This window comes from Hemitrygon akajei, chromosome 18, assembly GCF_048418815.1.
Source record: "Hemitrygon akajei chromosome 18, sHemAka1.3, whole genome shotgun sequence".
Classification (NCBI taxonomy): domain Eukaryota; kingdom Metazoa; phylum Chordata; class Chondrichthyes; order Myliobatiformes; family Dasyatidae; genus Hemitrygon; species Hemitrygon akajei.
The window spans coordinates 43902161-43969835 of record NC_133141.1 but is presented as its reverse complement, the minus strand read 5'-3'; the positions used below and the strand labels follow the sequence as shown (position 1 = coordinate 43969835).

General features: G+C 40.0%; 1 protein-coding gene across 1 annotated transcript; it reads left to right on the top strand.

Moving 5' to 3' along the window:
* Positions 1-28447: 28447 nt before the first annotated feature.
* On the top strand, positions 28448-67225 carry vat1 (vesicle amine transport 1). The gene is made up of 6 exons (XM_073071545.1): positions 28448-28930; positions 32929-33139; positions 39973-40143; positions 40429-40518; positions 51411-51646; positions 57774-67225. Exons 1-6 carry the CDS (start codon positions 28619-28621, stop codon positions 57900-57902), a joined length of 1149 nt encoding a protein of 382 aa, XP_072927646.1. The 5' UTR covers positions 28448-28618; the 3' UTR covers positions 57903-67225.
* Positions 67226-67675: the final 450 nt, after the last annotated feature.

Below are 67675 nucleotides of genomic sequence, written 5' to 3'. Positions count from 1 at the left end.
TTTGACTGGAAATCAAGTGATTTGAACCAAGGTTACAATGAAATATGATAGGCTTGATTATTCTGCAGCGGGACATCTTGTGGTCTACTGTAATAAGCCAGGGTTGTTTGTACAGGTTTGAAGTTTCAGAAAAAAGACTGACCTGAAAATGTAGTAATATGATATGGAAGTGGGACTGCAGTTAACAATGGGATAAGGGTAAGGTCTAGGAGGGAAGGGTGTGAGTGAAGAAGGTTGGGACACATGATAATGAACTCAACTTAAAAGGGAGAGGGAAACCGAAGTAGGTAGTTTGGGAATGAGCACCAGAGGTGGGGGAGACTGTGATAAAAGGAAAAGGCAAGGGAAGGTTTCAGGAAAAAGTGTGTAGGTTAGATTGTTTGTACTATGTACTTGTGTCTGTTTGGTCAGAGTGATCATTGTATATTGAAAATGCATGAGCATGTGTGAACCAAAGTTCAGCCTCCATTTGACGTGGGCCCCCTTGTCTTTGGACCAAGATTTGGCTCTGTTAACAAGTGATTGGTGTGCAACAGCTGCCTTGTGAGAGGTAGAAGTGCCTCAGGACTCCACCAGGTTCAAGAACAGTAGCTACCCTTCAACCATCAGGCTCTTGAACAAAGGGGAATAACCACACTCATTTAAGGACTCTTTATCTTGTTATTTCATGCTCACTGTTTATTGCTATTTATTATATATGCATTTGCGCAGTTTATTGTCCATTGATCCTGTTTACAGTTAGTGTTCTATAGATTTGCTGAGTATGCCCACTGAGAAAGAATCTCAGGGTTGTATGTGGTGACATGTATTTACTCTGATAATAAATTTTACTTTGAACTTTGTGTTCCAAGAATTTACGCATGGGCATTTTCCACTCCTCAGAGCACGGAAATGTCACTCTCGATTCTGAGGTCCAAAGTTCAAAGTAAATTTATTATGTTACCATATACAACCCTGAGATTCATTTTCTTGCAGGCATACTCAAAAATCCATAATGGAATAGTAACCACAACAGGATCAATAAAAGACTGCACCAACTTGGGCGTTCACCCAGAGTGCAAAAGGCAACAAACGGTGCAAATACAAAAAGAAAGATGTAATAATAATAAAAAACAAAGAACAAGAACTGCAGTGGATTTATAGCAGAACCATTAGCTTTTTCAGTCGGCGAATTGTGAAACTGAGGCCCCATGTGCCACCTAGGCAGTAAGGGTTCAGGTGACGAGACGACGGAATTGTGAAACTCTGGAGTCCATTTAGACTGGCAGGTAAGTGAGCAAAGCACAGAAGGATACAGACTTAATGGGGGCAATGCAGATTACTATTAATGGGCAAAAATGTCCTCATGAACACACAGGACTAAAGGACCTGTTTCTGTGCTGAACAACTCCGTGACTCTGTTACAAACCCAAATATCTTGGCTAACCCTGCAGAGCAGTACTGAAGAATGTACTATGTTACTAAAGATACTGCAGGTGAATCAAGGGTCAGGGCTTTGGTCAAAAGGTTAAAACTGAGGTCAATGATCTAAATATCAAATATTAAAAGGCCTAGGTGGGATGGATATGGAGAAGATGCTTCCTATAGTGGGGGAAGTCTAGGACTAGATGGCACAGCCTCAGAATACAAGGATGTCCCTTTAGAATAGGGATGTCAAGGAATTTCTTTAGCCAGAGGGTGGTGAACTGTGGAATTCATTGCCATAGCCAACTGTGGAGGCCAAGTCATTTGGTTTATTTAAAGTGGAGGTTGATAGGCTATTGATCAGTCAGGAGAGAAGGCAGGATAATGGGTTGAGAGGAATACTAAATCAACCATGATGGAGTGGTAGAGCAGACTCGATGGGCCAAATGGTCTAATTCTGCTCCTATATCATATGTAATTACGACATAAGATGGTCCAATTACCATCACCTTATTAAACAAGAGGGCAGGCTCAAGAGACAAAATGGGTATTCCTGCTTCTGTATGTGCTCATGTTAAACTGAAGCCTCATTACCCTTTCAAAATGAAAATAAAAGATCCTCTGCATTATTTCAAAGAAGGGCAGGGGACCTATCCCCAATAAACTACTCAGTGTTATCCCTCAATATTAACAGTGAGCCTGATCATTTTTGTGGGATCTTGCTGTGTGCGGATTGGCTGTTGTCTTTATTGCATTTATACCAGTGCCTACTTTTCCAAATTACTCCATTGTTTCTAAAATGTTTTGATATGTCATGAAAGGTGACTTAAAGATGCTTTCTTCATTTAAAGAAAGCATGGCAGCGCCTCAACTTCCCTAGAAGTTTGCAAAGATTTGACATGTCACCTAAAACTTCGACAAACTTTTGTAGATGTGTGGTGGAGAGTACACTACTGTATATTGCCTGGCTGCATCATGGCCTTGTATGGAAACACCAAAGCCCTTGAATGGAAAAACCTGCAAAAAGATCTGTATATGAACCAGTCCATCACAGGTAAAGTGCTCCATTGAGCACACTTACATGGAGTACCATGACAGGAAAGCAGCATCCATTATCAAGGACCCTGACCATCCAAGCCACGCTCTCTTCTCACTGCTGCCATCAAGAAGGAGGTACTAGAGCCTCAGGACCCGCATCACCAGGTTCTGAAATTGTTATTACTCCTCAGCCATCGGGGGGATAACTTCACTCAACTTAAATCACCGCATCACTGAACTGTTCCCACTACCTACAGACTCGCTTTCAAGGACTCTTCATCTCATGTTCTCAGTATTTATTATTTCACCTCAAGCTGGTAAAAGCTGAGGTATGGGCAAAGACAACTTCTCAATTGCTAGGAACTTCCGGACTATTCTGGTGGTGTTTAGTATTGTGGCTTTCTGGAGATTTACATAGATATTGCTGTGTAGGCCTAATTGTTCAATGCTATCGTGTAGTGACTTTGGGATGATACCAGTTGTAGGTATCACTATTGGGACAATATGTGCCTTGATCATGTTCCTTAGTCTTTCAATTTCCTCTTTTAATTCGGTATATTCCTGCTGTTTTTCACTTATTGATTTCTGTATGTTATGTGTTTTCAGAATGGCTATATCTATTAAGTAAGTTGGTCTTGCTTGTTTATCCTGTAATATTATATCTGGATGGTTATTATAGATTGTCCTATCTGTAATAATGTATTGATCATAATATAACTTGTAGGACTCTGATTCTAAAACTCGATTAGACTTGTATTTATGGTCAAGTATAGTGTTTTTTATGTGTTTATATCTTAAAGCAAGATTTTGATGAATGATTTTTGCCACTTGATTGTGCCTGTGTAAGTAATCAGATTGAGTTAAACTGCTGCAGGATCCTGTCATGTGTTGAATTACTTCTGGTTTCTCTCTCTCAACATTTTCTACATTTATTGTCTTGAATTTGTTGGTATTTTATGATGTATTTTTGAAATTTTTGTGTTAAAAAGCTGGTCCTGTATTGCCGCAAGTAACCCCTATGTTTCTGGGAAGAGGTCTCCAACTTTGAGCCAGGTGTTCGATGCTTCCTTATTGACATCTAGTCTGCTCAAATTGCGGGGATGTCTTCCATGGAGGGTCATGTTCTTCCACTGGTTAACCTTCTCTTCTGTTGTGATCAATGTCTTCATTTTTTTTCTGGGTCATGCTTTCATTTAAGTTTACTAGTGTGTACTTCCTATCAGAATTGCAAATGCTCATGTGGAGTGCTGAATCCTGTTTTTGTTGATGAAAATATATCAATGAAATTTTTTTTATCTGACTGTTGAGTAAATTTTTATGTCTCTTTTTCCTCTACCTCCTTCTGTCCTAGCTAGTGTTAATCTATGTGCATTCAAGAGTACTAGTGTTTTCTAAAATTTGTCAATTCGATTCCTATCTTCAATTGAAATTGAAACAGAAAATTTAAATTTTCTTTGTAAATTTTCCAGATTGGTTTCAGACCAAGATATTATGCCAAAAGGATATGTTAATATAGGTACAGTGAAGGTGTTTAGTGTCTTTGTTATATTTTTACTATTGAGCTCTGTTAGGAAGGTTTACTTAAGCCTTGAAGAAAATTATGTTAAACATTTTCTCTTTATCGCACTATGATCTATTTTCTTTGCTTGTTGATATCCCAGATCCTCATACGTTTCATATTTGTCCATCGATCGTATTGTATCCTGCTGCTCTATTGCACCTTTCTTTATGTGTAATTTTCTGCACTTATCTAATGCAAAGTTCATGTTTATATCTTTAGAAAATAGCTCTAATATTTGAATTAATTGATTTAGCTTTACCAGTGAAGGAACATATAATTGTCCATGTATAGATGGTGCATCAAGGTACCTTGGTACCTATAGAAGGTGCGTCAAGGTCAATTTGTTTTTCTCTGATTTTGAGACCCTATTTTTGTCCAATTCAGTGAATTAGAGAGCAGGTTTAAAGCTGGACAAAACCATAGTGGGCTTAGAGAATTACCATGGAAAATGCCTAGGTTTATTTTTATACCGGTGATCGTTTCTTCTGCTCTTCTGCAAATATATTCTGGTTATTGATGTGAGTGATGATTAGTTGCGAGATACATGAGTTGCAATTTTATATATGGGGTGATTGATAAGTTCGTGGCCTAAGGTAGAAGGAGTCAATTTTAGAAAACCTAGCACATTTATTTTTCAACATAGTCCCCTCCTACATTTACACACACAGTCCAGGGGTCATGGAGCATACAGATCTTGGACCTCCAGAAAGTGTCTACAGCAGGGGTGATTGATAAGTTTGTGGCCTAAGGTAGAAGGAGATGAGTTATACAGCTCTCGTTACATGTACATGCAGTTCAACTCTTTGAGTGATTATGCAGAAAGTTTGAAGTTAATAACTCATCTCCTTCTACCTTAGGCCACAAACTTATCAATCACTCCCCCTGCTGTGGACACTTTTTGGAGGTCCAAGATCCGTATGCTCCACGATCGCTGGACTAAGTGCGTAAATGTAGAAGGGGACTATGTTAAAAAATAAATATGCTAGGTTTTCTAAAATTGATTTCTTCTACCTTAGGCCACAAACTTATCAATCACCCCTCGTATAGTTTGTAAACAAGCAATAGGATGGTATTTTGATGGATCTGTTGTGATTTCCCCTTTAGACAAGAGATATGTTTTACCTTCTGTCAAAAATTCAGGCACTTTTTCAGGGTCTTTATGGAAATTGTTGATATGCATTAATGGGTACAGATGAAGGCAGGTTAATTTTATTAATTTGATAATTTTATTATCAGTGCCAGTACTTTTCCAGTTATGGGTATTATTTATAACTTCTTTCAGCATATTCCATTGGAAATTCAGGTAATGCATTTTTTCAATCATGTGTGTGCGTTCCTTTCCCTCCCTAATCCAGCTTGCTTCTTGATTGTGCGTCACCCTGTTTGACCCGATATTGGACCAAAAGTTCATTATCTCTGTGTTTGTTGAGAATTCTGTGCTAGGGTTGGTAACATTTTGGTGTGTCGAATTTAGTTTCAATGTCCTTTATAAACCTTTTACGTTGTTTCAGAACAGATAATTCTGTAATTTTATTGTCCGGCGCTTTTCCTCTCTCTATTTAGTCCGGCCTTAGGTGTATCAAGCTTTTGTTTTAGTGCATCTATAAATTCTACAGTACTTTGGTTTCATTGATCATATCTTGTATGGACATTATATTTTCTTATCTTTTCTCTTAACTTTCTTGCTTGGGTTATCCATCTTATATATAGCTTGTAAACAAGAAATAGGAGATATTTTAATATTTAAAATTTTTTGTATTTGGATAGTTTGCTTTCTATTCCACGTTGGTTGTTTATCCATCCTGTTAGGTGTGGTCTTTCATTGATTCTATCATGATTCTTGTATTTACTATGAATGCAAGAACACAAATCTCAGGGTCATTTCTGGTGGCATATACAATATGTACTTTGATATTATATTGACTTTGAACTTTGGAAAATAATCTCTAATTATTATTATTGACTCCAATGCCAATTTAAGTAATGTTAGCATTTTCTTACCGTTAGAAATTCTCAGGGCTCTTAGCTTAACACCACTTGGCCAGAGGAACTGATATTGATAGAATAGCAACTTTGCACTTCTGCTGCAGAGGGTGCTGTAATAAAACAGGCACAATGCCTGTAAGACTAATATTGCACTGCAGGGAGGAACAGTGTGTCACTGCGATAGTCCTTACCCTGGTGATTACAGGTCTGTCGACCGAACTAATGCACAAGATTGAGGAATATAAATGCAAGACATGGCTAAAACTGTCTGTTTAGTGAATTTTTTAATAACTCATCTTTTTAAAAAAAATTTTTATTGACTTTTTAAATAGGTTACAGAAAGTAAAAAGAAAATGATCAACCCTTCCACCCTCCCCTTAACCCCTCCCCCCTAACATATCCCTATAGAAAAAAAAAGAAAAAAGAAAGAAAGAAAGAATGCATGGATACCGGAAGATCCCCACATGCTCCATGGAGTTCATAATAGCTTTAATATGTATATTTATTTATTTCCCCAGATAACCAATAATTTTATCTTCGGAGCACCTATATATTTAATCCTATTTTTTGTAAATAAGGGCGCCAAACTTTCAGAAATATTTCATATTTATCTCTTAAATTATAAGTAATTTTTTCAAGTGGAATGCAGCTAAAAATTTCATTTTTCCAACGATCTATACTTAAGTATGAATCCGATTTCCAAGTAACTGCAATAGCCTTTTTGGCTACTGCCAATGCAATTTTTATGAATTCTTTCTGATATTTATTCAATTTGGATTTTGATTTTATCCCTTCAATATCGCCTAGTAAAAATAATATTGGATTGTGTGGAAGTTGTATTCCAATAACTTGTTCCAATAAAACTCTTAAATTTGTCCAAAAAGGTTGAATTTTAGAACAAGACCAAGTAGAGTGTAAAAAAGTACCAATTTCTTGATTACATCGAAAACATTGATTAGATCAATGAGTTTAATCTATTTATTTTTTGTGGTGTAATATATATTTGATGTAAAAAGTTATATTGCACTAATCTTAGTTGAACATTTATTGTATTTGTCATACTGTCAAGACATAATCTTGACCAACTTGTTTCATCAATTTTAATATTCAGATCAGTTTCCCATTTTTGTCTTGACTTATGAATTCCTTGTTTAATTGCCTGTTTTTGAATCAAATTATACATACCAGAAATATTTTTTTTAATTTTTCCTTTATGAATTAAAGTTTCTATTTCATTAGGTTTCGGCAATAACATTGTTTGACCCAGTTTATCTCTTAAATGAGCCCTTAATTGGAAATAACAGAAAAGAGTGTTATTTGATATTTTATATTTATTCTTTAATTGGTCAAATGACATTAATATACCTCCTTCAAAACAGTCTCCTATATATCTAATCCCTTTGTGAAACCAGTTATATAAAAGTTGATTATCCATTGTAAAAGGGATAAGTTTATTTTGAATTAAAGGTCTCTTTGCTAATAAAGATTTCTTTGTCTCATCATCAACATTTATCTTATTCCATAAATCAATCAAATGTTTTAGTATAGGAGATTCTTTCTTTTCCCGTATCCATTTAGATTCCCATTTATATATAAACTCTTCTGGTATATTTTCCCCTATTTTGTCTAATTCTATTCTAATCCATGCCGGTTTATCTTCATCAAAAAAAGATGCAATAAATCTAAGTTGATTTGCTTTGTAATAATTCTTAAAATTTGGTCATTGTAACCCTCCTAGGTCAAATTTCCATGTCAATTTTTCCAACGATATTCTTGACATCTTACCTTTCCAAAGGAATTTCCTCACACATTTATTTAACTCTTGAAAAAATTTCTGTGGTAATTGTATTGGTAATGTTTGGAATAAATATTGTAATCTAGGGAATATATTCATTTTTACAGCATTGACTCTACCTATTAACGTTATTGGTAACATCATCCATTTCTCAAGATCCTCTTGAATTTTTTTCAATAATGGCAAATAATTTAATTTATATAAATTCTTTATATCATTATCAACTCTTATACCTAAATACTTCATACCATTTACCGGCCAACTAAATTGAGTTATTAATCGACATTGACTATAATCTGCTTTAGTAAGGGATAGAATTTCACTTTTATCCCAATTTATTTTGTACCCTGATATTTTCCCATATTCTTCCAATCTAGAAGATAATTTACGCAATGATTGTAATGGGTTAGTTAGATAAATCAGAACATCATCAGCAAATAAGTTAATCTTATATTCTTCCTGATTAACTCTGAAACCCATAATATCTGAGTTAGTTCTAATTAATTCAGCTAATGGTTCTATCGCCAACACAAATAAAGCAGGTGATAATGGACAACCTTGTCTAGTTGACCTTGTTAACTGAAATGATTTTGAAATTTGGCCATTTGTCACCACTTTAGCTTTGGGGTTAGTATTTAAGGTTTTAATCCATTTTATAAAAGATACTCCTAATCCATATTTTTCCAATACCTTAAATAAAAAATCCCATTCCAATCTATCAATTGCTTTTTCTGCATCCAAAGCAACTGCTACACTCATTTCTTCCCTCTTTTGTGCCAAATGAATTATGCTAAGTAACCGAGTTACATTATCTGCCGATTGTCTATTTTTAATAAATCCTGTTTGGTCCATGTGTATTAATTTTGCTAAGTATTTAGATATTCTATTAGATAAAATCTTTGCTATTATTTTATAATCCGTGTTCAACAAAGAAATAGGTCTATATGATGTTGGCTTTAAAAGATCTCTGTCTTCTTTTGGCAATACTATTAAAATAGCTGTCGAAAAAGATTCTGGAAGTTTATGCATTCTTTCCGCTTGGTGTATTAGCTCCATAAAAGGAAGATTTAATAAATCTTTAAACTTTTTGTAAAATTCAGGCGGAAAACCATCTTCTCCTGGAGATTTGTTACTCTGAAGTGATCCTAGAGCTTCTTTGACCTCTTTTAATGTAAAAGGCACATCTAATCCCTTCTGTTCTTCCGAATTCAATATTGGGAGAGTTATTTGTGATAAAAACCTTTCTATCTCAACAATATCATTTTGTGATTCTGATTGATACAATTCAGAATAAAAAAAATTTAAAGTTTCATTGATTTCTAAAGGTTTATAAGTAATTTTATTTACACTTGTTCGAATTGCATTTATCGTTTTGGAAGCCTGGTCTGTTTTTAACTGCCAAGCAAGAATCTTGTGTGATCTTTCACCTAGTTCATAATATCTCTGTTTAGTTCTCATAATTGCTTTTTCTGTTCGGTATGTCTGGAGTGTATTATATTGTAGTTTCTTATTAACAAGTTGTCTTTGTTTTTCTTCTGTCATATATCTTTGAGATTCTTTTTCTAATTTTGTAATCACTTTTTCCAATTGATCTATGTGCATGTAACAAGAGCTGTATATATAGCTTGTAAACAAGAAATAGGAGATATTTTAATATTTAAAATTTTTTGTATTTGGATAGTTTGCTTTCTTTTCCACGTTGGTTATTTATCCATCCATTTTGAAATGTTCCCCGTGCCACTGGCTGCAGCACAAGCCCAAAGCATAATTGATCCACCCCCATGCTTATCAGTTGGAGAGGTGTTGGCCACAATGAGCAAAGGTATTTTTGGAGAAAAAAGGGTGCAGAATTTCATGAAACTGGGGAACATGGCACGAGGAACCTTTCACTAGTAGAGGGAAGGATGAATTCAATTAAATACCAGCCAATTCTGGAAGCAAACATCACACCATCTGTAAAAAAGATGATGACGAAAAGAGGATGGCTTCTACAACAGGATAATGATCCTAAACACACCTCAAAATCCACAATGGACTACCTCAAGAGGCACAAACTGAAGGTTATGCCATGGCCCTCACAGTCCCCTGACCTAAACATCATCGAAAATCTGTGGATGGACCTCAAAAGAGCAGTGCATGCAAGACGGCCCAAGAATCTCACAGAACTAGAAACGTTTTGCAAGGAAGAATGGGCGAAAATCCTCCAAACAAGAATTGAAAGACTCTTAGCTGGCTACTGAAAGCATTTACAAGCTGTGATACTTGCCAAAGGGGGTGTTACTAAGTACTGACCATGCAGGGTGCCCAAACTTTTGCTTCGGGTTCTTTTCCTTTTTTGTTATTTTGAAACTGTAAAAGATGGAAATAAAAAAGTAATCTTGCTTAAAACATTAAAGAAATGTGTCATCTTTAACTTTATGCCTTTTGGAAATCAGGTCATCTTTTACTCACTTAGCTATTCACAGTAACAGAAATTTTGACCGGGGTGCCCAAACTTTTGCATACCACTATATCCATCATGTTGGGTGTGGTCTTTCATTGATTCTATCATGATTCTTGTATTTACTATGAATGCAAGAACACAAATCTCAGGGTCATTTCTGGTGGCATATACAATATGTACTTTGATATTATATTGGCTTTGAACTTTGGAAAATAATCTCTAATTACTACTATTGACTCCAATGCCAGTTTAAGTAATGTTAGCATTTTCTTATCGTTAGAAATTCTCAGGGCTCTTAGTTTAACGCCACTTGGCCAGAGGAACTGATATTGATAGAATAGTAAGACTATTCTGTAAGACTGTAAGACAACGCCTGTAAGACTAATATTGCACTGCAGAGAGGAACAATGTCTCACTGCTATAGCCCTTACCCTGGTGATTACAGGTCTGTCGACCGAACTAATGCACAAGATTGAGGAATTTAAATGCAAATCATGGCTAAAACTGTCTATATTTTGTGAATTTTTTTTACATTGTTTAAGCCTCCAGCATGTCTGTCCAGCCAAACTAACCTTAGGATGGGAAGGAGGCTTGTTTTGTTTTTGTTATTATCATTGTTGTCACTTGTGTTGTTTTGCTGAACATTGTGAGCATGCTGTTGGCGTCAGAATGCATGGTGACATTTGTGCACTGCCCCCCAGCACGTCCTTGGGTGATTTGGTTGTTTACAAAAACAACATATTTCACTGTACGTTTGGGTGTACATGTGATAAAGAACTCGGAATCTGAATATGTAAAGACTGAAATTATGAGATTGTGTCAGCTCAGAACGATTCATTGAACCACTGATTTCCTCTTTGCATGGACACAAGTAGACTAGTTTAAAATAAGACCATGAGATATAGAAGCAGAATTAGGCCATTTGGCCCATCAAGTCTGCTCCACCATTCCACCATGGCTGATTTATTATCCCTCTCAGCCCCATTCTCCTGTCTTCTCCCTGTAACCTCTGACACCCTGACTAATCAAGGACCTATCAACCTCCGCTTCAAATATTCCCAATGACCTGGCCTCCACAGCCGTCTGTGGCAACGAATTCCTCAGATTCACCACCCTATGGCTAAAGAAATTCCTCCTCATCTCCGTTCAAAATGGACATCCTTCTACTCTGAGGTTGTGCCCTCTTGTCCTAGACTCACCCACTATAGGAAACATCCTCTATGGAAAAACCATAAAAGGAGACAAAAATAATTAGATCACATTATTTTCTCATTAGAGGTCGTCCCCAGGTTAACGATGTGTGACTTACGCACACATCTACATGAAGATGAGCTCCCATAATGTTAAGTTCAAAGGTCCAACATACATACATATAGTATATTCCTTCCACAAATGGCAGAACGAGTTTCTCCACTCTCTCTGATTTGGTTAAATCGAACGTGTGTGTGTGTGTGCTATTAGCCTGGAATCTGGAGTTCACTCTACATTGATAATAAAACAGGATATAAAATCCAGTTATACAATCATAGGAGTGACCAAATGTATTGGACAAAATATTTACCTACTTGGTTCTGAAGAGCAGCTCTAAACTGGGGTTACAGCTGCCAAAACACTGCAATGACAGGAAATCAGAGCCATGAAGAACCTCTCCCCATGATAAGCACAAAAGAGGTGCCAAGAAAAAGGCGAGGAAAACCAACAGGAAGGTGCTATACGTGAATTCAGTGCGTCTGGCCGAGCCTCTCCCCCCACCACATGATTGTGTACACAGACTGAGTCCTGTGCCAAGCATGGCCCCGTACCACCTGCGAAGCATGTCAGGCTGGCAGAGATCACAGCTTGAATCTGTGCAGTAAATAACGTGGAAAGGGAGCTGTGGCACACCCTGGGGATCCTTTATATCACATCTCCTTGCTGATCCGTTGCACAGTTACTCCATGGTTTGTTGTGCCTTATGAATGTAAGTTGTTCAGATACATTTTATAATTTCTGTAGGTGAGTATGGGAAAGAGCAGGAATAAATGCACCAATGAAGCCATTAGACACGCATCTAACACTATACACAATCCAGAGGTGCCCAGCCTAATGTCTCAGTGGACTCTAATTGACTCAGAAATGATTGCTAGCACAACTTAATATACACAGACAGCTTTAGTGTGTGATTTATGCATAAAGACTTGTGCTAATGAACCCAATTTCTATTTACTTATGTTAATTATTATGCAAATCTGTTTCTCAGCAGAAAGTGGAACTGGATCCAAGGCAACAGCGATTCTGGATGCTCCTTGGGTGCAATTTCTTGACTTTGTCTGAAGCAGGCACTTTTCACCTATTTTCATAACAGCTCTATAAAATGTAACTGTCCTATTCCCCACTAATAGCTTGCACTCTATTTATACCCGTTCACTAATTTCCTTCCCTTTTGCCTGATGATTTAAACGTTAGTAGGCTTGAACTTTAAATGTGATAGTAAAAATAAATTAATTAGGCAATCACATTTGCAGTAAATACAACTTCCCTCTCCGTTTACGTTCAGAGCTGAGATTCAAGTGCTGGAGATCTATGGGTGGAAAACACATCACGAACATAGCTGATGTTAGCCATTATATGCATTGGGAGCACGCAGAGAAGAGCAGCGGGAGTGCATTGGCCCGTTTGCACAAAAGGCCAATTTAAAGAAGCCAACAGTTCATTTATTATTCCAAAAGACAATCAGATTCATATGTTAATCTGCTGGATCAAACATCCTTTTGAATTCTAAACAACCTGATCCTAACCACTGTGCTCCGTCTGAATCATTTCATTTGCTTCTGTGCCGTGGTTGCTGCTCTCAGATGAAAATCCTGGCCTATCACTGGTTTTGCTCACATTATGCAGCAGTCCCTCTGCAGGACCAATAAACTCAGTAGTTTAAGGGCAAATCTCAGCAGACATGAAAATTCATGTGCTGGATTATCGCACAGGCGTCGAGTTTGTTTGCTTTGCACTGTCTGATGCCATCTGCACTGGGAGGTACCATATGGGTGATGATAACAGTAAAAATAAAGCAAACTGATGCCAAAATCATTAAAGCAACCTGGAGTTTGGGAGTTCATTGCCTGTTTAAAAGGAGATGCAATTGCGCTGTCAAATCTCATGCCCCCGGAGACATGATTGCCGCCTCCCTAACTCATTCATATGTCCCTGCAGCTGCTTCATAACCTTATCTTGCTTTATCTTTCTTTTATTTCCCTGAGTTCTGCAGAGAACTACAAAGGAAAATGGCATTTTTAATCACAACAGAGGCAGGAAGCCCTTAGATAAATACTTTTACAAAGTTACAATGACAAATGTAGATCTCTCTCTCTCTCTCTCTCTCTCTCTCTCTCTCTCTCTCTCTCTCTCTCTCTCTCTCTCTCTCTCTCTCTCTCTCTCTCTCTCTCTCTCTCTCCCTCCCTCCCTCCCTCCCCCTCCCTCTCCCTCTCCCTCTCCCTCCCTCCCTCCTCTCTCCTCTGGACCCTGAGGTGAATAATGGGTCCCATCTTTTCCACCACTTAAAACTACTTATTTTCTTCCTTTCTCAACAGTGACAAAGGATCTTTGACCTGAAACATTTACTCTCTTTCTACAGATGTTACATGGTTAATTGGTAGTGAGTGATGGCCTATATAGTGTGACAACTGAGAAATAAAAATGATATAAATCATGTCAAAGATTTTATTTCCATGCTGATGAATGGATCTATGGAGATGAAAGATATGATGGATTACAGTGGAATTGATGTATTTACAGTGGAAATGATCTAGAGTGCACTAGTACTGAACTGTTTAATAACACAAACATGTTGTGCAAAGTAAACTGCACTAACCTAGAATAAGGTAAAATAATAGTTTTCGATTTACCTTATTCTACCTCAATGTACTGTGTAATGATTTGATTTGTATGAAGAGTATGCAAGAAAGTATATGACGTCCTGCTGAAGGGCCTCAGCCTGAAAAGTCGACTGTACTCTTTGCCATTGATGCTGCCTGACCTGCTGAGTTCCTCAAGCATATTGTGTGTGTTGCTTGGATTTACAGCATCTGCAGATTTTTTCTTGTTTGGGAGCAAAAAATGTTGGGAATGGCGAGGGTGGAGTGCCGTGGGAGGGGTGTGGGACAGGTGGCAGAGAAGGAGTGACAGTGCTCGGGGGGGGGGGGGGGGGAAGGTCATGGATGCAGACACATCCAGCCCTGAGACACCAGGCAAGGTCATTTGATTTCAAACAATTGTTTTATTGAACATTACAGAATGTCTTTCTGGTGCTGCCTGCTCCCTCCCCTCTCCCTTCCTCTTTTACCAACCATGATTCCCCTCTCCCTGGCCCCTTCCCACTCTCAGTCCACAATAGAGACCCACATCAGAATCAGGTTTATCATCACTCACATATGTCATGATTTTTTTTTGTGTGTGGCAGCAGTACAGTGCGATACATAAAATTACTGCAGAGGTCTTAGGCATCCTAGCTATATATGTGTGCCTAAGACTTTTGCACAGCACTGATATACAAGGAAGGACAGTCAATTCATGATCAGAAGATAGTCACCCACAGTCAGACTATGGTTAGCTCACAACAGGTCTATTGTTGGTTCAACATCAGCCCAATCGTGCTCTGCAAGTAATGCAAATCCATCATCAAAGAACCCCCCCCCCCCCCCAATTCAGACCACGTCCTCTTTCTACTACTATCACCAGGAAGGCGATGCAGGAGCCTCATGTCCCACATCATCAGGTTCAGTGCAGTTATTACCCTTCAACCATCATGCTCCTGAACCAGCGTGGATAATTTCACTCACCTCAACACTGAGCTGGTTCCACAACCTAGGGATTCACTTTCAAGGACTCTGCAGCTCGTGTTCTCAATATTACTTATTTGTTTGTTTGCTTGTTATTTAGTTCGTATTTACACAGTTTGTCTTCTGTCTCACATTTGTTGTTTGTCAGTCTTTGTGTGTAGTTTTTCATTGATTCTATTGCTGTACTGTGAATGCCTACAAGAAAATTAATCTCAGGGGAGTATATGGTGACATATATGTACTTTGATAATAAATTTACTTTGAACCTTGAACTTTGAAGTTGTTCTTCAGTCTGATCACACAGCCAATTTACAATCAGCCACAGACTGTCCGCAGTCAGCTTATGGTTGACCTACAGTCAGTTTACAGACAACCTGCAGTTTGTCCACAATCATCTCACTGCTGACTCACCTACACTCAGTCTACAGGAAGCCTCTGTTGCTCCACCGACACCCAGCAGTAAGTCCAAGTCAGATTCCAGTTAGCGCACAGCCGTGATAATTGCAGATAGTTCAACTGCCATTCAAGTGGCAATCTGGCAACCAGCAATAAGAAAATCTCTAAAGATTAAGATTAGCTTTGCTTGTCACATGTACGTCAAAACATCAAAACATATAGTGAAATGCGTTGTTTGCGTCAACACAGTCCAAGGACGTGCTGGGGGCAGCCTGCAAGTGTCACCATGCTTCCGGAGCCGGTATAGCATACCCACAACTTACGTCTTAGGAAGTGGGAGGAAATGGAGCACCTGAAGGAAATCCACGCGGTCACTGAGAGAACGTACAAGCTCCTTACAGACAGCGGTGGGAATTAAACCCTGATCACTAGCATTGTAAAATGTTGCACTAGCTGCTACGCTACCAAATGGTCCTTGCTCGACTATTTTCCCTTAACAGGAATTTCCTTACGTATCTAGTAAAACACATTCTAACCATCATCATTGAGCAGATACTTAACCAACTGTCCATTTAAATCAGGGGTTCCCAACCTTTATTATGCCATTGACCCCAGGTTGGGAACCCCTGATTTAAATATACTATGCCTACAAGTGAAGAGGCCTCACTTCTACCAGATTCACAAGTCTCATGGAAAGGTCTTCTCTTGTTTGATATACACTCAGTGGCCACCTTATTAGATACCTCCTCTACCTAATAAAATGGCCATTGAGTGTATGTTCATGGTCTTCTGCTGCTGTAGCCCATCCCCTTCAAGGTTGGATGTTTTGTGCATTCAGAGATGCTCTTCTGCACACCACTGTTGTAACGTGTGGTTATTTGAGTTACTGTCACCTTCCTGTCAGCTTGAACCAGTCTGGCCATTCTCCCTGACCACTCTCATTAACAAGGCATTTTCACCCACAAAACTGCTGGTCACTGGATGTTTTCTGTTTATTTCACCATTCTCTGTAAAGGCTCGAGACTGTTGTGTGTGAAAATCCCAGGAGAAGAGCAGCTTCTGAGATATTCAAACTACCCCGTCTGGCACCAACAATCATTCCACGGTCAAAGACACTTGGATCATATTTCTTCTCCATTCCAATATCTGGTCTGAACAACAACTGAACCTCTTGACCATGTCTGTTTGTTTTTTATGCATTGAGTTGCTGCCACACGATTAGCTGATTAGATATTTGCATTAATGAGCAGGTGTACCTAGTAAAATGGCCATCGAATGTAGTTCATCTTCAACAGTATTGGATAAACTTGGCATCACTTAGAATGAAGCACTAAGGTAGATTCACACTCAGTTCTCCAAGCTAAGCGATACCCTGTCCATTACCAGCAGACTATATCTCCAGGATTTTCTACCTACATAATGCACAATAGCCACTTGTTACAGCATTCTGAATAACATCTTCTAAATATACTTTTAATAACTGGAAGTCTAAAGACACAGAGGTATTAGAACACCTCCATCTTCAAATTTTCCTAGAATTTACACACTGTCTCGATACAGAAAAATCTTTTTTTTCTTTATTGCCATTGGATTTAAATATTGGACTCCTTACCCAACAGTTTAAGCTGGCATTACTGAACGTGGGTGAAAACTTACTGGTGGACCTCAAAGCCATAAGTTTGACTAAATAATCTATTGATAACACCTTTTACATGGAAAATTGTGGCAAACGATCACCGCAAACAATGAAGAGGCGAGCGAAGGCAAGGCTGATCCGAGGGTTGAGGCGTACAGGTGCAAGGCGTGTTCCAAGGGAAGATCGAGTCGGAGTCAGAATCGAAGACGTGGTTGGAGTGAGCAGAGTGGGGAAAAGCTGAAGCAGAGCTGTTGCAGAGCCTGTCCACCTAAACCGGAAGCGAGGTTTGATCCATCTAAGCGTTGTGCCAATTTGGAAAGGTCGAGTACCGGCTTCAGGTTTATGGACTCAATTGCATCCTGAATGCTGATGCTTGCTTTACTGTTTGCACAATTTGACTTGATTTGTTTTTTTTCTCTCTCTCTACACACATTAGGTGTTTATCTTTTTTCAAAATAGGGCTATTTCGGGTTTCTTGTTTTGTGGCTGCCTGTAAGCAGAAGAATCTCAAGATATGCATAATTTATACATACTTTGACAATAAAATGTACTTTGAACTTTGAGTATATTCACCATGACACAGCAGTTCAAGTAGGTACCTTATTTTGGGGGAAAATAGGCTTGGACAAGAATTGTTAGCTTTAGAATGGCACCCACATTCCATAAATAAAGAACAATTAGTCCACAGTTCATTCCCACAGCTAATTTGTAATTTGTGAATACAACCATCCTTTAACTGTATATGAAAGTTCCATTTAACACAGTCAGTGCAGTATAGATTTTAAATGGTTTGCTTTAAAGATATATCAGATATTTCTTAGTCTTAAAACTTGCCATTTATGAGCACTTAATCAACCTTTCCCTTGACGTAGGCTGGTTGCCATAGCACCAGACAGCTCTACTTCCCTCTGGGATGCTTATCCAGGCAAACTCCAGTTACACGTTGCTATGTGTGATTATTGCTTTCTTTCTTCATCTTCTTAGCTTTCACTGTGCATCCTTTCCCTGCGCTGTGGCATGTACATTCTTCCAATTTGAAACTGAGGCCAATGAACAAAATGTTACAGTGCACCTGCAGATCTCTTCATGTCGTTTCAACCAACCATTTAACTGATAATGTTCAGGAATGTGCTGTGAAATGCATTCTTTTTTTTTAAATTTTTAAATTAGTTTTTCAAAACATTTTACAAAATTAAAAACCCCAAATCCCAATGAGGAGCATTAATACAGTGCAAGATTAAGCATACAATAACAATATGCTACAAAGGAAGAGAATGTAACAAAAAAGCACCTAAATTAAAGACAAGTGAGCTTAGTGTCCTCCCCAAGCCCCACAACACAAGAAAAAAACAACAACAACTCCAGACCAACCACCACACAGTATAAAGAGTATAAGTCCGGACAGTCAAACTCCCAGACTGTGAATACACTTAGCAACAGAGAATAATAATGCCTACTACCAGAAAAAAAAAGGGAGCTGAAAGCAAGGGACCGAAAAGAGTGAAATGTATTCTGATCTTTTTATGACTTGCTTCTACAACCATTCTTCATATCATAATTCTACTACCATGTATCAAAACATTCTAGCCATGCTGAAAGATTTCAGAATTGGGTCACCGCATCACTTAAACTATCCTAAAATACCATCACAGTGAACTAAATTAAAGTACATGATCAATTATAATGGTCATTTATGATTCTGTTTAGAACAGCACTGAACTGGACAGATTTGGAGCATGAGAAGGAAGATGTAGCAGGTTAGATCCAAGGCAGTGGGCAGAAGGAAGGATCACAGACTGGAGACCCAGTAGACACCTGGAGGGAAGTCAGTGAGAGGGCCATTGAAGGGTGAATGACTTGAAAGAGAGGAGATGGAAAGTGGAGATTTGGACCTCCATGGGACAGAGTGTTGGGGAAATTGGGCCATCATGGTATTTGTTAGTGTGGAAAACTGGGACACTGAGTAATCAGGCAGTGGAATGGATAGACTCTGAGGAAGATGGTAGGTTAAGATCAATGTTTTGGAAGAAGTTCAAATCATGAGGTGTAGAAGGTAGGTACCAGAATGATTTAAGTGGAGTCCCAGTCTAGTGCTGTTCTAAGAAAACACAATTGTCCTGGTGATTCAAGCAACACACACAAAATGCTGGTGGAACGCAGCAGGCCAGGCAGCATCTATAGGAAGAAGTACAGTCGACGTTTCGGGCCGATCCTCACTATCTTTCCTTTCAGTTAGTCCTGACGAAGGGTCTCGGCCCAAAACGTCGACAGTGCTTCTCCTTATAGATGCTGCCTGGCCTGCTGCGTTCCACCAGCATTTTGTGTGTGTTGCTTGAATTTCCAGCATCTGCAGATTTCCTCGTGTACTGGTGATGATCATTCAGAAGACAACCTGGGCTAATTTTCCCCACAGCATTCCAAATGAAACACCACGCAGGAAAAGATGTCAATTAGCTATCATGATACATGCCAACAAATAACTGATCAAAATTTCAGAGTCATACGAAACAACCCAGAAAAGGTCACTACTGCATTTCACTCAGGAAGGATACAGTTTCAACTACAAGGGACTGAGATAAACAATTATATTGCTAGGCCGATAATTGCCACATTTCAATTAGTATAATGAACAGGAGATTCTGACTTTAAGCATTTTTTTCTATTTCTTCCTCCTAAGCACTTAAGCTTTGATAAGGAGACATGCTTTATGATGTTAGTTCTGTTCCAACATCTCATTATCTTGTTTCAAGACCACATTAATCAGTTTTTTTCATCTCCATGGTTGGCAGCCTAGCTCAGACTGGTATAAGTGTGTTAATTGGAAGCACCTGGCTATACCAGAATGTGTGAACGCCTTTCCTGTTTTTCCTGGACTTCTACTAACACAAAGATTAACTGAGCTCTCCTACATTTTGTGCAGAATGCCTTGCAGGAGGCAGAAAGTGGAGGTGAGGAGGCACGGCTGACGGAGGCTGTGACAGCAGATAACCTTAGAATAGTGTCTGAATCTGCTGCTTGACATCGACTAGTGAGAGACTAGGTGTGAGGGAGGCAAAATCAAGACGAGGTGCAATGCCAGGTGGCAATACAGCTCTGTAACAGATCACCAATGAGAGTAATGAAAATTATAGATAAGAAACAGAATCCAACGTAGTTTGTGGAATAATTCATCACCCACGTTGCGCACCTTTGTCTGTGCCCTTCATCCCATTGGCATCCAGTCTCTCTTTTCCTTTTAAAGCTGTGGGGAACTTTAGAGTGTAGAAGATCCGCCCTGGTATTTACAGATGCCAACAATTGATTGCATAGTTGATCCCAAAATTGTGGGCAACAAGTGAAATTGTAGATGCTGGAATCTGAAAATAAAATGCTGTATGAACTCAACTTTCAAAGATCCCTGACCCAAATTGGTCTTTTTTTTCCCTATAGATACTGCTTGACTGACTGAATTCTCAGTCAAAGTTTCGGCCCAAAACATCGACGATTTATTCATTTCCCTAAATGCTGCCTGGCCTGCAGAGTTCCTCCGGGGGGGGGGGGGGGGGGGTGGTGTGTGTGTGTGTGTGTGTGTGTGTGTTGCTCAGGATTTCCAGCATCTGCAGAATCTCTTGTTTGTGACTGAATTATTTTGTTTATTTTGTAATTAAATTATAACCATAGCGTCAGTGTGAAGCCACACCAAATTAATTAACATTCATGTGTTAAAGTTAGCAGATCCAGAAGATGTATTTGGTCTGATATGGAGAAGCAAAGATAACTCAACCAGGCTGCTAGTCACCAATCTGGTTATTGGTCCTTTACTGAAAACTTCATTTGTGTGACGTCTCAGGGTCTCAAGCTCATGGAACCAGACATTGCATAATTGTGCATGTTTAGCCCTGAAAATGTGTTTGTCAGTATTCTTTTGGCAGAGAGGATCCAGGGTCATTGGGAGTAGGCCCAATCAAACCTGCAAAAGGTCCAGACAATGAAGGCATCCAGGGTTTCAGGGGGAAGAGGGGGCGTCCCGTTGGTAGTTGTGGAATAGATTGAGAGACTGAACAGGGAAGGAGAAAACTTCCGTTAAGTTCTGCTTCTGGAGACAGCCGTTTACATTGGGGGTGGAGTCATGGATTCAGTGTTCAGGTTCCTTTGCTAATCTCCAAGAGTAATTCATGGAAAAGAATGACTTCGCTGTAACCAGGAAGTGGAAATTGCATCAGCGTATCAAGTCTGACATGCCTGGTAGCTCCAGTTTAATTTTTCAAAGTGGGGTTAGCATTTTGGATCCTGTGAGTAAGGAAAGATGCGCTGAACCCAGAGAGGGTCCAGAAGTTGTTCAGAAGAATGATCCCAACAATGAAAGTCTTAATGTTTGAAGATTTAATGTATTTAATTATTCTGGACCTGTACTCAATGGAGTTCAGAAGGATGAGGTGTGGGTGGGCATCTCATTGAAACCTATCAGATACTGAAAAGCAGGGGATGAGGAAAGGCTGTTTCTGTTGGTATCCCTTGACCCTTCTAATCCTAAGAACAATATCTAACTCCTTCTTCTTCGCTGACTTCAGAAAGTTTCTACATATTGTACATTTAAAAGTTAATATATTTTAGATTCAGCTCTCTTCATGGAGGGGTGTGGATAAAAGGGACTGGCACCCAGGGAAGTATTAACAGTGGACTTTGTATCTAGAAACGACAGAAAAGCCTTGCTTTTAATTACTTTTCTTAACAACCAGAGGATATCCCAAAGCTATTTCCAAATAGTGAAGTACATTGGAAATGTAATTACTATTCTAATGAAAGAGTCACACCAGAAATTAGAATCAGAATATGATTTATTATCTCTGACATATGACGTGAAATTAGTTGTTTGATGGCAGGAGTACAATACAAAAACGTTTTAAAAAATCTATAAATCAGAATCATTAAATAAACAATGCAAAAGAAAGAAATAATAAAGTAGTGTTCATGGGGTCATGGACCAATCAGAAATTTGGTGGCCGAGGGGAAAAAGTAATTGAGTGTTTAGGCTACTGTACCTCCTCCCTGATGGTTGTATTGAAAAGAGTGCATGTCCTGGATGGTGAGTGTCCTTAGTAATGGATCCTGCCTTCCTTAGGCACTGCCTCCTAAAGATATTTTTGATTTGTTTTGCACATTTGCACATGGCAAACCACACAAACAGTAATATAATATCAATGAGATCTTTGGATTCAGTTGGGTGGAGGATAGGTGCTGGTCTTGCCACCAGGGATTATTCAACACATGTGTGCCCCATATTTTTTATTATGCCCACATGTACTACAGAGCAGTAGTCACCCTAAGCTAAAGGCCGACAACACTGTGAAACTGGTAAAGTAAGGCACTGGTGTTCATTATTGAAGCATTTCAATTTCCTTTTCAGTAAATAATCAGAGTAAACAACTGCAGTGTACTAGACAAGTACCTAGGAAAATCTGAAGGAGGGTTGTAACATGTATGTGGAATATGATATTTATTGGATACCACCACCAATCAGATAGATGTTACTCTTTTCCAATTTTTCACAGTTTTATAGTTCAGTATTTCAAAGCTCCGTACAATTTATCTTCTTTATTATTATAAATACTTCATTTAATAACTCTGAAGAGATGGGCAAGAATATCATGAATTATTTCCAAGTCATACAAACAACAGTAGTGGTGGAGCCATTTTCATAAACATACTAGTCTAAAAGATAAAATCATAAAATAGTATGTTTTTTTCATTTTTTTACTCAACAGCTGTCAGAAATTTATTATTCCCATAGTGATCATGAGCAAACATAATTCATGTTCTACATTCACGAGCAGTAAACACACAAATACTGCAGATGACCTTTCTATAATGCAATAAGTTGCCTCGTTGCTGCATTAATTCACATAAAGTAATAAATTGTTTTTTCCATATTAATTATTTTTGAAGCTGGATTTCTTTATTTTCAAAAACAGCTAAAGTATTGTCTCTAGAGAATATAAAGATGAATAACAACTGATTATGGCAATTAAGAAATTCAATGCATGTATAAAAGTGTATTTAATATTACAGTATATCAACAGGTAAGGCCTGTTTATTTTTCATACCAGGTTGCCACCACCACCATTGCAAACAGCGCAAAGAGCTTTCTCCAGACATTGCTCAGCTTGACAAAGGGCACATGAAATATTTCACAGTGGAGATGAAAAGAAAGCAGGAATTCTACTGTGCTCACAAACCCTGTAAAAATTCCCTGTATCTGATTATCTTAATCATCATGAGGGAGTGTGCACGCAGAGCCTGTATGAGCAGATTGAGGGGGGCGGGGGAGCGGAGTGGTGAAGGTAGGAATTTCCATTTGGCACCTCCAACAAGACAGGACCCCTTCAAGAGGAGGAGTTCGGGCAGGAGTAAACTGTTCCACTGTAACTTGCACGGTCTGGACATTAAAGGGAAGCCACTTGACTGATTACCTAATAAATTTTGTGATAAATATTCAGACACCACAGGCTTTGAGTAAACATGGACTCAATATTATTGAAGACAAACCATAGTGGTTAAGTGGACAGAAACATGTAAGTGTTTAATAAGCAAAATGTGAAGTGAAGCTCTATGAGCGGACGATTACAGAAAGACATAGAGCTATAGGTTCTAATGGTCATTTAAATACATACCAGCACAACACAGGTAACTCTCTCCATCACCTGGGAGCAATTTCTTCAGGTGTGAATCTTAAGCCCTCCATGTGGTTACTTGCACTTGAGCAAGACTTGCAAACTTAAAATAGCAATGTCCTCCTGTGACAGAAGCATTTAAAGTGGCTGTCCTCACTGAAAGCAACTGCTCCAAGTTGTGGCTTGAATTCACTTCAGTTCTTGTTTGGAATGGTAAATTGAGGACTGAAGCACCAAGTGTCTTTGATGTATGATGGGATTGAAATGCTAATTGGAATATATTCCCCATTGCAGGAAATAGGTCTTATATTACACATCATGAACATTTGGATCTTTTGCAAAATTGGATAGTTACCTTGTTGGCAAATGCCCCAACAATGACTCAGATAAGGGAGCCCTCTAACTTATGCCCAAGTGTGCATACCACCCCCCCCCCCCCACTCACTCCTTATGATGCACATTCAATCAAGGTCCATGAGATTTTCAAACATTGTGTGTAATCTCAATTGTTGCAGCTATGACACGAAACAGAGATTGCACTTATATTAATGTTTCTGCTGATGCTCAGTATCCTTTAACCATATGAAGAACCACAGAGATGCTAATCACATTAGATTGTTGCTTCCAATCCACTGAGTACTCCATTAAAATGTGCAACACAATGGCATTTCTAGATTAATACATAGTAAATCAGATTATTTTGAAAAGCATAGACACACAAAAGGAACTTCATTTTCATTTAAACAAAAAGACAGGAGCATGATGGGTCAAAAATAGAAAAGATATTCTGTTTTTACAGTAAAAAGCAATGGGATGATGTCAAAATGTTGTAAAGCATTAATTAGCTGGAGGACTGTGGACTGTTTGGGCCATCACAATTCAGGAAAGATGTAAAAAGCCCTCATAAAAGTGTGCAGATAGCTAGCCAAGATTGAAATATATTTGAAAAAAAGAGTATGCTAGAAACACTCAGTTGGCCATGCAGCCTCAATGAAGAGCGAAGTAGAGTAAATATGATAGGTCAACGATCTTCCACCAGACTTGGGAAAATATTATCAACCTGAAACTGTTTTTCCTTCCACAGATGTAGCCTGATCTGCTAAGTATTTCTAATATTTTTGGTTTCCATTTTCAGCATCTGCAGCTTTTTGCTTTTCAATGAGAGATGCTAGAGAAATAAATGTTGGCAGAGGAGAACCTGTATTATGTAAAGCCAAGGCATTCTGTCCACCCACATGAGAGGGGTGTCAAAATTCTAGTTTAACATCACATTGAAGGACAACTGTGCAGCACCCCCTCAGTACTCCATTGAAATGTCAGCTTGAAAAACATGTTCAGCTCTCCAGGGAGGACCTTAAATGCACAACTATCAGGGGCAAGATGGCTACTGAGTGAACAACGCTTAATAAGAAGGCAGAATAGGCAGGATTTCTGAAGGTGAATCCCATTTGCCAGGTTTGATCTCAGCTTGGGAGAAGGCTGTACAGAGGCAAAGCAGTTGCATAACTTCTGGTGATATATGTCCACAGTAAAGGCACAGAAGTGTTGGGCTTTACTTGAACTCATTCTGTAGCAGTTCACAGGATTCAGTCTAAAACACAAGAGGTTCTACAAGTGCTGGGAGTCAAGAATAATACACACAAAATGTTGAAGGAACTCCTTCACAATCTCCATCAGCATGTGCACCACAAGATTGCGTGCTTAACCCCCTGCTCTAGTCGCTTTACACTTATGACTGTGTGGCTAAGTACAGCTCTAATGTCATATTCAAGTTTGCTGATGACACCACCACCACTGGCCGAATCAAAAGTGGTGATGATTCAGCATGTAGAAGGGAGAATGAAATTCTGGCTGAGTGATGCCACAACAACAACCTCTCACTCAATGTCAGCAAGACCAAGGAGCTGATTATTGAATTCATGAGGTGGAAACCAGAGATCCATGAGCCAGTCTTCATAGGAGGATCAAAGGTGGAGAGGGTCAGCAACTTTAAATTCCTTGTTGTTATCATTTCAAAGGATCTGGCCTGGGCCCAGCACATAAGTGCAATCACGAAGAAAGCAGGGCAGTCTCCCTACTTCCTTAGAAGCTTAATGCAAAAATTCAGCATGACATCTAAAACTTTGACAAATTTCTATAGATGTGTAGTGGAGAGTATATTGACTGGCTGCATCACGGCCTGATAAGGAAACACCAATGCCTTTGAATGGAAAATCCTACAAAGAGTACTGGATACAGCCTAGTCTATCATGGGTAAAGCCCTCTCCATCACTGAGCGCATCTACACGGAGCATTGTTGCAGGAAAGCAGCATCCAGAGACACCCACCACCCAGGCCATGCTCTCTTCTCACTGCTGCCATCAGGAAGAAGGTGCAGGAGCCTCAGGACCCACATCACTAGGTTCAGGAACAGTTCTCACCCTCAACCATCAGACACTTGAACCAAAGAGGATAACTTCACTCAACTTGTTGAAATGTCCCCACAACCTATGGACTCACTTTCAAAGACTCTTCATTTCATGTTCTTAATTTTAATTGCCTATTTATTATTATTATTTTCCTTTTTTCTTCTTTATTTTTGTACTTGCACAGCTTATTGTATTTTGCAGACTGGTTGCCCGCCCTGTTGGTGTGATCTTTCATTGACTCTATTATGGTTATTGGATTTATTGAATATGCCCTCAAGAAAACAAATCTCAGGGTGGTCTATGGTGTCACATATGTACTTTGATAATAAATGTACTTTGAAATTTGAACTTTGAACTCAACAGGTCAGGCAGCATCTATGGAGAGAAATAAACAGTCAATGTTTCAAGCTGAGACCTTTCATCCTAACAGTCAGATCATTGTATCATTGTCTAACTGGCCTCTTGCACCCATTTCTTCATTCATGGCTGATCGGCCTCAGGATTCAACTTTTCTGTACCAGTCCAAAGTAGCCCTTGATTCCTTTAGTTACAAAGTTCAAAGCTGTGCTGAAGTATTCAATTACTACCTGATATCTCTTGAATGTTCCAACCCATGAGAGAAAGAGTGGACTTGTAAACATCAGAGTGGACTAGATTGAGTTAAAATCTGATAGTGTCTGAGGTGGAATTTCCTGCTAAAGTTGATTCCCTAGATGCCCACCTCACAAACGGTAACTGGATGTATTTGCTGAAGAATGCTTGCCACCCCTTAAACAATACTAAGTAAGAGTTCAAAAGCAAAATAGTGCACATGCTGGAAAAGTTAGAGAGAGTATTCAACATTCTCTGCTGGTTGTGCTGTGTGTGTGGGGACAGAAACAGAGATAATGTTTCAGATGAGTTCCCAATCTGCCGAGTATTTTCAATAAGACCCCACAAAGGTTTGTTGGGTTACATTTATCCTGACTATCTGGGGTATCTGTTGTGGCAGATTGGTAGAAACAGTCAAAATTTAATTTACACTGAGATGATCTCAGGTTAACAATCAAACTGGATATGCAAGGAGCAGCCAACTGACAACATCGTGCTGAAAGGAAAATGAAGATCTGACCCGGCATCTTTAATAAAGGAAAGCAGGGAGACAGCACAGTGCTGCTGTCCACTGGCTCCAGAGACCCAGATTCAATCCTGAACTCTGGTGCTGCCTGTGTGGAGTTTGCATTTCTCCCTTTCTCCAGCATCCCAATGACTGGTAGGTTAATTAGTTAGTGTAAATTTCCCCTTGTGCAGTTTCAGGATAGAAGAACAGAAGGGAGTAAGGAAAGTAAGAGGAATTGGGTTGATGAGTTTGTTCGAAGAGCCAGTAGATTCAATGGACTGATTGGCCTCTTTCTATGTCATCATGAAGAACCAATCCTTTTAATAGTTGTTTTAATCTATGACAATGCCAGAATCCCCTCCCCTTACAGTTATCCCTGGCTATTCAGCAACATTCCTCAAATTTTTCAGCCTAAATGGAACCTCTCAGCCCTGACACCAGGGAACAGTTTGAAGTGTCACCATTCACACCGAAAAGCAGAAGTCCACGGGTAAAATAGACTCTGCAGAGGGCATGTGGCATCTCGAGTAGATTGACAAAGAAAAATTGCTCAAGCAGCATTCACAATAAACATCCACCTCAACCATCCACAGGAAGCAGTAGAATGGGCACAACAGTAGGTTAAATTATGCTTTAATTAAATCTATACGGGGGAAGATTACAGTGGAAATCGTCCCATGTTAATAATTTACTGTAACTCCAATAACCACCACCTTGATTTACATCTTACTATTACCCATTGGTGCCATAAAATAAAATCAAATTCTGCTTCAAAACTGCAAAATAAATAACATACCTGGGTTTTTTATGTGCCTTTCGTATGGTTAGGAAATCGCCTTTAATAAATCGTATTAATATTTTTTCTCAAGAGAAATATTATCATATTAGGTGAGCATAAACACGATTTAATAAGTCCTCATTTGAACAAGACACAACATGGTCATGTGATCTCACGGAGTGACCAATGGTAATATTTTGATATAGATTGGAATTGGGGAGGAGGGTCGTTCTCTTTAAATACATCAGCTCTGTTTAATTAATTGGGTATTATAATTCGCATTAAAAAAAAATTCTACATATAATTAGTACTTTAGTTAGGCTGAAATAATTGTATATAGTTGGTTAAAATATAGAGGTGACGCGCTTTAAAAATCAAACTACTAGTTAAAGATTCAGTGACGTTCTGTGTGCACTTTAAATTTCAGCTCCATGTTGTCATTGCGGTCAATAGTATTGGTTGTACTTCTGCAATCCGGTCGCTGTACTTGCAACAGGCGAGCGGCTCTGGTGCTCCTCTGAAGATCCGTTTGCGTTTAGTGTAGTTTTTTTTTGGCCTTGTATTTTTTTATTATTAATTAAAAGGGTTTTAGAAAGCAATTGGGGGAAAAATGACTGGGGAAGAAGTTAAAGTGGCTAAAGAGCAGCAGGAGCTTAATCAGGAAACCAAGGATCAGGAGCCAGAGATTTCCTACAAAACCATTGTGCTGACCGGTACTGGGGGTTATGATAAGCTGAAGGTAGAAGTCAAGAAGGGTGCTCCAATTCTCAAATCAGGTGAAATCCTAGTCCGAGTGCAGGCTTGTGGTTTGAATTTTTCCGATTTACTGATCAGACAGGGTACGTTCAGTAAACACACATATCTGGGCAGTGAATGCGCTGGTGTCGTTGAAGCGATCGGGGACGATGTGACCGATAGAAAGGTAAGGGGTTACTTGAAAATTATTATTTTAATCGTCCGAGTAATTTGACAATTAAGTTTTTGTTTGGGGGTGGGGGAAGAACTCAGCTATGTTGATAGTAAAGCCACCGCCCTCGTCTCGGAGAACAACGGATCGAGGTGACTGCGGATGATTTTCCTTAAACCCAGTTACTTGTTTGTAGCCTGTGTGCCGTTTTAATTTGAAATGAAACGTAGCCAAAACTTTCTTTCTCTACCTTCCACCACCTCCCCGTATCGTCACCTGATTATGTTCCAGTCAGTATATCTGCGCTAAAACCCAGCACGAAGTCTTTTATGTTTGCATCGAGGTTTTGTGTGATTAAAACGTGACAATGTATGGTGTTTGCATTTTAGAAAGTACTCTGAGCCGGGGAATTGGCTTGTACATAAGTTTTTATTTATTAAAAAAACAGCAATAGATAAGCATTGCAATAATAAGTGCGCTACTAAACGAAAGTGGAACGCCAGATGTTTTGAATAAGTTTGGAAATGATTACCACTCCCATTTCCTTTCAGTTGACTGCAGGACCTGTCCTCTAATTCTAGCCTGTCCCATATTACTGCGAAGGTTTCAACATATTAAACATTTTACTTGTTTTTTCTCTTGTCCCACTTTGTCACTTTCCCTCAGCTTGCCTCATTATTGGCATATTTTTAATCTGGGTATTTTTTTGTCTTTGCTGCAATTTCTTTCCATGCCTGAAGTTGGAACAATTAAATTCTCTTTAATGTTAATGTGCAGTTCGATTAACTGGTAGAGGATTTAAGAGCGAAGGGGGAATTAACATGCTGCCTGCATGGGGAGGTGCCCGAGTCTAGAGCATCTCCTTGACCCCTGGCCACTCCCTACAGCAGTGCGGAGGTGTTTTTTTGCAGACTACGTTGTTTTCTCTGCCATGAGAAATGCAATATTTTTTCCTGGAGTTGAATTTGTGGTGTTATTTTCCAATAGTTTTCATTGGGCTTATATGTTGGCCTTTTCTTTCTTGCTGTATGTCTATGGCTATTAATATAATTTGGGGCCCCTTTTAATTATGTAGTACATTTGTATGACAAACTGCAGAAACGTGGACAGCTCAAGTTACTGAGCCCAGTGACAGGGTTCCTAAATCTTAAAGGGGGTGTGGTTTGTAGTGAGATTTGAAGCAGAGCTCGGGCCAAGGTTTAAGAGGAATCTTAATTTCAGAGTACTGAAATCAGACCATGGTGTTGCGGGTAGAATTGTCAGGTGATGGGTTTTGGAGGAATTAATTCTTGGGGTTATGGAACTAGAGTTTAAGAAGTGAGGAAAGAGCTTTGTATTAGGAAATGAGCAGAGATGGCACTCACTTCCTGAGCAAGTAAGGCTTTGACTATTAGTATTTTTTGGTCCTGGAACCAGTAATTAAAACTTGGTAGCGAAAAAGGAATTTCCCCCCCCCCCCCCCTGTTCTTCCAGTAAAAGACATGTGGATGGTATAAAATGAAGATACAGAGCTGCTTTCTGGGTAACGTGTCTCCACTCATCCCTGTTGCTCTTCAAGATCAGAGTCTGAGCCGTCCAAGTTTTTTTAAAAAAAACAATCTGCTATTGTGGATTTTTTTTAGTGTTTTGTGCCTATTTTGCCTGGGCTTTACCGAGAGAAGTTGAGACACGATTGATACATTAAGCCTGAACCATAGAGCAATTTCTACACTCTGGCCTATCGCCCTACCCCTACATGTATCTGAGTTTTGTTTCAGGGCAAAATAATCTGGGTCAATTTAGAAAATGAGTTGGGAATTTGTCATGGATCTGTCCCCTGGCCCTCTTAAACAACTCATCATTGTAGGCTTGTTACTGTGAACAGATGCTGGTATTAGATTTGGAAGAAATCTCCAGACTTGAGTGGTATAGAGTCAGTGTCACTAAAGATGGAGTTGTTTCTGAATGTGCAGTGGGTGCAGCTGCTTGGGGGAGGGGCGCTATGCAGAAAAGAAAGAGGCTTTTCTTTTTCTTTTTGCATAAGCACACATTTGCTGCTTCAGGATACTGAATTGTGGATGAATTTGCTTTTAGGGCAGAGTAGAAGAGAAGTTAATTTTTTAAAATTTCCATCTATAGTCCTGTCTGAGACAATATGGAAGGAGTCCTTGTGAATGACTATTCCATTTGGTCACCACAGTCTGTTGGTTTATTGCAGCAGTGCCTTCAAGGGCTATGCATAAAGCAAACCTGGAATGCTATTATTGTTCCCAGTGGAACTCAATCTGTCAGATTTGAGCTTTAGTTCAGTACCATTGATGAACAGTACAATGAATGTGAATTGCATTCTGTTCCCAGGTATAATTTGAACTTTTTACTAGTCTCTTATCTTTGGGCTATTTCAATGTTTTTTTAAAAAAGATGCTGCTACCAATAAACCTAAAATTTAATTGCACTCCCTAGGTCAGAATGGAACTCAAACTTAAAACTGGTCAGTTATCAATATCTGCTTGGATGTGGTACATGGGACAATTGGTTACTGTGACTGCCTGCCTGCCCAGTGTCTAATCCTGCTTCATGGGTGATCCTTCCAGTACTTGGTCTGAACTGAAGATCATCAGACTTAGAGTCCTGGAACACTATAGTATAGAGTCTGGCCCTTCAGCCCATCTAGTTCACAATGACCTGGTGTTCTACCTAGTCCCATTTACCTGAACCATAGCCCTGCATACCACTCGTCATGTACCTACCTTCTCTAAATGTTACAATTGAACCTGCATCAACTACTTCCACCGGCAGCTCATTCCACACCTACTAAGCAAATAAGCTTCCTCTTTGGATTCACCTTAATTATTTCACCTTTCAGCCTAAACCTACAACCTCTAGTTTTAGTCTCGCTCAACCTGGGGTGAAAAAGCCTTTAAATACCTTTAAATATTTCACCTCTGACCTTTAAGCTATGACCTCTAGTTCGAGACTCGCCTAACCTTGGAATATGGGTGTTGCTCTTCCGTGCTGCTTTGCAGTGAAGCAATTTCCTTTAGCTACTACCTCGTGGCTTTCATTTGGAAATGTATTTGAAGGCAAAATAATTTGAGCTATGAGAAAAGAACAATGACCGGATTTGGTAGAAATGGCAATGGAGCATTTGTGCTTTACGCATTCTGTTTCCATGTGGGAGTGATGGATGGACATTGCTGTAATATGTTAATAGGCATTTTGCTCATAACCCTTGTGCTGTAAATTTCTGCACTGAGACACTACTTTTCACTAGTGGGATGAATCTGGCCATTTGCCAAAGATGACGGTCAGGAATTGGAAGGGATTGTAATTAATTATGGACTTTACAAAGATTCTAATTTCCCCACTAGTCGTTTTAAATTTAAAAACAATCTAAATGTACAAGGGATGGTAGCTTCATCTTGTTCTAAGCTACCCTACAACAGCCCCAAAAGAGTGTACTGTATGGGAGAGGAATTATTCCATGCTCAATTCTGATAATCACATCAGATATCAAATCACTTAATTGTGTACTTGAAGTTCAATGGCATGAATCTGGAAGTGTCTATTAAGGTGCTCCCTAGTATTTTTGATTTGGACCCCCTGGAAAGAAATGGGGAATATAATTAAGTTTCTGGCCCATATGCTTAAATGCCATGGAGAAGCCCAGGAAGATGCAGTGCCTCGCTGCTCCTTCCTCCATGTCACATCTTCTCCTCAGCTGGCTGTTTCCATGGTGTTATGTTTTGTAACTCCAAAACACAGAATGAATTGAAAGAAAAACAGAGCTGGGAGATGTCTTAATTTTATTTTACTTTAGTGAGGCATGCACACTTATGTCATGGCATGATGCCATATGCCATTCACATACTTTTACATGTGTAAACCTGTAATAAATTAAATGAACAAAGCATAAACAAATTTTAGAATATTATGCAAATATTACTGAAATATTAAATGCGCAACCCTTGGATCATTTTTTTTAAGCAGCTGTTCAAGTCTAATTCCTGATTCTAGCCATTTCTTCTTCGAAGGTTGGTGACAAGGTAATTGTGCTGAATGTTGATGGAGGACTTTGGGCAGAGCTGGTGGCAACGAAGGTCAATCATACCTTCTTGATGCCTGATGGGATGAGTTTTCAAGATGCAGCTGCAATCTCTGTCAATTATATCGTTGCATACATGATGATCAATGACTATGCAAATCTGCGTCCAAATCAGAGCATTCTCATCCATATGGCAGCTGGTAAGTTTTTTTCATCTGACTTTAGGTATATTGGATTAAATGTCATCTGAGTTCTAGAGGCTTGCAGCATTGGAAATGGGCTCTTTATTGCACTAGGTCTGAATCATAAACCACCCCCAAGTCTACCCCTTTACTATGCGCTAAGGGTCAGTTACTCTACCAATCTGCACACCTTTGGAACGTGGGAGAAAACCAGAGGCCCACCCCACATCGGAAATCCACGCAGTCAAAAAGAAAATATTCAGACTCTGAGGTCGCTGAACCAGCGCTCAACTCCACCAACTAAACCACTAATTTCCCTTTCTCTATCTTCAAAACAAATTCAGATATCAGTTTTGAGTCTGTGACTAGAGAAAATTCAAGTTGTTGCATTAAGAATGCTATGGCAAATTTGCTGTGACTTGCACTTTGTATGTCACTTAGTATTATTTGCTTGATTTAATTAAAGGAAAATGTATTCCCCAGCATGCCCAATTACCTTAATGTATTTGGGTATGTTGCAAAATACATTTTTGTTTCAAATGTGTAAGTGAGATATTGTTGGAACTTGGACCACATTAACTTCAGAGAAATTCATTTTCTGTATCCAGTTTTTCTAGGTCTGGTGTTCCCAACCTGGGGTGCACAGACCCCTTGCTTAATGGTATTGGTCCATGGCATTTATTTTATTTTGGGGGGGAAAGGGGTTGGGAGCTCCAGCTCTAGGTGGTCTGTGCTACTTGTGACAATCAATACAGCCACACTTCAAGGAGGTATGCTATACCAAGTGCTCCTGTCTGCTCATGTCTTGTGTGGATGGGCACAGCTTAAGCCATCTATAAATTTGCTGGTAACATCACTTTGGCAGAATCCCAGATAGCAGCAAAATATATAGAAGTGAAATTGGGAGTTCCAGTGGTGTTGCAACAAATACCTTGCGCTCAATGTCAGTAAGATGAAGGGATTGCTTGTGGACATCAGAAAGGGGAAGTTGAGGGTGAGAACCTTCAAGTTCCTGGGTGTCAACCTCCAGAGGCTCTATTTTGGGCCCAGCACATTAATGCAATCAGAAAGAAGCTATAACATCAGCAGCTATGCCTCATTGAGTTTCAAGTGATTTGGTAGGTCAGCAAATTTCCATTGATGTACAGTGGAGAGCATTCTGACTGGTTACATTACTGCCCATGATGGAGGCTTCAATGCGCAAGCTCACAGGATGCATGTGGTTGTAGACTTGGCCATTCTATTGTGGGCAAAGCCCTCCCTGCCGTCAAGGACCTCTTCAAGACATGGTGCCTCAAATAGGTGGCATTTGTCATTAAGGTCCCTCACCTTCTGTTATGTGCTCTTCCTACCATAGGGAAGGAGGTGCAGGAACCTGAAGACCCACAATCAACATTTTAGGAATAGCTTCATCCCCTCCGTCAGACTTCTGACCATCATTCTTCATCTTGACTATTTACTTGTAACTTGTCATTTTTTTTGTTTTGCACTGCTACAAATGAATAAACTTCATGACACATCAGTGACAATAAACCTTCTCACTATGTATTGTGGTTATTGGTCTACCACTTAATTTTTTAATTGCCTTTCAGACTGTGGCATTTCTACAGCAGTTCAAACGCAATTGCTTTCACAAGCCTGATATCACAGCCAGTTTGTGCAATTGGGTGCTTTGGACAGCACTGTGATGTTTTGGTGTAATCTTCATGAAAAGTACTTGGCAAAGAGGACTAAGTTTAGCTTGCAATATTGACATTAGTTTTGTTGAAATGTCCTAAGCTTGCATTTGCACTTTTTGGAAAATGTCAGCTTGCAATATACTACATGGCATAATTTAACTAAAATCAGGACAAAGGAGCATATCACTCCTGTCCTAGCTACTCTGCATTAGCTTCCTGGATCTTTTGGAATTGATATAAATTGTTTTTAAAGTTCTTAATGGTCTTGGACTGCAGTACATCACAGATTTACTCTTGCTTTATAATCCTGCTTGAACTCTTGGGTCTTCTACTGCTGATCTCTTGAATGTAAATTTGATCAATCTCACTCAAAATATAACTGGTAGGTCAGCTTTTTTTTTAGTTTTTTTTTAACTACACTCCTAAACTGGAATTCAATACCTAAACTGTAAGAGATGCAGACTCAGTTGACGCTTTTAAATGCGGTCTCAAAACCTACTTATTTAACCCACATCTCAGCTTACACCAGTATTCACTTCCTCCCATCTTGGCATCCTCCCACTTTGCTTCTTGTGAAGACTCTCCCAATTTGTACATCTCAGCTCTGGCTGTCCACACAGGTTGAGAGAGCTTTTCTATTTCCTTGTGTCCTTCCCTCTACTTTCACCTCCACCAATCAGTCCCCTTCTTACAACACTTTCTCATTTAATCACATGTTTAACACCTCCAATATTGTACCTTCCCACCATCCATGGGTCTAAATGCCCTCCGAAGCAGTAATGCGCTCCAGTGAATTTGTGCCCCCAATATTGGAGAAAATGTATGATTTGCTGAGCACCTTCAACATGTTTGTAAGGCCCTATTTTCCATTTGTCTAATTTTCAATCTGCTCCCCACCTTGGCCTATCTGTCCATGGTCTGTGTTATGAAACTGAACATGCACAAGATGAACAACACTTCATTGTTTCGAGACACACTGCGGTATTTGGGACTAGATCAAAACCAACAACTGTTCATTAACTAGTGTTTTCTTTTTGTATTTGAAGAGAACTTTGGCTGATAAACTATCTAAAGCCAACTGGAATACTCAACCTTTTATGGACACATATTACAGCCTGCCCATGCTAATAGCACAGGATAGGCCCATCTTCTAGTCAAGTCAAATTTTGCCACTGATCCAAACTGGTTATCCACCATTTGTAGTCCATGGCTCGGTTGAAGTTGTCAGTTTACATTTTCCAATTTAATCTGCTTCCCACTTGTCTTTGGGATAGGGAGAAAATGGGAGCATCCAGAGAAAACTGCTGACACGTGTAACATGTAAGCTTCAAATAGATGGTGCCAGAGGTTGAGTGAAGCTGGGCTACTGAAGGAGGCAAGAGCTCCACTGGCTCTTCCAGCTATCAGTTGACTATACATGGGCTAAGTGCATTTTGGCCTTGCCAACAATTGTACTGCAGGAGATCCTGCTGCTGTATGGAGCCCCATCCCACCCACCCCATGATCTGGAGCTTGCTTCAAGTCTGAGGTCTATAAGGGGCACAAATGGTTTATTCTTGGTTCTTAATGATAGCTCAAAGGATGTGGGAGAAATGCCTGGGGTTTAATCCCAGGATAAAGATTGTGGGGTGGAAAATCTTGTTGAATTTCCCAACTAAGTAGGATGGTTGGCTGTCCTCCTGTAATATTGCTGGTGAAAATTCCTAATAAACCTTTTGTGGTTATCACTCTGAATTATGCAGATACTGGAAATCCAGAATAACATGGAGGAACTCGGCAGGACAGGCAGCATCTATGGAAAGGAATAAGCAATCGTTCATCAGGACTATCAATTCAGTATGTCACTTCTGTGCACCCAGCAGCAAAGCTTCTGCCCCCTTTCCAGTCCTGATGAAGGACCTCAGCAAGTTGGGCAGCATATATTGGAGGGGAATAAACGGTCAACATTTTGGGCTGAGGTCCTCCAGAACTTTGTGTTATTGCTCTAGTTGACTTTTATCAGCGTGAATGGGCAGCCATTGGTCATACCAGCTGTGCTGGGAAATGGCCTTTCAAATCCTGAACTAGTGGCTTCAGCATGTCTCTCTCCACTGCATGCAATGTTGATTACTCGTGTATAAAGTTGGGAGTTTACACTAGAAAATGGAGGTAAAAGGGAAATTAAGCCTTTAGATTTGTCACACGTACATCAATATGCAATTAAATCATCATTTGCGTTTAATGTGCTGGGGTCAACTCATGAGTGCCTCTGTGATTCCAGTGCCAACGTGGCATGTCCGCCACATACTAACCTAGACTCGTACATCTCTGGAATGTGGGAGGAAACCAGAGCACCGGAGAAAATCCAGACGGTACAAAGGTTGTTACAGGCAGTGATTGAAATTGAGCTCAGGTCTTGCAGCTGCCATTGTAAAATGTTGTTACTGACCATGTTGTCCCTAGTTCTCTCTCCTTTCGGCACAAAGCTTTGGCCCCAGCTTCACCCCTCGTTGGGAAGGGTGAAATTTCTAATTGAGCTCATTCTGTCCCTGGACTCTTGAGGTGGATAGGTAGCAACAGTAAGATGAGCCTTTGCATCCAACCAATGACCAGGCGCATGGGTACTATAGGCAAGGAATCTGATTTAGTGTTGCCTGGGGGACACTAATTTTTGTTGAAATACTTGCCTCTTTCCATGAGATTGCTGGTGTTCAATAATACAGAAGATACTCAGTTGCATTATGAATTGCCCCTTTGTCCTTGGAATGACTGCATTAAGTAAAGAAGTTGGGAGATAGAACCATGTTAAAATATGTGGTGGAGGATGAGTTTGAAGTGCACGAATATCAAATGGAAACTGTGACATAATAGTTTGGCAGCTGTAAAATAATTATTTTTTTTACAAAAACAGCAAATGTGTCTAAGTGCTATTCCATCTTGATCTAGATTTGTTTATTAGTCTCTGAAAGTTGGAAAATTTTTTATCCAGCTCCTCTGGAGGAGCAAGTCATTAAGCAGAGTAGTAATTGAACTGCACAAACCAAGATGACAACGTGAACGAGAAACTGGAGTCTTCAGAAACAATTTAAATTTTGGTGTGGTGACAGTTGTCATGATGGATTAATGGTGCTTTGATTTCAAACACATTCTTGGTCGTAAGCCACTTGTTTTCCGAACTCTCTGCTTGCTTCACGAAACTGTTCAAAGCTGCGTAGAAGGATTCCTGTGGAATTAAAGGCGTAACTCAAGTCTAGCAAGACTTTGCAAAAGCACAATATTGCCAGAGTTTTGGATTGATAGCAGAATGATTAGCATGTGCTTAGTTTTTTGGAAAACAACATTGCCCTGGGAAATCTTTAGAGATGAGTGGGAAGGGGTGGAATTGGACAGCATTATTAGTACAGTCCTGATTTGGGTTCCCTGTTGACTTTTGGATGGAAAAGTTAAACCAAGCCCATCTGCTTTTGAGTGAGTACTGTAGGTCCCAGCCCCAGTTCTGGGGAATTAATTCATAGAGACTCGGTCAAAATTCATCCTTCACAGGACATTACTAAGACAGATCTTTTAGTCATTATGTTACTGTTGTAGGGAATGTGCCAGATGCAAGTGTCCAGAATATTGAACAAACATTGAGAGCACTATTTTTCCTGTTAAGGGCTTTGAGGCTTTAAAATATTTCTGGCAAAGTACAATGTAACAGCTGCTGATTATCACTATATCTCCTTGCAAATGTTTAAAAGTAATTAGTTGACATTGGATGGATACACACTTAACTTTCATTGAGCCTTCTTTTGAAGGTTAACAGCTATCTGAACTGAAGCTAAATCCTAAATCCAGCTTTAACTTTCCTATTATTCTAGTTACATTTTAAGGTTTTGCGCCTTAGTGGATGTTTTGGGTCCAGTGGGAATTGTGAACTGTTCATTCCCTTTGAATGGGGAATGAGAGAATTGACCTACCAGTTGTGATATTTTCTGAAATTTTTGAGTAGGTTGATCAAAATTTTGGTTAAGGATTTGTTTAAAACCAACTAACGTTGCCTGTATTTTGCCAGTACTCGAAGTAAGTCTGGTACAGCTTTTACATGAATTCCATTCTGGCAGTGCCATTGAACCCAAGTTGATGGCTGGCCCCTCCTTCCCTTTTGTGCTCCTCTCTCCTGTAGGCCATAAGACATAGGAGGAGAATTAAGCTAATCAACCCATCAAGTCTGCTCCACCGTTGAAGCATGGCTAACTTATTATCCATCTTGACTCCATTCTCCTGTCTTCTCCCTGTAACCAATGATGCCCTTACTTATCAAGAGCCTATTAACCTATGCTTTAAATGTACTTGATCACTTGGCCTACACCTTCCTCATCCTGTTGCTTGCAAGGATGACATTCGTCCTTCTCAGTTCTTCCATCTTGTCCACATCTGCTCTTGTGATGAAGCCTTCCACTTCAGGGCATCTGAACTGTCCTCCTTTACTCCACCATCTTCAATGGATGGCTGCAGGCTGCAGCTGTGGAGCTGGGTTCAGCACTGGGGTGAGTAAAGCCTAATGGAATAGTGAGCTGAACACCAGCTCGTCCTCTGTCTTCTGTCTTAACACCTTGATCTTTTTAATCTGGCTCAGCAATGTTTCTCTGTACTCTTTCAAGTTGATCACTTTCCTGTACTCCAAATTTGGCCTCGTCAATGTCCTATACAACATAACATCCCAACTCCTGTACTCAGTGCCCTGACTTATGAAAGATGATGTGCCAAAGGCTCTCGTGTCCTTTTGGGTACAGATCTTATGTGTTTCAGCTTCCTATACCTGAGCAGATCCTGCTTGACTGAACTGATGAAGAAAATGCATTCTTTAACACTCCCACTTCCACCCTCATCCCACCAACGATATGATCCTGCTTCCATGAGATTCCAACAATATTTCTCTAGGATCATTTAGAATGTTTACATCTATTATGGAAGAGGTGCAATTAGAGAATTATTGTTTGAAGCAGTTCTTGTATACTGCTTGCCTTGTTAAATTGTGCTTTAAAGACATGCTGGCAAAATCCATTGTACCTTCAGAGCTTCCATTGGACAGTTCTGACTGCTCTCTCCTGACTAATAGCTTGAGTAAAATGTTGATGTGGGTTTAATAGATGTCTTTTCAACAGCATTAATCAACTTTTGATATTGATCATTTTGTATTGCTCATTGTAGGTGGCGTAGGGGTTGCTGCAACACAGCTATCGAAGCTGGTTAAAGATGTGACAATTTTTGGTACTGCCTCCACCTCTAAACATGAAACTATCAAAGAAAATGGTGTGACTCATCCAATTGATTACATCACCATGGATTATGCTGAAGAAGTTCGCAAGATTTCCCCCAAAGGTAATGGAGTTGGCAAGCGAGATTAATTGTTTAATTTAGAAGCTGACCTGTGGGCTACTACTTAGAATTTTAATAGTGCCTTCAGCAAAGGCATGGAACAGTAGATGAATGGTTATCTGAACAGTAATTGTTTTATTTCCACTTAGTTTTGGTATTCTCTTTTTTTTTTAATGTGACTGGCTTTTATCATCAGTGGAATTTCTGCAAATTTGAGTCAAACTTTTTGGAATATTAGAATTGTCATGCCATAACTACTGAGATTACAGTGCTTTACTTTCTTCAAAGGTGTTGACATTGTCCTGGATCCACTGGGAGGAGCTGACAATGCTAAAGGCTTTGGCTTGCTCAAACCATTGGGAAAACTTGTCATATATGGTAAGTTGCATTGCTCCGGTCACTAACCTAAAGTTTAAGTACATTTGTTATCAAAGTATGTATATCATGTACAAACTTGATTATTTATCTTCTTGCTGGTAGACCCTAAACAGTATTCATTTGGGGGGTTGGGGGGAGAGGAGGAAGCAAATTGTGTAAACAGTCATAATTCCAATATGTGATATAAGAGGCAATTAACAATTTAACAACAAAAAATACAAGCAAACAAACCACAGATATGAACCAGAGTCCCCAGAAGTTAACTTCACAGCTGTGGACCTGAGTCTCGGAGCTGGATGCTGCAGGCCGCAGCTGTGGAGCTGGGTTCAGCACTGAGGTGAGTAAAGCCTAACAGAATAGTGAGCTGAACACCAGCTCGTCCTGTCTTCTGTCTTGACACCTTGATCTTTTTAATCTGGCTCAGCACTTAATTTGGCTAGACGTTGGCTTGATATCTGCTCATGGGCCCAGGCCCCGCTGCTTCAATCTGCTTCAGCAAGGCCTCCATGGGTGGAGCTACATCCTCAAGAGTCCAGTTCACTAAGTATTTCTGGATACCACAAAAACACCAGGTCGTACATGTTGTGTTCTGTAATTCCAAAACATTAAACTAATTGCAGAAAAAGATGGCTGCCCAAGAGAATGGGTCTTGTCTTTTTTTTTCTACTTTTAAGTGAGTTGTGCACTTATCAGAGGTAGTGTCATGACATGCAATTTGCATATAGTAGTGTGGAAAAAGTCTGTAATACACATGGCAAGGTCATTTGATTCTAAACAATCAGTGTATTGATCATTACAGAATGTCTGCTGCTTCCTGCTCCCTCCCCTCTTCCCCCTTTGCCTAACCATGATTCCCCTCTCCCTATTCCCTTCCCACTCAGTCCCTAATAGACTCTTATCAGAATCTGTTTATCATCACTCACGTATGTCATGAAATTTGTTCTGTTTATATGGCAGCAGTACAGTGCAATACATAACATTTTTGCAATACTGTTCAAAAGTTTTGGGCTCCCTAACTATGTGCCTAAGACTTTTGCACAGTACGGTAACCTGTAATGAATTATTTAAATAATGCTTGCTCAGCATATTTACAATATTATTCAAATATTAAGTACACAACAGTGCAGGTGGTTCAAATGCATACCTTGGTGGCAAATTACAAGCTGCAGATTGCAGTGATTAATCGTCCTGAGAAAATATTGTAGAATTGCTAGTTGTTTGCTGCCTCTGTAAGAATCTTGGGATACGGATAGAATTGCTACACATGGCAAGATCTCAATGTTCCATTGCAGCACATTTTCTGTGGTTCTACGACCCTGACAACTTGAATGTATTGCTCATTGTTATCATTATAAGAAACAAAAGTGATCTGCAGCCATTTCTAGATGGTTTGATGTCATTTCCAGTACACAAGTGTAAAGGAGAATGAATGATTGTTAAGCAGATACAAAGCAGCACAAATAAAATGAAGATCACAATCATAAAAAAACCCACAATAAATAATATGGCTTGTATACATTGCCATGCATAGCACCACTTTATGAATATAGTGTCTGTAGCTAAGGTGACTGACAGGAAATGATAAAGGAGAGGTGTAGAGGGGTTTGTTAGTGGGTGCAGGTGTTGATCAGCCTTGCTGCTTGGGGAAAGTAACTGTTTTTGAGTCTGGTGGTCCTGGTGTGGATGCTATGTAACCACCTCCCAGATGGGAGTGGGACAAACAGTCCATGAGCAGGGTGGGTGGGATCCTTCATGATGTTACTGCCATCTTTCTGTAAATGTGTCCTTGATGTCTGATGTGTGGTCAAAACTGCCCAGCACAATGTAGAGCCTTCCTGTCCATCGCCATACAGTTTCTGTACCATGTAGTGATGCAGCTTGTCTGGGTGCTCTCTGTGCATATGTGGAGTGAAGTGAGTATAGATATGCATAGGCCAGCTCACTTCAGACTCCTCAGGAAGAGGTGTTGAGCTTTCCTGATTGTGTGGCATATGTTCTGGGACCATGAGAGGTTTGAGATGTGCACTCCTGGAGGTTTGAAACTGCTTGCAGTTTCTTCTGTTGTACCGCTGATGTGAAAAGGCGTGCGCATTCTCCTGAAGTCGATAACAATCTCCTTTGTCTTGTTGACATTGAGGAAGGGGTTATTTGGCTGGCACAAGCCTCGCTCTTCCACCTCCTCTCTGTAGGCTGTCTCGCTGTTGTTGAGCCCCAATGCTGTCGTGTCACCAGAGAGGGAGGAGCAGTTGTGTATCCTGACTGAGGTCTGTTGATTAGGAAGTCCAACACCCAGTTGGACAGTACTGTATTTAGACCGAGGAATAACAGCTTGTTCACCCAGGTCTGTGGGGCAATAGCGTTGTGTCAAACTGAAATCCAGAAATGGCATTCTGACATAAGTGTTGAGTATTTTGCTATTCTCCTGCTATTGCAAGTGGCCAGGACTCCGGGGCTACAGATTTAAGTTCTTAAAGAATTTTGACTCTTGTTTTATGTGGGGGTGGAGGTCAGAGGAGGTGCTTCTGGTTCCTGGAATTGGGCTTGAGGCTTGAAGTTTACATTGTTTGGAGTGGTGAAATGTAGTTGAAACTGCAGACAGTGAGTTTCCTGAATGTATTGCATTTTCAAAGGGCATAGAACACTTTTCCTTGGTCACTGCGTTTACTGGCTATTTTAAGCAAGATGCTATAGTTTGTAAATGATGTCTTGTTACTACAGCAAAGCAGTAACTAGGTCACTATTGCCTATTCTCTTTCCTGTAGATTGTATGTACCACATGGGTTTTCTCCGGGTGCTCCAGTTTCCTCCCACAGTCTACCAATTGGTCAATCGGTCATTATAAATTGCCCCGTGATTAGGCTAGGGCTAAATTGAGGGTTGCTAGGTGGTGCAACTCAAAGGGCCGGAAGGGCCTATTCAGTACTGTATCTCGATAAATAAAGCTTCTCATTACAGAATATAGATGCCCAGTTTAAAACTGTAGAAGTAGCATGTGTCTACTTTAATACTGACACATTGTAGCATCCACAAATTGATACTTTAATTTATCAGATCTTAGATTCTAGAAAGTGTTCATTCCCATAAGTGTTGTACTATTCCTGTCTTGTGTAGATTTGGTACTTCTAGTTTCTAACCTAATCTGACCTCCCCTCCGAGCAGCTATACATCTGAGCATGGGACTGGGGGGGTGGGGTAGGTCTTGTGCTATAAAGGAAACTGCACAGGTTGCGACCCTCTGGAAAATAGGAGGCTGAGGTTAGTTTTATAAAGTCATGAGATGTGGATAAGATTCAAAATGCAGACTTAGCACATGTACATCGAAATATGCAGTGAAATGCATTTTGTCAATGACCAATGTGTCGTCACATGTTCCAGCGCCAACATAAATGAATGGTGAAGTTCTTTATCTTCTTCCCCCCTCCCCCACCTGCAACATACAGCAAATCTTTAAAAATGGAGGACATGCATTTAAGGTGAGGGGTGGGGGAGGTTTAAAATGGACAAGGGGTAATTTTTTCTGAAAGATAGTGGATATATAAAACAGCCAGAGAAAGTGGCAATGCCATTAGATGAGTACATAAATAGGAAAGGTTTTGAGAAATGCAGATCTAGAACAGGGGTTCCTGACCTGGGGTTCACAGTCCCCTTGGTTAATGGGAAGCCCTGGTCTACAAGTAGACTACCTGTTCTCCATAGATGTGCTGTATAACTTTCCCTCAGACAAAGATGCCGGGGGAATGAGACTTTCCTGATCTACCAATCAGTAAGATCATGGGTGATTATTTTTTAAACATTGATATTGCTTTCCTGTCTCTAGCCTCCGCCCCCCATATCTCTTGATTCTCTTTGTATCAAAAAGTGTGTCTTGGTGACTGAGCTGGCACAGCTACCTTGTGTAACAGAATTTAAATTTTGTTTCCCTCTAGGTGATGAAATTCCTTATCTGTCCTGACTAGCTGCCTCTTTGAGACAATATCCTCATTTGCTGCTTTTCAGCACTCTTGCTGGGAGAAACAATGATTCCATATCTGGGCATGAAGAATTTTGCGGGTTGCAATAGGGTGTCTTCTCATTCTCCAGATACAAGCCTAGCCTAATCAACCTTTCTCAGTCAACCTGCCCATTCCAGGCATTGCCTCTGAACAGTTTCCCTAAATAAGGCCAAGACTGTACAGTGCAGCAGATGTGATCAGTCAAGCTCTATATAAGTGTAATCTCTCTACCTATTCAATTCCCTTCAGAAAAATGTTAGCTACTTCATTTTCTTGTGGCAGCAAGTTCTGCCTATTGAGTCTGTTTTGCGACAATTAACCTAAACTGCACATTTGGGGAAAACATGGTCATTGATTCCAACTCCAAATTCATTGTTTTGCTGTCCATGTCAATCAAGGTTTTCATCTGAGAGTCTCATTTGGCTCGTATCCCTCTGGTCTAAACACTTCCTATCAAAGTAGTCTTAATTTCTACTGTACCCGTCTTAACATTTTCTCTGGTAGCTTACTCCATATACTGATCACGCTGTAGGAAAAAGTTGCCCCAGGTGTTCCCATAAAATCTTCAACTTCCCCTTTCTACCACCACTTTAAACTGTGCCCTCTAGTTCTTTCTTTTCCCCAATGCTAGGGTTTGTATCATCAAGTTAACTTCTAATCATTGTAGATGAGAGTGAAGGTAGAACTGAGTTTCCAGATTGGTCCACTTAGTTTAAAGAAGTGAACACTTCTGGTCCATCTTCATTAGTAACCTTGTGCACAGCAATGTACTGATTCAGGGCTGTTGAATTGGTAACAGAATGTAGTCACAATAATAATGAAAAAACACTCTGTCAGGGTTCAGCTTGGAAGGTGGTGCATTCTCATTTGCTGTTGTCCTTTGTTTGTGATGTAGCCGGTGTTGTAGAGGCCACGGTCTAACTAGAGGTTAGAAGCCAGTCATCCTAACTGACATTCTTTCCTCGGCTCTGAATTCACCATTACAAAAGGTCTGTTCCTGTTTGCTTAACACTTGGCTACCGGAACTGTTTTGTATAACTGAGCAGGATTTCCTAAAGCAGCATTTTTTTTTTGAAGGGGAACACAAAAGCCTTGTAGTTGGGCAGGATGTTCACTGTAAAATGTCCAAGCTTGAACTTTAAACATCACAGACTCACGAAGAGGGGGGGGAAAAACCCCAAATGTCTGTGTTATTGGTGGGATGTCAAGTGTGGGCCCTGTTAACAAAACTATTGTATGATAAATACCCAACACTATTCTCCGCAACTTCTACCATTCCCGAAGGGATACTACCACTAAACATTGTTGCAAGTGGCTTAAATGCTACACCTGCCCATACACCACCTCCCTCACCTCCATTCAGGGCTCCAAACAGTCCTTCCAGGTGAGGCACACTTCACCTGTGAATCTGCATAAGTCATCCACTGTGTCCTGTGCTCGTGATGCAGCCTCCTCTACATTGGTGAGGCCCCTCACAAATTGGGGGACCGCTTCATCAAGCACCTCCACTTCAAACAGGACTTCCCAGTGGCCAACCATTTTAATTCCGATTCCCTTTCCGATGTGTTGCTCCACGGCCTGCTCTTGTACCAAGATGAGGCCACCCTCTGGGTAGTGGAGCAACAACTTGTATTCCATCTGGATACCCTCCAACCTGATGGCGTGAATATTGATTTTTCTCTTTCTGTTAAACAAATCCTTTTCTCTTCTTCCCCCCCCCACCCCGTTTTCCTCTCTGACCTTTCACTTCTCACTTGCCTCTTCCCCAGGTTTTTCCTCTTTCTCTTCACCCCCCCCCCCCCACCCCAAACCTTTCTCCCATGGTCCTCTCTTCTCTATCAGGTTCCTTCCTCTCCAGCCCTTTACTTTTCCCACCCACTTGGCTCTGTCTCTCTGTCTGGTGAACTACATATACCTGTCTGGACACGCTGATGCACCATCAATAACTCTCTCTGAGATGTGTAGTCGAGATATCTGCTTTTATTGACTGGAAGAAAGAACAAGCAGTAGTTGACTACCATACTACATCCTGGAGAATGAGGCCGGGCTCAGGCCTCAATGGCCTTTATACCGGGGTCTGTGGGAGGAGCCACAGGAGCAGTCAGCAGGGGGCATGTGTGGTAAACTACATATACCTGTCTGGACATGCCCCCTGCTGACTGCTCCTGTGGCCCCTCCCACTGACCCCTGTATAAAGGCCATTGAGGCCTGAGCCCGGCCTCATTCTCCAGGATGTAGTATGGTAGTCAACTACTGCTTGTTCTTTCTTCCAGTCAATAAAAGCCGATATCACGACTTCACGTCTCAGAGAGAGTTATTGATATTCTCTCTCTCTCTTTTTTTCAAAAAAAAACTCTGGCATCCTCCCACTCCCTTAGTCCTGAAGAAGGGTCTTGGCCTGAAACATAGACTGTCTGTAGATTCTACTAAATTCCTCCAGCATTTTGCACGTGTTGCTCTGAATTTCTGGCATCTGCAGAATTTCTTGTGTTTATGACAAGAAAGATGATTTAGCTTTGGTCTGTCTGTACTGTCTTATGTTTGGGTAATTTAAAGGTGATGTCTAAAATTACTTGAGGTGAGAGAAGAGAATGTGCGTGGTTATTATCTGCAATGAGGCCCAGTACAAATGCAAACCCAGTTTTTCCTGACCAAGCAAATAGTATGGCACTTTACCAAGCCACCACCTAATAGGTTCCCTTACTACATCTGGAGTTTCCTCTGCAGTGGTGTGTACAGGATGCTCTTGCTGCTGCTTAAGCCAACATTCACATGGGAGGGGAGTAAATAGAATTGTTTTTTTTTAAAAATGCACTTTAATAGCAACAGGAAAAACGTGCAGTCTGTGCGCTTGATTCTCCATAATTGCCAAAACTATTAAATCAAATGTTAGTGTGGAGAGGAATATTGTATGCAAACTGATCCAACCACAATACAAAAGAAAAATGTAACTCCTCCAGTTTGAAACTGAGCCAGGAAAATATTTCTCAGCCAGCTGTATGTGACACCAAGATGTCTTGTGCAGTAAAATCAGGTTTAGTAGTTTAATATACAGCAGTGTGCAAAAGTCTTGAGCGCATGTGTATAGCTAGTGTGCCTAAGCTGTTTGCACAGTTCTGTATTTGTCAACGTGGAGTGGAGAGAGTTTGCAAATCTGGTGGGACCAAATGATGTTGGGAATGGTGAAGGCGGTGTGGGACAGGTGGCAGAGGAGGAGTGTTGGGGCAGTTGATGGCATGAGTTCAGACACACTCAGTCCTGAGACACCAGGCAAGGTCTTTTGATTCCAAGCAATTGGTTCATTGATCATTACAATGTCTCTCTGCTTCCTGCTCTTCCCCTTTCCCAATAACGATTCCCCTCTCCCTGCCCCTTCCCACTCTCAGTCCACAATAGAGACCCATATCAAAATCAAGTTTATCATCACTCGCATGTCATGAAATTTTGCTTTTATGGCTGTAGTACATAAAATTGTTGCAGTACTGTGTCAAAGTCTTGGGCATCCTGGTGCACTATATATCTTTTGCACAGTGCCATAGATTAAAAACCTTTTTAATGTTAACTTCAAAATTCTGGGATCAATCTTTAAAATACTCAGGTGTGAGGGAAAGAAAATTTTTGGCCTTAATTTTCTGTAATTTTCAAAACGTGCTTTTGCTCAACATGAGTAATGCAATGTATTTTTCTCCCCTGGTCACTTGGTGCATTTTTTTTTCATGGTTTGACATGGACATCTGTTTTGCATCCAAGTTAGAATGTGACCCGCCTTCACTGAATCCTTGCCCCCTGATTCTATCACATTCTCCAGTTACTGAATCATAACTCTTGAAACCAAAGCAATTTACTTCATGGTATAAACTGTACAGTCACTTCATGGTATAAACTATACAGTCACCTAGTAATCTGATTCATTATCTTTTAGTCCATTTTCCACAGCTTTGGCTGTCTGCATTTATTAAAGTTTTTATTTGTAAGCCAAGTTGTATACCCCTTCAATAGAAGGCAAGCTGCTGGATTGATCTCTGGAAGTCCTTTGGGTTAAGCTATTCCTCAGTGCTATTGGCTATAGAGCTTTGTGGTTTGAAACCAGTGATAATGAAGAAACTGCAAAATGTTTGCATATTATTTGTGCCTGTGTCTTTGAGACTTTTTTTAAAAGAGGTGTAATCAGCCTTGCCAAGAAATCCAGTTGAATTTAAGTATCTGAAGCTTTAAAGATAACAAGGTAATGACTAATGTTCGACCTTCCTTCATTAAACTATCTGCGAAATTCACTTTGCACAGCAAGATTCCACAAACTGCAGGGTTTGTATGAATGATGGCACTTCTCAATTTCACAAACTGGAAACGGTTCAGAATGCTGAGATATTTGGTGGTGTAAGTGTAAAGCTGGCTTCTTGCCAGAATGGCATTTAAATTCCTTGCTAACTCCCATGGAGACAAACTGGAACCTGTAATGGCTCTTGGTTAAAATACATCAGGCATAAATTGTCTTTTGAATTTTAAACAGATTGAAGTGTTCCAATGGATAACTTAACCTGAGCTAACCTTGTGGCTAGTTCGTGACAACCCTGGAATTGTTTAAGCATGGGAAGAAATGCACGCCAATATCAATTGATTCAAAACTGAAGATCCATTTTGTATCCTATCTTAAACTTGGTGTATAAAGAATCATTTAATTTTTCTAGCATCCTGTGAACTTGAAGCACTATGGCCAAAAGGTCAACTTGGGCCATCGTATCTCATTATCCCTTTTCTTCAATGTGACAGCTGAACTGAATTTCAGTCCACTTATGACACTAGGGTAGATGTTTGAATGGTTTCCTCATTTCTTGGCACAAGCCTGCAATCAACATACCTTAAGTTTGGCATTAAACTCTGGTTTTGAGCATGGTGTGAGATGGTATTTATTTATTTAATCCTCATGGTTTGAAATGTAGGCTAGGTCCAACAATCTAGAGTTCTTCAAATCTCTCTATTACAAAGATGTTAAGTTATTCCTGCCTTAAATTTGTTGGCTTGCCACAGATGTCTGTCTAGCTGACTTTGCATCTTGAGTGCAGGGAAGGGAATCTGCTATCACTTTACAGACTGACTCTGATACAGATTTGAATAAGTAACCCTTATAAATAGGTTTATACAATATTTAGTCATGGAGTCTTCATTTCTGAACAACGGGCTACTGTTTTTAAAAAAAATAAAAATAAAATAATAATAATTAATTAAATTAAAATTAAGAATGGTCTCCCTCGCAACACAATTAGTGATTGGGTAGTTAAAACTTAGAATAACAACCATAAGTTGGAACAATTTGATCCGTACTGGGGAAAATGGTTCAACTACATAACACCTCATAGGCCTGATTTTATTCTCTCAAATCAATATGTTGTAAAATGAAAAAAGATCACTCCCTACTTGTACATGGTTTTCTCCTTTCACTTGTTCGTTCTTTCCTCTCCTGTAAGTGTATACCTCAGATAAATATGTGGAGATTTGTGGAACATATGACTGATATATGTACAATATCGGAAATACATCTTATGGAAATGTTTGAACTTCAATAAAAAAAAAATACAAAAAAAGGGATAAAGAATAACAAGTCTACCTTCAAAAGGTGGTTAAAAATTCCTTTGGAGATGATGGCAATATCAAATTTTAGATATCAGAATCGTCTAACCTTCCCAGTTAACATTGGCACTGGTGTAATCCTTTTCTCCTCAACCCCTATTTTACCCCTATCTATGCTATCTCTTATACTTGCCCTTACAATAGCAAACCACTAGGTATTTCTGACTGCTGAGATTCAGTGACCTCTCTCCACTGTTAATAACAAGATTTTTTTTTAAAAATGCATGAATGCAAAATAAAGATTATATTAGCTAAACATTTCCAAGATTGGAGGAGATATTTTTGCTGGCTGACCAAATCATTGTATTGCTTCACATCTTGAATGTAACTCCCAAGCAAAATATTGAGTGGAGGTCAACAGTATGACCTAAATGTTCAACTCCTACGAGTCTTTGAATTCTTCATCTCCATGTTGCTCAACAGTACACAGGGTCAATGTTTATTCCCTTGCCTTTCTAAACTATTTAAAGCTGAATTGATCCCTAGCCCTGGCACTTTGTGCATATGTGGTGGATGTCCCAAGCACAATTACTTGCAAATGAATCCAATTTTGTAAAAGTGCAGTAATTGTTCCTTGACTCATTAATATGAGGAGAATGGCAAGGCGGAGGAGTAGAATAGTTTCTAGATTGTGTTATTTGTAGCAAGCAGACAAAGGCTGCTACATTGCAAGCTGGGAAGAAATGTGGAGTGGTTTCTGTTGCAATGTTTACAACTGTTTTGTAACTTGTACATGCTCTACTGGCAGTAACTTTAATTCATAGAGTAATACAGCATGGAAATGTGCCATTCAACCCACTGTACAAATGCTGGCCAGTAGGCACCCTGCCATATTAACCTGATCTTCCAGCACTTGGCCCATAACCTTCTATTCCTTTGCAATTTGACTGCTCATCTCCACATGATTGCAGTTGGGGACATTGTGTGAGCAGTGTTCTCCAGCTACTCTTCACTCTAGGTGGAGGATAATAAATAATAGAAACCTTGATTTTTCTCTTGCCCCTTGCCCTAAAGCTGCGTACTCCTAGTTTAATCTGCTTATGAGGTTTTGGTGTGATGGAGGGGAGCTGCTTCATTCTATTTTGCATAGTATGGCATGAGCCAGTTCACCCAGCTTTCAAATAGCAAGCAATATCTTGAATGATGGAAGTATCTGGGCATCAGCTACAGATTGAGCAGAGTATTAGATGCCAACCACTTGAAGATTTGTTGCATCGTTCATTCCTACATGTTTTCAATTCTAAATTAACGGCATTACTTCCTTTGAATCAGGTGCTGCAAATCTGGTGACTGCACCGAAACGCAGTCCGCTGATCGCGGCGAAGGTTTGGTGGCACAAGTTCAACATTGATGCCTTCCAGCTAATGAACAGCAACAAAGCTGTATGTGGCTTTCACCTGGGCCGCACAGACCCCGAGCAGGTTGCAGAAGTTGTTGGCAAGCTGATTTTGCTGTACAATGAAGGGAAAATCAAACCTAAAGTGGACTCTGTATGGTCATTCGAGCAGGTAAGCAAGTTCGTTACCGTCTCCCTGGTTTCCTAACATGGCCACTCCTCTGTGGGGTGGCACAGGAGCATAGGACAACACTTTACAGTATAGGTGACCCAGGTTCAATTCCCATCGCTGTCTGTAAGGAGTTTGTACATTGTCCCTGTGACCACATGGTTATCCCCTGCGTGCTCATTTCCTCCCACAGTCCAAAGACATAGCAGTTGGTAGGCTAATTGGTTATTGTAAAGTTGTCCTGTGATTAGGCTAGTATTAAATTGGGGTTTTACAAACAAGCTGTGCACATACAAAGGAAAAATAATAATAAATGCACAAATTGAACAAGATGAGTCTTTGAAAGTGAGACCAGTGATGTTATCTCCTCTGGTTCAGGAACCTGATGGCTGAGTGGTAATATCAGTGCCTCCTTTATGATGACGGCAGCAAAGAGCATGGCTTCGGATGCTGGGGGTCCTTGATGGATGCTGCTTTCCTGCGACAGCGCTGTGTAGTTGTGCTTAATGGTGGGGAGGACTTTACCTGTGATGGACTGGGCCATATCCACTTTTTTTTTGCGGGAGTTTCCATTCAAGCCCATTTGTGTTTGCATACCAGGCTGTGATACAACCAGTCAATATACTCCTCCACACCTATCAAAGTTTGTCAAAGTTATAGATGTCATGCCAAATCTTCACAAACTGCTAAGGAAGTAGAGGCACTACCATGCTTTCTTTGTAACTGCACTTGTATGCTGGCCTCTTTTTTTTCCCCCTTCTTCTCTCCCCCCCACCCCCCCCCCCCCATGAGGATTGACTCATGGCCCTCAGGTTTCTTTTTGAAGTCGATAATTGTCTCCTTGGCCTTGCTGACATTGAATGAGTTTGTTGTGGCACCACTCGGCCAAATTTTCAATCTCCCTTCTAGACGCTGATTTGTCACCGCCTTTGATTTGGCCATTGACCCTGGTGCCATCAGCAAACTTAAATATGGCATTGAAGCTGTGCTTGGCCTCGGTCATAAGTGTAGAGCAGGGGCTAAGCACAGTCTTGTGCTGATGGAGATTGTGGGGGAGATGTTACCAATCTGAACTGACTGGGGTCTGCAAGTGAGGCTTTTGAGGATCCAGTTGCACAGAGGTATTGAGGCCTCGGACTTGAAGGTTACTGATTAGTTGTGAGGGGATGTTGGTATTGAACGCTGACCTATAGTCAATGAAGAGCATCCTGATGCATGCATGTTCACACATTTTCAGATTTTTTTTTCCCAAGCCAGCAAGCATTTTGCTTCAAACATTTCATTGAATTGAACATTGGATCACAAAGGTGTGGAACTCGCTGTTTAAAATCCTGCTGTTTCTATTAACAAAAACCTGTGAAACCAAATGGTTTCATTAGGTTTTTGTTCAAAGGCTCTCTAGTGGCCCTTCTCTAAGCTCTTACAGAAGTATGCATATTGTGTTGAGGACAAAATTGAGGCAGGAGACTTTTTTTGTATGCATGATTCATTATACATAAAACATCAGAAGCAGTTTCTCTGCCTAATTGTATGACAAAAATAATTGGACTCCAGCAGATCTGGCAGTTTTATGGCTATAACCTCCTAGAAACATGCAGTTTTAAGAAACGTGAAACGTTTAACTTCCTGTGAAAGTTGTACAGTTAGCAGTACTCATTACTACTCATTGGGGATGCAGTAGAGGAGCCTGAAGACCCACTCAACATTTAAGATCAGCTTCTTCCCCTCTGCCATCAGATTTTTTTTGTATGGTCTAAAAATGCTACCTCCCATTCTGCTTTTGGACTATTTGATTTGCCTTGCACTGTACCACTCATATTTTGTGACATGTCAGTGATAATAAACCTAATTCTGACCTCTGTGTAGAATTTCTATTTATTTTCTGGAGTGCATAAGCAGAATAGCCCTTAACTTTAAAAACAGAAATCCAGTCACTTCCTATTGCTAGTATTTTTTTTTGAACTTGCCCAGTTACCATGATAGAATTTGGATAGCTTTGACTATTTAGTTCCAGCACTTGACAAGTTCAGTAATTTCGCCACTGCTGTTGTATCTTATTTTTCTGCTAACTTTTTTTGAACCAGGTGCAGATTAACATGGAACAGGGATATTGGTACCAAGTGACAGTTCTGCCTGTATATTTTTTGTATTCGGAAAGAATGTTCGCCAGCTGAAAATGCAACTTGTACACTTGTCTGCAGATTACAGTTTGCTGGCTACAATAACCAGCATGGTATAAATATTATCTGCTGTATTTTATTTCAATAGGAGGAACTTGAGAGAAATTTCCTTCTATTGTTGGATGCACTTTCTTCTCTTCACCCCCCCCCCCCCTTTAGCAGCACATGTCTGTGTTGAAGATACTTCAGCATAAATCCAACATTGCAGAACTGAGGAAGAACTGCAGTCCGGTGTCTTTTCTGAGCGATCGAGACCCTGTCATGCATTGCAGATGTAAACGGCTCAGACTCCGTTTCAGTCGGCTGGGGTTGTGGAGGGAATACTAAAAGTGGCTTTACAAAGCACTTGTTTATATGTTAGACCTTTACATCTCTGCTATTGTGTTGGCATTGAAGTCCTCCATTTCCTCCTTTGTCGATGTGTCTCTAGTTCTGTTTGCTGCTTTATTTTTTTTGTAGCAACTATCTCATCCCAGCAGGAAAGGAGTGTGGGCAGGGAGCTGAGGTGCTCTTGTACTGTGAGGTCACAAACCATTTGTCCTCTAAAAGGAAGCTAGTGTGGGAACAAGTTTGTGGAATAATTTTGTGCTGTTTTTGGGAGGTATTCAATTTTCATTGATTTGGTGTCCCACTGAAAACCAAATGGAAGGGTGTTTTGATGTTTAGTGTGGTATCAAACTTGGTGTTACAGAACAAATAGTTGTCAGTTTTTGCAAAGGCACCTCTTCCTTGGCAGTGAGGAGTTGGGAGGAGCAGTGCATTGACGCCTTGGCAATAAGTAAGCCCTGTAATAAGCCTGTTTACTTCAAGTATGGAGCAAATGCTTTGAGTCAGGACAGATGTTTTTAACACTTGGCAGTTGGAAGATGTAGTTTACTGATGTAAAACTCAGTGTGCAAACCATTGCATTTGCTGTTTTAAGGTTTGTTTTCACTTTTAAGTTGCTACTAAAGTCTGTAGCAGACTGACGGGTTTGCAGGAGGGCTGGGGAAAAGTTTATTGATTAAATTGTCATTGAGAAATGTCCCCACAGTTGGCATTGAATCAGGTATTCGTGTAATCAGGAAGTCACAGCAAGAAGAGATTAAATTGAGTTTTCTTATTTTCTGTGCCCCACCCCATCACAGTTAGAAAAAGGAAAATGAGCACAGGCCATTTAGCCCATTGAGTCTGCTACATTCCGTGCTCAACCCCATTCTCCTGTCTTCACCCTGTAACGTTTGACACCCTTACTAATCAAGAACCTATCAACCTCTGCTTTAAATATACCCAATGACTTGGCATCCATGGCCATCTGTGGCAATGAATTCCACAGATTCATCACCCTCTGGCTAAAGAAATTCCTCCACCTGTTCTGAAGGGATCTCCTTTTATTCTGAAGCTGTGGCCTCTGGTCCTAGATGCCATGTTGGCTCTATCCAGTTCTCACCAACCTCACTTTCTTCTAAACTCCAAGTACAGACCCAGAGCCATCAAAATCTCTCCATATGTTAACCCTTTCATTCCAGGGATCATTCTCATGAACCACCTCCACGACTCTCCTCAATGCCAGTACATCCTTTCTTGGATAAGGGGACCAAAATTGCTCTCAATACTTCAAGTGCAGTCTGATCAATGCTTTGTAAAGTCTCAACATTATATCCTTGCTTTGATGTTCTAGTCTTAAATAAATGCTAACATTGCATTTGTCTTCACAACTATTGCATTTGATGTTTTAAGGTTTGTTTTCACTTGGAAGTTGCTACTAAAGTCTGTAGCAGACTGACGGGTTTGTAGGAGGGCTGGGGAAAAGTTTATTGATTAAATTGTCATTGAGAAATGTCCCCACGGTTGACTCCCAAGACCCTTTGCACCTCAGATTTCTGAATTTTCTCCCTGTTCAGAAAATAATCTGACTTTTACACTTTATTATTTTACACTTTCTTTTCAGTGCAATGTTGCTTTCTTTGGTATCAATTGTGATTTTAAGAATGACCAAATCAACTTAATATAACAGTAATCTTTGCCGATGAGTCTACCCTTAGCAGTTGCATACAATGTGATAATTTTATGAAGTCTGATAATGAGATACCGTTGCACAATTGGGGAATGGGGCTGTTTGAGCACAACTGTGTCCATGTCCAGAAGATATTATTTGACTATCATGTGTGATGCTACACTGGCATAAAATCTAATCCTGCACTTGACAAGTCTATTTTACAATTGGTCTCTGGCAACAACAGCGTAAGATGTCTTGCTAATGGTTTGCTGTAATCGGTTCCTCCTAAAGCACTGCGCTAAACGTGTGACCTCTGCAGAATGTATTTAATGGATGAAATGATGTAATTGTAAGTTAGACTGAACTACTTAATCACTACCATTATAATATACTTTTGGAGTGGGTGACATGGTATTAAGGTTAATATTGTTTGACTTGGTTTCACAAATTCTGTTGTGTAGGAAGCCATCAAGTGGTGACTTCAACCTGGAGACATGAGGCTTCAGAAACTGGAATTCTGAAGTAATGCACAGCTGGAGGAGCTCAGTGGGCCAGGCAGCATCCCACAGAAGGAAGTGAACAAATGCCCTGATGAAGGGTCTCTACCCAAAACATCAACTGTTCATTTTCCTCCATAGGTGCTGCCTGGCCCACTTGAGTTTCTCCAGCATTTTGTGTTACTGGTGGCTTCAGGGTTTCTGAGCAGATAAGCTGATCCATGTGCTTTAAAAAGTGAATGTTAACTTTTCCAGATCTGGTCATAATTGTTATTGTGCTAATAAAAGACAGACTTTCCAGTGCACACTGTAGTTATTGTCCAGTAAAAAGATTGCTTTGTACTTTTTAAATGGATATTCAAACTCAATTGTTTTTAACTATCTTTTTTGGGGGGAGTGCACTTTGGAATTGAATCAAATCGGGTTTATAATTGACATGACAAGTTTTGTGGCAGCAGTATAGTGTAAGACATTAAAAATTGCAATGATAACTGTAGAAGAGGAATAACAGGATTGTGTTGATGGACATTCAGAAATATAATGCCAGAGGAGAATCTGTTCCTAAAACATTGTGTATCTTCAGGCTCCTATACCTTCTCACTGATGGTAGTAGTGAGAAGAGGGCATATCCTGGACAGTGAGGGTCCATAGTGATGGATACTGCATCTTAAAGATGTCCTCCATGCTGGGGAGGCTTGTGCCCACGATGGAGCTGGTTGAGTCTCCAACCCTCTGCAGCCTTTTTGTTTTCTCTTTTTTAATCCTGTGCATTGGAGTCTCCATTCCAGAGCCAGTCAGAATTGCTCTCCATAAAATCTGTAGAAATTTGATATTGTATGTTTTAAGTGTTTGTAGTATTTATAATGACAGACAGTTTAAGGTTGATTAAAATGCAAACTGTTATCACGAGGTTCAATTTTGCCTTCAAGTAATCCATTGTGCTATTGACTCTTAAGTTGCCATAATGGCGATGGAAATTTGCTGCTTGTTTGCCCTCGTATGGTATTGAAGAATTTTGATGGTCCAAAGTGCCCTTTTTGTCTGGTAATTTTCTCCATCTCTGCACTGGATTTAAATGAATCAACATTACACTTTATCAATGTGGGATTCCTCTGGCAGGATAGGGCAAGATGGCATTGTTCTGTACTGCCTTGCTTCAAGTAACCTAGTCCTTAAGCACCCACTTGGTAGATGGTGGCATTTAGAATTTTTAAAAACTTGTTTTGTTACTGCTGTAATGTTTTGAGTGGTCTGGGGGAATGTTGCTACGTTTGGTTGTATATTGTACAGTCAGATGACGATAAGCTTGAACTTGTCACTTCAGGACAAACAAGTATTTACATCAGTAAAACTTGTTGCCTGGATGGCATGATTTTTTTTTCCCCCTGCTAAAATGTTTGCTGTAGTCATCTTTAACCAGAATGAATTGTGTTTTGTGTACCATTTCCTAAGTGTGAATTTTTCTTCCTCTGCAGATTGGTGATGCTATGAAGCATATGCAGGAGCACAAGAACATTGGAAAAATCATTCTGGTCCCTGAAGTCAAGACAACTGATGCCACAACAACTGATGCCACAACTGAAGCCAAAACAACTGAAAATTAAGTGTTTCTATAAGCAGGGGATAACCTCATGAATTAGCTAAAATTCCTAACATTCATTTCTTTTGACCTGAAGGTAGATGTGATAGTTTGGCTGAAGTAGGGAAGTGATTCCTGACTGATTTACTCCTATAACCAGACTTGAGAGTTTGCTTGCTTGTGACACTGTTGTAATGTTAGTATTGTTCCCTTTATATCTTGCTACCCGCCACCCATGAAGTTCTGTCAGAAGCCTGGTAAATGCATAGGAAATTGACTTGCAGTAAACTGCATGTTGTCCTTTTCAGACCACTGCTATGAATTGTCTTTGTGGCCTTCCATGAAGTAACTAACTGATTTATGGTGTCTAACAAGCAGTTAGAGGCAAGGTCTTAGCTGTTTGCTGTGGACAGCATGTTTTGGGTAATGGTAAGAATCCTTCAAACCACTTTTTTAATCAATGGCTTCAAATGGCTCTCCTCAAATGGTGCTCTCGATGTATAATTTGCAGCAGCCATCCCTTCCTACAGTTTCATATTAAGCTTTTCCCCAACAAGTTTTGTATAGAACCCTAAAACTGGGGGGATACTGACTTCATTCTCGGTTAGTAGTTTGAATCCATGGTTTAAGAATTTTCAAAGGTGCCAATTGAGACAATTGTAGGGTTGTGTAATGTCCATGGCCAGTTGATTTGGCTTGACAGATAATTGAATAGTAAAATTCTGAGGCATGTTAAGTTTCTGTACTAAAGGTATCATTGAGGAAAATAGAAGCCATTCAATTCTAAATGAGTTTCTTTCTCTTTGGGTTTCTACTGAAGTGCTTTGAGCTTTGTCAATTATAACTTGTAGAAATATTCTCTTCCTTTTGTGAAAGATTAGCTCCAAGTCCCACTCAGAACAAGGTGAAGCTCCCAACTCTTGTACAATGGGGATCTTCTTAAATGATCAAATTGTAGAATATCTCCACTTTCCCAAAATATAAACTTGCCAAAGGCAACTTTTCTGTGTTGGTCTAATCTGGAATAACATCCAGGTTTAGTTTTAGTTTGATGCCAAGGGTTTTTTATCTGCTGTTCAAATGTTTGTGCAGATATAATTAACTTGCCAGGTTTATGCTCTAGTTTGGCATGGCTACTGTTTAAAATGGATTCCACTTATTTTCTCTAGCTAGAAAATGTTAAACTAACACCCCCTTTTTACTTCCCCCCCCCCCCCACCCATGCCTCAGCAGTACAAGGTACACTGAGGGGAAACATGGAGCCAGTGATGTGCACCCTCTAATCTAGTTCCATATTTGCCATCTGAGCTTCACTGTCAAAACCTTAAACCTACAAGTCCCAAAAGTGGATCTATTCTGAAATGGTCTGACCACTTCCATCTCTATGTGTTGCCTCCTCGTGTAGGAGAAAATGATCTTTTGAAGCCAAATACAAATCTGCTGCAGACACCCAAGATTAACATGTTTTTAAGAATTAATAATGTAAGCCAAAGCTGATGCACTTAATTTGATCCACTGAAACCAATATGAATTACTCCATTCAAGTAGTTTTCCAGTTGCAGCAAAATGTTTAAGCATGATTTTATGGAGCTGAACAACTTGTTTACACCACCTCAAGCATGAAGTGCTGTAAGTTTGCAGTAGTACTAGCAACTTTACCTTGCTTTAGTGCTTCAAAATAGAGTACCATTTTATTGTTGCACCAGAGCTCATAACTTTTTAACTTTTGGGTGAAACACATGCCATCTGGACATTATAAGCTCCAACTTCTGAATAAAGTTGTATTTCAACAGCTCCCAGCTAATTTTACTTAACATTCCTTTATTCTGCAAAGGACAATTGGGTCGTAGTTACCAGGTCTGATTTTTGTGCTTTTGTTTGAGATTCGGGTATTCGTGTCTGGGGTTTTTTTCCCACTGATGGTGCCATATATCTGGGGCAACAAACCAATGTAGATCTGCCTATCAAATCGTAGTTGCCAGCCAAACCAGAATACAAAACCAGTGCCTTGAATTCTCATTTTGTTAAATTCTTTCTCGGATATTTCTGCAGATATTAATTCAGATTTCAAAATGAATGTTTCTTAAATATGGAAAGTGATTTTTTAAAAAAAAAATGCATTTGGTTGTAGTGTTAGCCTCTTCTAGACATGACTTGTGTTTGTTGTACTGGGATACCAGGTGGCTGTGAATAACACGAGAAGTGGAGAGGTGTGGAACAAACATGCTGCTGTTCATTTTGCTTGTACGTCATCCACCCAGAATGACCCCTCACATTACGTTCAGTATGTGTAACACGTGCAGACTTGATGTGCTGAATACAATTTGCTTCCATAAATGCCTTGAACTCTTCAGACAGAGTTGTGGGCCATTGTCACATACAAGCTGAGGAAGTCCAAGCTGGCTAAAGGTGGAACGTAGCTGCTCAGTTCATTTTTCAGATGTGGTGCTGTTCATGATGGCAGCCTCAGGCCATTTGCCATGTGCATCCACTACAACTGAGAACATGTGGCCTTCTACAGGTCTTGCAAAGTCTGTGACTCTCTGCCATGGTTCTTCAGGCCATTCCCATGGATGCAAAGGAGCAAGTTGAGAAACATTTCTCACTCGCTGACAATGTGGGTGTGCTTTGACCTTTTCTTCAATGGTTACATCCAGTCCTGGCCACCAGAGGTAGCAGTGTGCAATTTCTTTCATGTACACTACACCAATACCCTGCATGTAGTTCGTCAAGCTGTGCTTTCTTAATGGTGGAGGAATGACAATGCAGTGGCCCAATTGTAAACATCTTGAACCGTGAGCTCCTTCCATCGAGCCAGCTAAGGTTTCAGTTCTATGGTTGGCCCTCCTTTCCACTCCTGAGTTACCATGTCCACCACTTGCATAGAGCAGGGTCAGTACGTGTGTGCTTCTGGATGTGCCACAGTTGTCGGAGCTGTAGATGCTTCCTTGAAGTAAAAGACCACTTTTGGGGATGGCTCCGGAGCTGTAATAGGTAAGGGGAGTCTGGATAGTCCATCAGCATTCAGACCTCCTGTACCTTGTATCGTACTGTTGTGCAGATAGTAACAGAGCCTGACATTGCATTCGACTAGCAGCCAGGGGAGAAATGCCCAACATGTATTCCTTCAAAACTGACGTCAAGGAGTGATCTGTCAGTTCTGTAAATTGTTGCTCAAAGAGGAATTGATGGAATTTCTTAACTCCAAAGACCATTGCGAGCGCTTCCTGCTCAATCTGGGCATGGTGGCTTTCTGCCTTGCTTAATATCCTTGATGTGAAAGCCGGTGGACGCTCTTCACCTGCTGGCATGATGTGTGAGATAACTACCCCGACACCATAGGGTGATGAGTCACAGACCAACTATATGGGCAATGACTGGTTGAAGTATGTGAGTGCTTCAGATTGTGACAAAGCTAACTTGACCCTTTCTAAAAGCCTCTTCACAGTGATCTGTCCACTGCCAGTGTGTTGATTTATTAAATGTCCATGACGTGCTTTCAGCGTGCTAGCTCGGTTAGGAACAAACTTTGCGTAGTATGTTAGTAGTATTAAGAAAGATCTTAATTGACTTGCGTGGTGATGGAGTCTCCACGATTTCCTTCCCCTTTGGTGCCTTGTGAAGCCATGGGTTGTTGATCACATGGCCCAAATATTCCATCGATGGTTCAAAGAACTCACACTTTTCCTTCTGAGCCCTTAGTCCACATTCCTGGAGTCTTTGTAGTGCAGCAACCAAGTTTTGTAGGTGCTGGGGGTCACTTTTCCCAGTAAGGAGCAAGTTGACCAAATAGCATTGTACCCCTGTCAACCCACTCAGGATCTGGTCCATTGCTCCCTGAAAAAGTGCAGGAGCCCAGGTGATGCCAAACAATCTCTTTTTAGGACAGGAACCACTGGAGTTATTCATTTGCACACTGATTCCAATACTTAATCTGGACCAGTCTTTCCAATTCAGCCTCTACCTTTAGTTTGAGACTGTCTGGGACAGGTCTGGTCTTCAGGCATTTGGGTGTTGTGGTGGTAGTAACTCCTTTCATACTGCCCCGTTCTCCACTGAATGCTTCTGCATATTTCTTTAATACCTCTGGCAGACCAGCACTCCCACCACTCAGGTGCTCTTGTGCCAGTTGAGTTTGAGTTGCTCCAACCACGAGTGGCCCAGAAACACTGGATAATGATCTTTAAAAATGTACAGTGGACGTTTCTTTCTCTGCTCATTAATCTCTACTGTAACGTGTACCACTCCTCTCACTGGAACAGCCTCACCAGTGAAAGCCTTTAAAGTCAACCTTGCCCCTTCTGGGGTGAGATCCTGCAATTTCTCCTTGTAAACTGTATGACACCAATGATACTGCAGCTCCTGTGTCCCCCTGCATCCTCACTGTGGCCACATCCAATCGCAGTCACCCAAAAGACATTGTCGTGCCCTGAAACAGATAAAACATACAAAGCCCTTTCAACCACAGAGTGAGAGCCACTCAGTCCATCCTCAGTACGCTCCATCTTGTTGCTTTTTTTTTTCCAAAAGTCAGTTTTCTTTATTAGTTTTTAATTGACTATCTTTTTACCTTTACAGGTGTTCAATGTCACTTTTTTTTCACCTCAGCTTTGGCAATCTCAATCCTTATACCAGCATTCTTTGCTTGATACCCAGTTGTGCCACAACAGTAACATTGATTGCCAAAAGGTGTCTGTAGAAGCTTTATGAACTTGGGAAAATGCGCTTAATAGCTGTGCTTCTTTAGCTGCCATCTCCGCAGATGTACTGACCTCAATTGCCTGCTGTAATGTTTGTCTTCTGTAAGCAAAAATTTCTGAATTGCCTCTACACAAACAATGTATCATAAAACATGTCATTCAGTGACTGCCCAAAATCAGTGTTCTGACGATTGCTTCACCACCACCATAGACTGAGATAGACTTGCCTTCCTCTGATCTCTTATGAAATCTAAACCTCAGTGATGATCAAAGGTTTAGGTGAATTGTGACCCTTTAACTATATCTTTGTAAGACTTATTGCCAAGCCTAGCAGACGGCATGAGACAGCACAATAAATTAAAAGCTTTGTACCCATCAGTCAGAAAAGTTGGAACACGAATATCATCAGTGCAGAATAGTGCAGAATAGTCAAATCTTTCAGTATATTAACTCCATTGCTCTGTCACTTTTGTCATCTGACCCCATACTTCAATATGCAATCATGTTAACTTTTCTGGAACTAGTCTTTGTTTCTCCCTCTCACTTGTTCTGCTAAGTTCCAGTTCCTGTTCTCTCGCCTCCAATTCTTCACTTGCAGCATTCCCTGCGGCTGCTTTTTTTTTTGGTGTGGTGTCTTCTCACCTGCCCGCATCGTACAGCGGTCCATTCCCAGAGTTGCACACAGACCCTTCGTGCCAAAGGGAACAAAACAACAAATATCACACGAGGGCTTGTCACTCTTGTCGCCATTTGTTTGTGGTACTGGGAAGCTGTGTGACCATGAATAACACAAGAAACAGAAAACTGTGGAACAAATGTGCAGTTCTATCTTGCTTGTAGGTAATTTACACAGAATGCCCTCTCATATACATTCAGTACATGAGACGCAGGAAAGCTTGACAGCAACCTGCAAGGTTCAAAAAGTCCATGAATGATAACATGCCAGATCTAAAGAAACTTTAGTTCTTGCCAATATTTTTAGAAGCATGTAATTATTAGTTCCTTTTTGTTTAGAAACTTTATCCAAACTCTACAAGTGTCATACATCCAAAATATTTCTTTTAAATCTCTTCATTGGGTATGGTTGAGTTTGTTTTCCAAGTGGTTAGAGAGAATATGTGACACTTGGACTAAACCCGATTTAATTCGGTGCACTGAATATTTTTGAGCCAGTGAATTTTGTCTTCATTAGAACTTTCTCTACTAAATTATCCAAACGCCTGTTAACATATTTAGTTTAACTAAAAGGAAGCCTTTGCATGGAATTCTGATATTTCTAATAGTTGACTAAAAAGATCAATGTTCCCTCTAATGTGTGATGACCAGTGTTAGCAAAAATCTTGTGCTGGGCAATTTTTTTGCCAAGTAACGTGTGCACTGAATTTTCTATAAAGGTATTCATTTTAACAGCTGTCAATAAGAAATCTGATCTCATCTGGTTTGATTGTTTTTGTGGTTGTTAATCTACACTCTCAAAACATAGTAGGCCTGTAGTGGGTAATAAAGGATTTTTTCACTAGAGCTTTTGCGCACCATCCATATGCGATTTGTTTGTGAAATGGTGCTTTTAAAAAGTCAAGTTTCCAAATATCACTCCCCTTCTAACCACTTGCAAATGCTCCAGTAACTTCTGTTTCATGACAATATGCACAGGTAACACCAGTTTCTGTATTGTACATAAATATTTCTTGTAGCTGAACATTCCTGACCTCGAGCTTTCAGAGTAGCAGTTTCTACCGTTTCATTAAGCCATTCCACTTTAAATGAACTAGCAGTTCTTTTGCTTCTTTGGAATTTGACAGGGTGAATCAATTTTAATAAAAATGGTATAAATAAGCCAGTTCTAAAATCACCAGACAGATCATCGCCAACTCCATGTTGTCAACATTGTCTGCTTCAGAACCCAGAAAAGGAAGTATGATTGTGAAATGTACTTAACAAGCCAATGAGGTAGAGGGTGGCAACCTTGTGTGCAGTTTAAATTCTTTTTGCACCAGTAGCAAAAGGTGTGCATGCACACATATTAGAGAGAACATTGAAAGGTGTTTGTCTAAATTGTATTCTGTTTATAATTTGGGCTACACACTAGTGGTAGCCAAACTTTTAATCTGTGCAATGTGGATTTCAAAAATCCATTGTGTTCTATTCATTTTATTTTTTAAACAACACAACTAATCTACCTGTGGACTCTCAGATACTTGTCTCTCTTTGGGAGAGGGGGAAAATAAATTTGAAACAAGTGAAGAAGTCCCTCAGTATCTTTTGTCCCATCTCACTCTTGGCAGAGATCTTTGAGAACACAAACTTCACTGGAGTAGTCTGTTGTCATTGTGGCCACCTTTTTAGCCCTTCAATGCTGTGAAATGGAATGGAAATTCTGTAGAAAAATTGATTAAATCCTGAGATTTTCTGTTGTCAAATGTAATGTGCAAGGTCTACAATCTTGCATAACAACTTGGACCAAAGAGCTGAAAGAATCTCATTACCCATGTGGACAAACAATCCTTTGCCTTGTGTATAAATACCAAGTTAGAGTTGACGCATACACGTGAGCCAAAGAGGCATCTTGTTTGCTGCCCCGTGAAACAGTTTTGATGACAATGTATTCGCAGACTTTGCCAGCAAACTGCAAATCTTCTAATAATCATACATCAACTAAAATACTTGTATTGTTATTGGCTATTGTACTTCTGATGCAATTCCTGTTAGATTCCTCCATCCTGTATTACTCCTTAGTGTTTGTTGGTTGAGAACCATTCCACTTCTGAAAGGTGTTGCCTTGCACTGTCCAATCCAGAGATTACACTTGGCACTATATCTATTTTGCAGATGGTATAATGGTTTTGCTTCTAGCTCTTGCATTTGAGAGAAGTTTATGGGGAAGAATATAATTTCTTCTCCCAGGTAAGAGAAAAGATGATCGGCAAGATTTCCACTTCTGTGCTGGAAACTAGTTAGGCAAGTTTGCAGGTTTCTGCAGCCAGAGCTTCACTTCCCAGTTCCACCCGTCTCCAAGAATAATTAACATGTGGAATAAACAATTAAAGCTAGATGGATTTGTGATCTATTCATCAGTCCACCAAGATAGTGTTTGAAAATTCACATAATACATTTCCTTATTTAAAACTGAGCCTGAGCTACAGCTCTAAACTATTGTCTTCTATCTTGGAAAATGTGCCAATGACTTAAAGCCAAGGAACCAGTAGTTTTAGATGTGACTGGAATATGTGATTTTAATGTATCCAGTTAAGTAGTTGATGTCAAAGGAAAGGATTATGAAGGTCATTCCAATGGAACTCTCCATTTTGTCTGGATTTTAAAGAGTGAATTCAGCCTTAATATGGCTTAAAACCTGCCTTTGTTTTACAGTTGCAAATCCTTTGTCCACATATACACCTAGGCTGCTGAGGGTATTCGGGTAATTCATTCTAAACTGAAAACAAAAACTTTGGAAAGAACTCCAGCTGAGCATTTACTGAAAAGCATTCCTTTTTGAAGTAGGAAGCCTTGAACTAAAAGTAGGGGCATATTTTCTTGAATGAGGCATTAAGCTCACATTTGAAGTTAAGAGTAGGCTTGTTTACATCTTCTTTTCCAAATCCATTGCCTATTGCAAGTTTTTGAAGTGGGTTGATCCAATGGTTCAACTAGAGCCACTAATGAGGACTAAACCTTTATACTTCAATTTGTGACCAGTAATCAATTATTAGAGGTGCTAGTTGTATCCTGAGGACCTACTCAGTGTGGGTCTGTTACTGAAATTCTGCCAAGAGGCAAGTATCCCTTGGCAATTTGCCAAAATCTTTAAGAAAAAAAATGTAAACCTATTATTTGATGCTGTTGGGTGTAACAGTCCCAAGAGGCATTCCTCTGCATCTCACTTCCCTCCCCTGCCTTGCAAACTGTGCTTGCCAAATGGGGAAAAGGAGTTGGTGATCTGAGATTCAACCAACTTCAAATATTAGTAGTTTAGCATAGTCTTGGCAGTAATATTGTAAATTCAACTGTAAAATTGCAGCAAAGATTTGAGTGCAATCCTATTAGCCTGCCCTTGACTGGCTAGTTGGTAGTGTATCTTGAAGTGTTCTCTAGTTTTAAAAAATTGCTGTGAGACGAGCAGTTATCTCTACACAATAGGATGATTCTGTTGATAACATTCGCAGTATAATGGTTTTCCCAGAGAATATGCAACAATGATGATGTTGTCTGGCTTTAAAATGTACTATTACCTAATGATATCTGCTGGCATGAAGTTGAAGGAATTTATTGGTGGATATTAACTTCCATTTTAAATACTGATTGGATGATTATTTTTTTAGAAAAAGGGATAAGTTTTGTTCCAAACGTTGAACAGTTAAATGTGTTCAGGGCTGAGCATCTCTACAGCAGCTTGTAAGAAGAGTTCATTTAGAAATGCTCAAAGGTCTTGCAACTGTAAATTTGTTAAAGGCAAGAATAGTAGTGTTTTGGGGGGGGGTGGGGGAAACAAACAGGTCAAATGTTAACTGTGCTTGATTTAATCTCATCAAACCTGCTTTTGTACATGTGAGGCAGCTGCTGTTTAGATGGATTCTACAATGAAATGTAATGCTGTTTATGCCAGGTATTACCACATGCCTTAAATGTTTAATAAAATGCATACTGATTACTCTGGATTGCTGTAGTTTTTCTATATGCTAGTGCTGGTCTCTTGTGGTTTCTGATCCCCTGCCTTCTCTTTTGCAAATGGATTTAAACTGTATTAAACTTCATGTGTGAACACTGCATTGAGTTGTTTACAAAAATCTACAAATTGCTGGGTATCTAATATGCAATGGGAATGAAAACTGGCCACAATCCTTGGCCTGGTCTCAAATCTGTTCAGCAGGGTTCACTTTGACATTGCAACATAACTCACTGTTATAAGTATTGAATTAGTTGCAAACTGCTTTCTAGTACAGTTGCTTTCAAATGAAACTGAACTTGCATGATTTAATTTCAAAACATTCCTTTGAAAGGAATTTGGGTGTGCTATACTTTTACCACTGCTGCTCGAACTTTAATATTTCCCTGCCTTTTTTAAAAAAAAATCAATGCTGGACTATTAACTGGACTGTAG

Bases quoted from the DNA above. Each gene is read 5' to 3' on its own strand.
- vat1 (XM_073071545.1), top strand. From the start codon at position 28,619: ATGACTGGGGAAGAAGTTAAAGTGGCTAAAGAGCAGCAGGAGCTTAAT. The intron at 28,931-32,928 runs GTAAGGGGTTAC...TCTTCTTCGAAG, and splicing joins ACGATGTGACCGATAGAAAG to GTTGGTGACAAGGTAATTGT. The intron at 51,647-57,773 runs GTAAGCAAGTTC...CTTCCTCTGCAG, and splicing joins CTGTATGGTCATTCGAGCAG to ATTGGTGATGCTATGAAGCA.